Raw genomic sequence first — 72,089 nt, forward strand, 5'->3', positions numbered from 1 at the left:
ACAGAGCGGTGAAACAAATAAAACTGTGCAAACCGTTCAAATGACTGAACCTTCGACGAATTCGTCAACGCCCACGTCAAGTTTCGCATTCATGGTGGGAAATTATCAATCAGAAATGTACGGGACAAACAAAATAACCTTTCTCTTGGATTGGGAGGCATCGGATCACCTGATTAACAGGGAAGACCTGACCCAAAATTTGAAGGTGTTGCAAACGCCAGTACGAATTTCTGTGGCGAAAAATGTGCGACGAAACGGCGAAATTCGCGTTCCGTCGCGAGCTCGCACAACGGACCCAAGTGCGAGCCAACCCACAACCGTCCCGAGCGCGAACCAATCAGAGCACGCCGCCGCTTCGCGAACATTTCGCGAGGCGGCGCGCTCTTCGTAGTCCGCGCTTTCTCCATAAATATCGGAGCGAACCGCGATTAACTCGGAGTTGGCTGGGAGCTGCTCACCGGGAACCATCCCGAGCTCCTGACCACTCGCAGCCGCGTGTGAACACGCATACTACGGCTTCTTCCGTGTGTGTGTGCGAACACGCTGGTGCCAGGTGGAACGCGTACTACGGCTTCTTCCGTGTGCGTGTGAAACCAGTACCGCGAGGAAGTCTCGAGCGAGCAGACGGACGGGAGCAGTGTCTCTGGGCACTACTGCTCGTCGCGCGCTCCAGCTCTCTCCTCCTACCCGATTCCTTTCCGCCGATCCTGCGAAATTCGCGACCAGGCGTCTCGTCACATTCGTGACAGTCCTCGTCGGATCGCAGCCGCGTTCGGAGCTCGTCCTGTACGAGTAACGACGCTGGTGACGGGAGCTCGTTCTCTAGGAACGTCCGGGTGCGAGCGACCCCCACCGCGATCTGACTGGGGGCGGCGGGTGGGGCGTCCCGTCGGTCCGGAGTCGGAGTGGATTCGCGGCCACCGTGCGCTCGGCCGCCAGCGAAGAAACACCAGTTCACTAGAATCTCGCCGAGCCGCAGTAGTTCCTACCGACCAACCGTAGATCCGGAATCCCAGGAATCCCCCGAAACGGAGAAACGCCGTATTCCGATACCGTTCGCGTTCCCGTCGTCAGAGCGAGTCCTGATCGCTCCGCGTTCCCGTCGTAAGAATAGCGAGTCCTGATCGCTCCGCGTTACCGCCGTAAAATAGCGAGTCCTGATCGCTCCGCGTCTCCGCCGTAAAATAGCGAATCCTGATCGCTCCGCGTTTCCGCCGTAAGAAGAGCGAGTCCTGATCGCTCCGCGTTTCCGCCGTAAGATAGCGAGTCCCGATCGCTCCGCGTTTCCGCCGTAACAGCGAATCTTGATCGCTCCGCGTTCCGCCGCTACTCTCGCGTACGTTAGATTTAAGATACTAGTTGTAATAACGTGTCGTCTCCTCGCGCTGATTACAGCCAGCCATCGCACCGGAACCCGCCAGCCGGGAATCACCATCGCAACCCGGGGCGAACCGCCGCCGGCAATAAAGCTTATTTTTCCGTAAACCGCCTCCATTATTTTCACCCGCTGTCCTCTCCGCCGACCCTGGCCGCTGAGCGAATCCAGGAGAGGACAGAACACACCTTCCTTTCGCGATTAACGCTCGCGTAGGGAAACGCAACCGTTACAAATGGGACATACATTGCAGCGACAAAACGAGGAATGCTGAATGTTACTACTAACTTGGGCATCCAGGGAACCGTGGACAATGTATACTACTACCCAGATGTGCCGTATAATTTACTGTCCGTTCGAAGGATACAGCAGGTGGGCATGACAGTTGTTTTCGACAAGGAAGGCGTTAAGATAAGTAAAACGGAAAATGTCATAATGTCATGTAAGCCCCTGAACAGTTTAACTGGCATAGAATTTTTGATAAATGCTTTTCCTACTGTCCATATCTCTAGAACGGGAAAATCGAAATTCTCAGAATTAAAAAATAGAAAAATGTTTGCTGATATAAATCGAGTAGAGAAGGCTGTGGTCAACGACAATCTTTCTGAAGCTTGTATAAACGACAAACAGGCGCGATTACCATTTCGAAACTCGAAAGATAAGAAATACGTAAAACGACCGTTATTTTTAGGTGAAGGGGTTACTAGGAATGTTTCTAGTGTACGATGAATTAACAGACAACAAAAATTAATTTATTAATAACAACAATTAATAACAAAAACAAAACGAGAAAACTGGTCAACAAGGAAACGCGAACAAAACTCCGTGTATAACTACAAACACGGCAACGTTATCAAACGGTTCGCGATGTGCTGAATTCTCTCTGGAGCCTTACGTTCTCCGCGAGAGTCCAAAGCTTTCTGCCGGTCGAAGGGTACTTTTCTTGGTGGCCAAGTTGGTGACGTCCCAGAAAACCGTTAAAAAGGGAAAAACCCCCTTGTCCTTCAAGGACAAGGAGAAAGTTTCTTCCCCGAATTAACGCATCTGGAACCGTCACTGCGAAGGACTTTTTGTAGGCAATTACACGTATAGACAAACATGTAATATGGATTAGTATGAGCGTCGTAGTTAGAGTGGGGTTAGGAATACCGACACCCGGCACGATTCCGCAGTCACTCCGCAGTCGTTAAGAAGTAAACACAAATCATCTTATGTATTCACCAGTTATATATAAAGTTATATTCTTTTGTCAAATATATTGAACAAATATATTGAAGGAACAGGATTATGTAAGGCGGGTGACTGAGTCGTTTATTTACAAATAGAATGATGTCGCGAGAGCGTCCGGGGTGGTTCAACTAAACCGACGATTCACTTGACTCGCGATTGAACTTTGGCTGCGGTTTAACAGCGACCGGACTGCGACCCGACTCTAAGTGACTCGGCGGAGAATCGGCTGTGACTTCTTCGTGACTCCCTCCTCGTCGGTAGTCTCTGCCTTATATTATCGAAAATGCTTGTCGGCTGATTGGTGGAAGTCCTTGCGAGGAACTTCCACCAATCCGTGCATTTTGCATAACACGCCCACGTTCCACGCCTCTCGTGCGTGAGAAGGGTGAGCATGTCGTGCTGTTAAAAATCTAATTTTGGTGATGCAGCGGGGTGTCTTCCGGGCCCCGTGCTAAGTGCCGTACGTGACTGCTGGCTTACGTCAACGGGCCCAGCTTTCCCGGGTGATAGAAACCAGGCACGCGTCGCTGGGACACTCTAGGCTGGAGACCCTTAGACTACCCAAAATTTATGGCGTCCACTTGCGCTATTGAGTTCGTCCCTAGGAACTACAAGGACACATCTGTCCGCTAAGTGGCCAAAAACGTTAAAGACGTTTTCTCACAAATAGCGTCTTATGCTGTGCAAACCATAAATCTTTCTTGGTGCTGGTGCGCTGAAGATTTCTCTTCCGGCGCCCCGCTAGCCGCTACAATATAAATATTCTATACCACATTAATTACAACACTTTTTAGTGACCTGGCCAGGGTTCTGGCTATCGTCACTTTTATTACCAATCCTTCAACTCGGCCCCCAACGGTGTGCACTTGGGAAAGGAAGAGCTTCCGCGTCCGGAAAGTCCCTTCTTTCCCACGTACGAGGTCCGCTACATATTCATTGTTCATTCAGATGTTTGTGGTCCGATCACTCCTACTACAGTTAACGGAAAAAATTATTTTCTACTGTTCGCTGACGAATATACCCACTATTGTGTAACATATTTGATATCACATAAATCAGACGTATTTTCAATGTTTAAAGATTATGTTGCAAAGAGCGAGGCACATTTTAATTCTAAAGTAGTAAACTTGTATAGCGATAATGGCAGGGAGTACTTGTCAAACGAAATGAAAGATTATTGTGTTGAAAAAGGCATTACATACCACTTAACAGTTCCACGAACCCCACAGTTAAATGGTGTATCGGAACGTATGGTAAGGACGATAACAGAAAAGGCCCTGTTTAGGATTCAAGCTGTGGAATTCGGTGCCTATTGTCGAACTGGCGACCGCTATTTCATACGGTTTTTGTCGCGTATATCAACACGCGGCAAGAGCGCGTGTCGCCGTTGCTCGACACCGCGTAGCAACCGTTTCAATTCTCATTGGCCGAATTTCACAGCTTGAATCCTTCAAATTGAGACAAACAAGGATCGTCCGATGTGCGAGCTCCAATCACGGTGCTCCACATTCGACGGTCTTTGTTATTTAAGGCACCTGCGTATGCCTTCTCGACCTCTTAACGTTCTGAACGCTCATCAATCGCAAGGTATCGCTCTAGCACGTTTGCTCGTCTGTCCGCTCTCGTCTCGATAAGTAGAGATTCTCTCTCGCGCGCTCTGAGACTCTCGCGATTTCGCATCATTCGGTAGCAGTATTCTCGCGATCTCCCGCGCCGCGTTACGTGCACTCTGCTTCGCGTCAAGATTTCCGGCGTCCGCGTAGAAGATTTCCGTCTCGCGGCGGCACGCGTTTCGTGCCGCTCAAGATTTCCTCTTCGCGATCCGACGGCAGAAGTTGCACGTGCAAGATCTCCGTACGTTCGCCGGCTCGCGATTCTCGTTCGCGCGTTCTTTCTCGCGCTCTCGAGTGCCTCGCACCTCGTGCGTCGTACAAGCGAGTGAAATAAAGTGCGTTTTCCCAAAGGACAAAGGTTTAATTCTCCCGTCTCTCCTTGCCTCCTCGCGCGCTCATTTCTGAGTGGTCCCGGCCCCCCGGCGACTCCGACCTTCGGTCGACGCCAAACATTTTGGTCCTTCGAGCCGGATCGTGAAGCGCAGGCAAGTGCGGGAGTGTAAAACCTCGCCGATCATGGCAGAAACGGTCGAAACCCAGCTGTTGATGCAGCAAGCGATAGGACGTTCCCTTCAAAATTTAAAAAAACTGGGGAAGAGCAACTGGACCAAATCCGTCTTGAGGACCCGGATTGTCCACCTTCAAGATCTGTGGAGGAAGTTCGAGCACGGGTACGCGCGACTCCTCTCTATCATCCCGGCGGAGGAACGAGCGAAGAACCCCTACTTCAAGGAGGACTCTTTCGCCCACACGGAGGAAGTCTACCTCAACTCTCTCTCGTTCATGACGACACAGCTGGACGCCCTGAACAGCGATACCGTGAGTCCGTCAAATTCACCGAGCGACGGACAAACGTGTCCGTCGGTTCCCGATATACAGCTACGCCGAATCAATGTACCGCAGTTCGAGGGTAAATACGAAGATTGTGAAGCGTTCCGCGACAAATTTTCCGTGCTTATTATTCAAAACCCTAAGTTGCATGACGTAACCCGACTGCATTATTTGGTTTCCGCGTTAACGGGTCGCGCTCTCGACTGCATCGGAAACCTTTCGGTCACCGCGGACAATTTCCAAATTGCGTGAAAGACGCTCTCGGCGCGGTACGATAATCCGCGGCGTATAATCACCGCGCATCTCTCGTCGCTGCAGAACCTTCCGGCGCTCTCTCGCGAATCGGCAGCAGACCTCCAGACTCTCTGCGATCGGGTCTGTTTTATTGTCGACTCTTTAAAAAGGCTCGGGCGGAAGCCAGAAGAATTGTGGAACGACATTTTCGTCCATCAGGTGTCCCAAAAGCTGGACACTCCGACGCGGAAGGCGTGGAAATTGAAAATCGGCGACGACGTGACTCCGCCCTCGTTCGACACCTTGATGTCATTTATCGGTTCTCGCTCTCGCGGTTTAGAAGAGTTCGCGATTTCTTGCAATTCCACGCCCGCCGCGCGTCCCGACGCATCGTCTCGCCTCGCGTCTAGTTCCTCGCGAGTCCATTCTGCGACCGCTTCCAAGCCCTCCACGAATTCGCGTAATCCGTGCCCAGTTTGTCGAGCATCACATAATTTCAGTGCTTGCCCCACCTTCCTGGCACGAAACTACAGCGGCCGTCGTGAGCTCGCTCAACGCTTTTCACGTTGTTTTAACTGTTTGAGCAGCAGTCATTCCTTCCGAGAATGTAACTCCACCACTCGCTCTTGCACGAAGACGCGTCTCCTCCAGCTCCGCCAAATTCGGAGCCCTCTACTCCACCAGTGCCGTCCTCCGAGGTCAATTCGCACCTCGCCTCCACCCTCGCGGCTCCGCGCTCCGGAATTCTACTGGCCACCGCGTGGGTGCAACTCCGTGTCCCGTCAGGCCGCTGCGTCACTGTCCGAGCCCTGATTGACCAAGGTTCCGAGACCAGCTTCGTCACCGAGGCCATGGTGCACCTCTTGCGTGCAAAACGAACCCGCGTTGCGACATCCATATCCGCCGTTGGCGGAGTCCACGCCGGCACCGTGCGCCACGCCGTGCGCCTCCACGTTGCTCCTCGCGATTCCGCGTCTCCTTCGATCGTGACCACAGCTCTCGTCCTGATGTCTCTCTCGACATACATGCCGAAGCGCATTCACAATGTTCGATCCCTCGAGCATTTATCAGATTTGAATTGGGCCGATGCTGATCCCTCGAGCTCGGCCGCGATTCATCTCATTCTCGGCGCAGACATTTACCCCAGTATAATCCTGGACGGTCTGCGCAAAGGGTCAAGCGGGCAACCCATTGCCCAGAAAACCATTTTCGGTTGGGTCATCTCTGGCCCTATCACGTCGCACTCGCGCGATCTCTCCGTCGCACGCGGATCGAGCCCACAACCTCGCTCGGGCTCCAGCATCTCGATGCATCACTGCATCCACCAGGACACTCTGTCGAACGAGCTGCGCCGATTTTGGGAGATTGAGGAAATTCCTTCGACCTCCCCCCTCACCCAAGAGGAAGAACAGTGCGAGCGGCACTTCCAAACGCACACATCGCGAGCCCCCGACGGGCAATACATAGTCCGTCTTCCGTTCCGTACCGGTCCTCCGATTGAAGTCGGTCACTCTCGGTCTGCCGCAGAAAAGGTTCTGCAATCCATATCTCGTAAACTTCTCCTACAACCATCTCTGACCGAGGAGTATGAGGAGTTTCTCCGAGAATACGAGGCTCTCGGACACATGCGTCGCGTTCCCATTTCGCCTTCGACCTCTCAGTGCGTGTACATTCCGCACCATCCCGTGTTACGCGCCGACAGTGTCACGACTCACCTTCGCGTTGTCTTTAACGCATCCAGTGTAAGGTCGAACGGATCCACGCTGAATGACCACCTGCTCCCAGGCCCAAAGCTTCAGCTCGATCTTTCTACCGTAATTCTTCGGTGGAGAACCTTTCGTTTCGTCTACACGGCGGACATTGCAAAAATGTACCGCCAGATTCTGGTCGACGAACGCGATGTCGATTATCAGAGAATCCTCTGGAGGCCCATTTCCTCCAAGGATACGCAGGCTTTCCAATTGCTGACCGTCACGTATGGCATGACCTGTGCTCCATTCCTGGCTCTCCGCGTTCTGCAACAACTCATCGAAGATGACGGGGGCTAGTTCCCGCTCGCGGTACCGGTCCTTCGCTCACACATTTACGTCGACGATGTCCTCTTCGGCGGCAACGACCTTTTAGCTATTCGCCATTCCCGGGATCAATTAATCCAGCTTCTCCAACGTGGTCACATGAAGCTACGTAAGTGGGCGAGCAATTCGGTCGATTTTCTTGCCGATATTGATCCGGAAGACCACGGTTTGGCATGTTCCAAAAACCTCGCTCCCGACGATCAAGTCAAAATCCTCGGGATAAGTTGGAACCCCTCTCGCGACTCCTTTCAATTCAAGGTTAGTTTAGCCGAGCCGCTACCGTCCACCAAACGAGCCATTCTTTCGACTATCGCGAAGCTATACGATCCTTTGGGATGGGTCACTCCCGCGATAATCAGCGCCAAGATTTTTATACAAGGATTGTGGCGCCTCCGCATCGGTTGGGACGACCAAATCCCGCCGCAGTCTCTCGAGCAGTGGAAATCTATTCATTCTCGCCTTCCAGTCCTGAACGGTCTTCAGATTTCCCGATGGATCGGATCCATTTCAGAGGCCTCGCGGATTGAACTTCACGGGTTCGCGGATGCGTCGACAGTCGCATACGCCGCTGTTGTTTTCGCCCGTTGTATCTCCTCTAGCGGACGCAGCACTGTCTCTTTACTCGCGGGCAAGTCAAAGGTCGCTCCTTTGACTCCATTGACCATTCCCCGCCTCGAGCTGCAGGCCACAGTCCTTCTGGCACGTTTAATGAATTTCGTTTCATCCGCCCTTGACCTTCGCGACGCTCCCTGCTATTGTTGGACCGATTCTACAGTGGCACTCGCGTGGTTGCAGTCTCACCCGTCAAAATGGAAGACGTTCGTCGCAAATCGCGTCGCTGACGTACAAACTCGTCTTCCCCCCGCTATATGGCGGCACGTTCCTACAGCGGACAATCCCGCCGACTGTGCGTCGCGCGGACTTCTCTGCGACGACCTGCTCCACTCTCACCTCTGGTGGAAGGGCCCCGCCTGGCTTCCTTGCGATCCCTCGGAATGGCCAACTCAACCGCGACATTTCCCTTTGGAGGACTCGTCCGAGTCAAAGGTCGTACACCACAGCGTGGTCCCCGCTCCCGCGTGGGACTTAGACTCCCGATTCTCGAGCTGGCCCAAATTAATAAGAGTCACGGCCTACATACAACGGTTCGTCCGAAACTCTCGCAACTGTCGCTCCGACAATCGCAAACGACATCCAGGACGCGCCCTCTCAGCGAGCGAGTGCACCGCGGCCAAACTCTTCTGGTTGCGACGCATCCAAGAGAGCCAGTTCGCTAAAGCCATTTCCTCGCTTTGTAATGGTGAACCGCTACCGCCAAAGGACCCGATCGAGTCGCTACACCCGTTCCTCGACGAGACCGGACTTCTTCGCGTGGGAGGTCGTCTGCGAAGTTCCCCCCTATCATTATCGAGCAAGCGCACGCCCGCGCCCTGCATGCCGGCGTGCAACTCACCTTACACATTCTTCGGCAAGAATACTGGCTTCTCCGGGGAAGGAGTCAGGTAAAAGCCGTGATTCACGCATGTGTCCGATGCGTCCGAGAACGAGCTGCGATACCGATTCAGATCATGGGAGATCTCCCGGCAGCGAGAGTGTCCCCTGCGAAAAAACCCTTTTCGCATTGCGGTTTGGACTACGCTGGTCCTATTCAAATCCGCGCCTCCGCTGGCCGCGGTATCACATCCCGGAAAGCATACATCGCGCTCTTCGTGTGTATGTCCACCAAGGCAGTGCATCTGGAGCTAGTCGCGGACTACTCCACCTCTGCGTTTTTAAACGCTTACACTCGCTTCTGTTCCCGTCGAGGTCTCCCAGAGCGTATGTATTCCGACAACGGAACAACCTTCGTCGGAGCAAATCGGGAGTTGGTTTCGGCCTACCGCGCTGCGCTTCGCGACCCCGATTTTCAAAATCGTACCGCCAGCGATGGAGTCGCTTGGCATTTCATCCCCCCTTCGGCGCCGCATTTCGGCGGATTATGGGAGGCCGGGGTAAAAAGCGTCAAACACCATCTTCGTCGCGTTCTCGGCGATCGAACGCTGACTTTCGAGGAGTTCACAACGCTCCTCTGCGCGATCGAGGCGTGTCTTAATTCGCGACCCATCGCCCCTCTTTCGGATACTCTCGACGACTACGAGCCGCTTACGCCGGGTCATTTTTTAATAGGGTCTGCGCTCACGACCCCTCCACAACCTTCTCTGCTCGACCTCGCGGAAAACCGTCTCTCGCGATGGCAACTCGTCCGCCACACTACGAACGATTCTGGAAGTTGTGGCAAAATGACTACCTCAACACGCTCCAACAGCGCGGTAAGTGGCGTCGCCCGCGCCCCTCATTATCGATAGGACAGCTAGTCCTCCTACGCAATTCGACTCTCCCTCCGTGTAAGTGGGAGCTCGGCCGAATCGTGCAATTGCACCCTGGCGACGACGACCACACCCGCGTAGTGACAATAAAAACCGCCACTGCGTGTTTTAAACGCCCAATCGTCAAGTTGGTTCCTCTGCCCGTCGCGTGCAAATCCGAGGCATAGACGAAACGTGTTCCGATAGTCGTCCTGCGTCTGCGTCCCGTGTACCGTTGCTCTCGCGCGGTAAATTCAAACGTCGCGCCTTCATTCCGACAAGGCGGGCGGTTTACACGTTACTCTTGCGTTTTGTAATTTAAATTGTTTACGTATCTCGAATTCTGTTTACCGTCTCTCACGGCGGGCGATCTGCTGTTTGCGCAGCTCGGGGATTGGCGTCGCGGGTATTGTAACACGCAGTCCCCTTATCGTTTAAGTTCCGTCGGAACGCTACCGCCCCCGCTATTCTATGTATCAGCGTGCGATCCCGTTACGTTTCGAAACTAGTGTTTCGAGGCGGGCGGTATGTTCAGGATTCAAGCTGTGGAATTCGGTGCCTATTGTCGAACTGGCGACCGCTATTTCATACGGTTTTTGTCGCGTATATCAACACGCGGCAAGAGCGCGTGTCGCCGTTGCTCGACACCGCGTAGCAACCGTTTCAATTCTCATTGGCCGAATTTCACAGCTTGAATCCTTCTAATTGAGACAAACAAGGATCGTCCGATGTGCGAGCTCCAATCACGGTGCTCCACATTCGACGGTCTTTGTTATTTAAGGCACCTGCGTATGCCTTCTCGACCTCTTAACGTTCTGAACGCTCATCAATCAAGGTATCGCTCTAACACGCTCTAACAGCTCTAACGCGCTCTGAGACTCTCGCGATTTCGCATCATTCGGTAGCAGTATTCTCGCGATCTCCCGCGCCGCGTTACTTGCACTCTGCTTCGCGACAAGATTTCCGGCGTCCACGTAGAAGATCTCCGTCTCGCGGCGGCACGCGTTTCGTGCCGCTCAAGATTTCCTCTTCGCGATCCGGCGGCAGAAGTTGCACGTGCAAGATCTCCGTACGTTCGCCGGCTCGCGATTCTCGTTCGCGCGTTCTTTCTCGCGCTCTCGAGTGCCTCGCACCTCGTGCGTCGTACAAGCGAGTGAAATAAAGTGCATTTTCCCAAAGGACAAAGGTTTAATTCTCCCGTCTCTCCTTGCCTCCTCGCGCGCTCATTTCTGAGTGGTCCCGGCCCCCCGGCGACTCCGACCATCGGTCGACGCCAAACAGGCCCGAACTTTAATTGTTGGAGCTAGTCTGTATAAAGTTTTCTGGGGAGAAGCTGTCCTTACCGCTACGTTTTTAATTAATATAACCCCGACGAAAGCTTTGAAACAATCAAAAACACCATACGAAATGTGTCATAGCAAAAAGCCACAATTAAGGTATTTGAAAGTGTTCGGTTCAACAGTATATATACAGGTAACCCTCCTACAACACGGCATCTTATAACACGGTTTCGCTACCTGTACGTAACCCCCCTTTTTGTACTGGCTCTGGGTCTCATACAACACGGCATTTTCTTAGGAACCTATCTACCGTGTTATAGGAGGGTTACCTGTACATAATAAAATTAGATAATCAAAATTCGATGAAAAATCTTCGAAAGGTATGTTAGCGCCAATATGTTTCGGGCCCAATCAGGGACGGCTGCCGATGCTTTGAGCGGCGACCTCTGAGAGTCGGCCGATGCTTTGACCGGCGACCTCTGAGAGTCGGCCGATGCCTTGAGCGGCGACCTCTCAGAGTCGGCCGATGCTTTGAGCGGCGACCTCTGAGAGTCGGCCGACGCTTTGAAATAGGTGACAGAGACACCGATCCCTAATTGCCGATTGCCGACGCTACCGTTGACGCGACGTCATCGGTGACGTGTCGGATGAAGAACTAATCGAGATGATTTCGGGGCGGATCTGGCCACGGAGTGGGGAAAGCAAGCATGCCTTCCGGTAAGAGGACTGTGTGAGACCGCTCAGCACTTACCCCAGAACCGCTGAACGATACGGGTTTCGATAGACCTCTTTGACAGGTATTCTAGTTGGTTATGAACCGAACGGGTATAAAGTGTGGAATGTGGAAACTGCTAAGTTTGTTATTGTGAGAGATGTAATAGTTGATGAAACTAATTTTTTTATATCAAGGCCTGTAACTTAATAAATCTGTAGTTGAAGCAGATTCACACAATGATACTTTCATAAATAATCATCTAAAAAGACAAGTATCTTCTGAGTTAAGAAGAAGCGATCGAATTAAATGTCGACCAAGTGTTTCATACAATGAAAACAATATGTTTGACGATTATCTTTTATGTGCTCAATCGATTGTTTGTAAAATCCCTACATCATATAGGGACATTGAAAATATGAATGATAAAATTCAGTGGGAACAGGCTGTTAATGAAGAGATCAATTCACTTTTAACAAATAATACGTGGACCTTAGTCTCAAGGCCTGAGCATAAAAATATTGTTGATTGTAAATGGGTGTTCACAGTTAAGAACGATGAATTTGGAAACCGATAGAAATATAAAGCTCGGCTTGTTGCTCGAGGGTTCAGTCAACAATATTTAGAAGATTACAATGAAACCTTTGCACCGGTTGCTAGAATTTCTAGTTTTAGATTTATATTAGCTTTTTCAAACCAGTTTAACTTGTTGATCCATCACATGGACGTCAAAACTGTCTTTCTAAATGGAACGTTAAAAGAAGAGATATATATGAAAGTTCCTGAGGGAGCTAATTGTGATAATAATCAAGTGTGCAAATTAAATAAAGCGTTGTATGGATTAAAGCAAGCAGCCAGATGCTGGTTTGAAATCTTTGAACAAGTTCTTAAAGAAAAAGGATTTAAAAATTCACCTGTTGATAGATGCATTTATATTTTAGATAAAGGAGATATATCGGAAAATATATATGTTGTGTTGTATGTAGATGACCTAGTGAATGCAACCGCAAAAATCGATACAATGAATAGCTTTAAGAATTACCTCAAGATAAAATTTTACATGACAGATTTAAACGAAATAAAACTTTTCTTAGGTATTAAGATTGAAAGAAATGGAAGTAGGATAAGTTTGGAACAAAGTGCTTATATTAAAATGATTTTGCACAAATTCAATTTGTCAGATTGTAACCCTATCAATACGCTTCTTGAATATAAATTAGATTACACGGCATTAAATTCCGCTGAGGAGAATGATGCTTCTTGCCGAAATCTTGTCGGATGTTTGATGTCTGTGATGCTGTGTACGAGGCCTGATTTAAGCACAGCTGTTAATATTTTAAGCAGATATCTGAACAAAAATAACAAAGAACTTTGGCAGTGCTTGAAAAGAGTACTTAGATATCTGAAGGGTTCGCAAAATATCAAATTAATTTACGAAAGAGGAAATTATATTAATCTTCTGAGCGGGTACGTTGATTCAGATTGGGGAGGCAACGATTTAAACGATAGAAGAAGTACAACAGGATATCTCTTTAAATTATTTGAAAGATGCACAATATGCTGGAACACAAAACGGCAAGCATCTGTAGCAGCTTCATCTACAGAAGCTGAATATATGGCTCTTTTTGAAGCTGTTAGAGAAGCTCTTTGGTTGAGATCTTTGGCAAACGGTTTAAATATAGATGTTCTGCAATCAATTGTAATCTATGAGGATAACAATGGCTGCATTAGTATTGCTAACAACCCAACGAATCATAAAAGATCAAAACACATAGATATAAAGTACCACTTTTCTAGAGAGCAGGTTGAAAAAGGCATAATTAGATTGTTACATATGCCCACAGGTAGTCAGCTGACCGTTATTTTGACAAGCCGTTGCCAGCAGCCAGGTTCCTAGAACTGAGAAATGGACTGGATTTGCAATAATAAATTAACTATATTAATGTTTTTTGGTTTGCAAGTAATTACAATTGTTATTCTTATATGTGTATACATACATGTGTGTGTATGTACTGGTCTGATTAGGTTTTTCTGGGTTTCCCTAATCCTAAGCAACAAATGTTGGACCATATGTAATTAGCCCCAGACGAAGCACAAGGAAGACATGTCTTTGTTAAAATAATAGATTTATTTTGAGGGGGCGTGTTGGAATTTATTTCACAAATGTAGAACAAAATCAATCTATTATTTCTTTAGAAGGTAGGATCGATTGAACCGGCTCTTGACCTGTATATGCATACATTGTATCTACAGTTAATATACATTGTATATAGTCCCCGGCATGAGATTCTCGATCTTCAGTTGTTCATATTGGACTGTGTTGGGTCCGATACACCTGGGAAAACATTTGAGTAACGCTCTATATGATTTTGAAAAACGATTCCTTCGCAAGAAGTGTTTCATATTGGACTGTTGCTCCTCTGTTTCGATCTCTTGTGTTTCATTCGTAACGTTTCTTTCGCTGGATAAGGGTCGACCCATACAAGACCGGGACGGGACCGGGGACGTTTGGCCGCTAGATTCGAAACCAGGGTGTAGGGTTTGAGTCGACGGGGCTTCAGTGTTCCAAACTATATTTCTGCTCGCCCCGGTTGGGTCATTATCTCGAGCGTTTGACCATTTCCAGAAGGCCTTTCGGGAGCGCGTTGACAGTTCCCTGCTGTGCATGGCACAAAAAAAATGTTTTTAGGGCCTTCACGGTTCCTTAGGTAAACTATCGGTATCTCCCCTTTACAATACCATGGAAATAGGAAACCTTCCTACCTCTTGGTGAAACATCATACATCCTTGTATTGTATGTAAATTATACATACATATATTGCAAAAACGAGAATAGTTGTTACTTTTTTTTTTTAAGGAAATATCCACATTAGGAAGGGGATCATTCCATGTGAATTCGATCATTTTTTGGGGACTATGTCTCGAATTTTGATGACATTGAAGTATGTTGTGGTCCAAGAGAAAATGGGAGGCGGGGGTTGAGCCGGGTTATCACAAAAGACTGCTGTTCTCAAATAATTTATTTTTTCCTTGGTGAATGTCATTTCTTAATTAAAAAATATTAGAAATATCTTTGTTTTGCAAATTTTACCACTGGTTCAAGTGTGAAAAAATTTGAATAAATATGGCTGCATTTTACGTTTCTTCATCTTTCTCTTTGAAATTTCGTTTTGTAATTCGCGGAGCCGCAAAACTATTTATTGTACTATTCATTATTTTAGGTTCATAAAATTGCTGGATATTCTTTAGACATTCTGAAGTAAGGGTCGCTAGCGAAAAAATGTATGTATATGGAAAACTCCTAAATTCTTGTCCATGATAGCCTAAACATGGTTTGATGGAAGGTTCCCTGGCAGGAATGCGATGGCGTATCTATATCTTGTCCAATGAGACGAGACAGTAGACGTAAACATAGGCGCTCGAGTGCGACAGAGTTGAAGTTACCCTTACAAGACAATTAGCAAAGGACGCACGCTGGGTGCTTCACTGCCTTGGTCTCGTTGGACAGAGCATAGGTACGAATGCGCGGCCGATTGGATCAGAATGCAAGGGACAGGCCTCGTTTCACGCGTACTTTCGGCTACAGTCGAGATATTGGCTACAGCGGCCACACATACTATGTAGCGGGTGACGTCGAAGCCAAAACAATGGGACTACGGGCGCAGCTGTGGTGGGGATAGGCATACCTAACGGTGGGCTTCTCAAGAATGGTGACACTTTAAAAATGGCGAAATTAAAATGGTTTCAAGTGTACGCTGCACCGCGACATTGCCTTCTTTTTTACGGCAAACGAGCGGTTACGAGCAGCAACCGAGCAGCTGTACTTGTTGTCCTTACACCATGTACATATGCGACTGCCACATGATCTAATACAATTATGAATTGTTAGAGAAATTCACTTCACGGATCTTTTTTTAAAAAATCGGACACTTCAAAATTGACGAAATAAAAATTATTTGAAGTGAACGCTGCACCGCGGTACATAGCCTAGCACGGTTGGCGCCCCGGTAGAAGCAGAGCCCGGGAGGCTGTTAGGCCTATGGCCTCCCGGGCACAGGGCCAACCGTGCGAGGCTGTGTATCGCGATGCAGCGGTCGCTTGAAATAACTTCAATTTCGTCAATTTTAAAGTTTCCACTTTTTTAAAAACAGGTCCGTAAAGGAGACACTTGGGGCTATAGCTTCAATTTTTTTCAAATTTTTACCAAGGTACCTGCTAGATCTTATAATATAATGAAAAAAGGGTGACACGTATTTTTACGCGTCTGTAAAACCAACAATTTTTAAAACATCGAAAATCCATTGAGTTCGATTGATAGGTCATCATCATCGGTGAAGTAGTTTTTAAAATAATACAACATTTATAATGTTTTTCTCCCTTCGCCACGGCGACCGGGGTCGCTGAGTATTCTTCGCAAGAATATTTCGTGAAACCCCGGGCCGGGCCCGGTCGGCTCTACCATAGGATCCTCAGGGGTATGCGGGGAGTAAACGGTGCTGGGGTTCTGGTAGCTAACCCCCGTGGTGCGCGGCACTTGGCCTTTGTTGCGAGCATCTTGAGCGCCTCTCAAGTCTGTATGGCATAGGGAAAACGTGCCCCGTTCCCGGTCCCGGTGAAACCCGTCTTGTATGTGTCGACCCTAAAGACGTGTCTCATGTCACGTAATTAATCGCGAAACTTCACAAAAAAAAGGAGATGTTGAGCCGCAGCCCAACACTCTAACTTTTATTCACAGTAAAATAATACTTATCGTTACGCGCGTCCTCGCCTCCAAATCAAGACTAAAGGAGTTCGCCTTCGGGTGGTCCTTATATACTAAGTTCGTTATCTTAAGCTTATCGATACTAGGAAGGGATCAGTACCGAGAACAAAGGGTTAATCATGTGCTAATTATAAAGGTGACGTTATAATGTACGTCGTCACATTCCCCCCAATTTAGAGTGAAATTGGTCCTCCAATTTCTTATTTTTGTTTAAGTATTGATCGATGGAATTTTACCTTTTGTGGTTCAAATATTAACTTGGGTTCTTCGATCGCATTGTATACTACTGTGTCTTCTGAGGTATCGCTGAATCTGGATGATCTGGGTGTTCCTGTGTAGATATTCATCAAGGGTGCTGTAACTGGTGACGTTGAGGCGTTGCTTCCTACTCGATTCTCGATGTGTGTGGTTTTGGTTTTACAACTTAATATGTGTATACATAGTTTAGTTGGTAAACATGATTTTATACAATTCAAAATTCCCATTTTGTCTAATCCCCATATAGTTAGTGCGGCTAAAGCGATATATCCTGCTGTTTGTATTATTGATATTCCCCATGATTTTACGTTTTGTATTCGGTGGTCAAATTGCAATTGATTCGTTTCTTTTTCTATTTGGTCTAGAGTGTTTCTGTATCCGTTAATATTACTTAGTATTTTCGGTGTGTTTTCTAATTTAGTTAATATTATATCGTAATTGCTAGTGTTTGGCGTGCTAATTTCTTTTCGTCGGACTTCGTATGATACCTTAAATTTTGTTTCTCCTATACGCATATGATTTGATCCGTACAATAGTTCGCAGGATTGTTTTGTTTTTATCAGACTCGGTTTCGTTAGCGTAATAAGTTTGTGTTGTGTTCCGCAGATTGCATTAATATCTATAGATCTCTCTGGTATTGCTATAAATTGATTTGAACTTTTGAGCGGGATAAATGTAATTTCGTCTATCTTTAATATTACTATTTGACATGCTTTTAGTTCTTCGTTGAAATTTATAAGTTCCGTCGTGCAGTCGTGTTTCGTGTGTCTATCATGTATCGGCTGTGTCTGTCTACACATGGTTATTCCTGCTTTAGTTTTACAATTGTCGTTTAAATATTCGTTGTCTACGTTAATATAATTCATTCCTGCTATAAAATAGATTTGGTGTTCTACTACTGGTATCACGAATACGTTATTTTTCTTCGTTGGAATTGGACATATGCGGTCTATTTCCCATTCTAATGTTGGTATCAAAGGTACTGAGATTTAAAAAAATAGCTTATTATTGATAACGAATAATTTTAAGTCCGCGATGTCTAATATTAATTGAAAGTTCTCTTTCTTTGCCTTGATTGCTGCGTTTAATGTTTCGTTCTCTAAAGTATGTTCGTATGCGTTCATAAATTCTTCGCGGTCAATTACTTGTGAACTAATTATACCTTGTTTTGCGAGCGTGATTGTAGTTAATAACTCGTCATATGAAAAGTGTAAATCTGCTATTGCACCTTCTGCTCTTATCATCCATTTATTCATTTGTTCATCTTTTGAAATCCTCGCGTCCGTTAATTTTGAATCTACTATTAGGTGGTCTATTTGTTTTAGGCTGTTCGAGTCTATTGCTTTTCTTATGAGTGCAGTTTGATTACTTACAATGGTTTTGAGTTTGTTGCTGGTGTCAAATAATTTGTCTATGTTAGCGTTTACTGTGCTTAGATCATCTTCGTCTAAGGTTCCGAATAATGATTTGGATAGTGATCCTACAAAGTTTAGTAATCCTCTCTTGTTGCGTGAATGAGTGATTATACGTAGATGTAAACTAAGAGATTCTAATTTCTTCATTCTTTCATTAATATTTTTCATCTCATCGTTGTATATACAGTCATTCTCGCAATGCTTGTTTAAGATGTTAATGAAAGCGGTTAAATCATCATAATGTTCAAATATTTCAGTTATATCTAATCCTACATAAACGTCTACTACGTTGGTGTATAAGTATGCTTTGTCAAGCTTCTCGTGAAAGATTGAATTCTCTTTTAGTTCCACCATCTCTAGCCCGTTTGAGATGCAGAAGTGCCAGGCGGCTGTGATCGCCCTGGAAAGTAAAATTTTAGTCTGTTGCCATGAATCTTTTTAGTAAACCCGTCCACTAAAATCTCGTAGTATGGCGTTACAACTTTCTTTATGACATATGGTCCTAACCATTCGACATCTAATTTATTCTCTTTGTGATCGTTGTGTATTAACACATTGTCACCTTCTTTAAAAATTGTCTGGCTTCTAACTATCCTTCTGTCTTGGTCTCTTTTGTGTCTCTGTTTACTCTTTTCCAGCGTCTGTATGGCTTTGCGTAGTCGACTGTCCCATTCTTTCTTTCTAAACTGTACATCGTCCGCGTAGGTACGTTGTGCGTCAGAGGATATGGAGGAGGGTAGGTTGGCTTGTTGTCCAAACGTTAATTCGAATGGAGTGAATCCCGTAGATTCATGTACCATTGTGTTGTATGCTAAGCAGCAAAAATTTAAAATCTCGTCCCATTCTTCATTTCTTTCCTTCTGTGTTGTACGTATCATGTCCTTTATGACAGCGTGTGTTCTTTCGAGTGATCCGTTACTCTGAGGGTGAAAGCTCGTAGTTTTAATATGTTTTATCTTAAACGCCTTTTCGTATTCTTGCATGAGGTGCCCTATAAAGTTGTTCCCTTGGTCTGTCAGTATTTTCTTGGGTGCAGAAAATATGTAAATATAATGATTTAATAAACCGTTCCATATACTTTCGGTTTGTTGGTTCTTCAGCGGTACAAGTATCAGGTATTTTGTTAGTTCGTCATGTATTGATAATATGTATTGGTTACCTTGTTTCGTCTTTGGTAGTGGACCTAATAAATCCATTGCAATTTTCTCATTTGGTTTTGACGGTTTGTCTGGTATTACCGCTTCTTCTTTTGGTCTTATTCGTGTAAGTTTATTCTTTTGGCATACTTCGCAGTTCTTTACATATTCTTCTGTTCGTTCGAATAATTTCCTTATCTTATATTTACCTCTTATTCGTTCGTATGTCTTCTGTATACCGGGGTGTCCTATCAAATCATGATTTTCTTTTAGTACAGCTTCCGTTTGCTCATCAGTTAATGGTATTATGCTTTTGGGTGCAAAAATAAATTCTTTTACTTGGTCGTTAAAATAGATCATCATTCTGTAGATCATATTTCGTTCTGTTTCGTTAAAGTCTTCTTCTTGTAGGCCAATTTTATTGTGTTCTTTGATTATTTCATGTAATTTAATTATCCATTTTGATTTGTTGTATTCTCCTAGAGTTCCTTTCGTTATCTGATAAAATGTCAAGTCATTGGGTTTGAGGGGTAGTATTTTGGGCAGTGCGGATTCTTTATTCCACTGATCGAATAACTGTTCGTGGCTAATCAGTACGTTGCCTTTAAATGTCGTTGTTCTTGTTATCGCGTGGACTCGCGATAAAGCGTCGGCGGCGGTATTGTCTTTCCCTTTGGTATACTCGATTTCGTACTCGTATTCTTCTAATCTCAATCTCCATCTCATTAGTCTCGAGGAGGGGTCTTTGCAGTTATGTAACCATTTTAATGCTTGGTGGTCGGTTCGTATCGTGAATTTTCGTCCTAATAGGTACTGTCTTAATCTTTTTATTGCCCAAACAATTGCTAATAGCTCTTTCTCGGTAGTCGTGTAATTCTTTTCTGGAGGGTTCAATGTCCTTGATATATAGCAACACGGGTGTCCGTCTTGTGATAGTATAGCGCCTAGTCCCTCGTTACTTGCGTCGGTTGTCAAAGTAAATGTTTTACTAAAGTCTGGGTATTTTAATACTGGGTGTTCGCATAAGGATCTTTTTAATGTATCAAAAGCGTTCTGAGTCTTGTCCGTCCAATGGAATGATACGTCTTTCTTTGTTAATTCTGTCAACGGTTTTGCGATTTTTGAGAAGTTACGTATAAATTTTCTGTAATATCCTGATAGTCCTAGGAATGATTTTATGTCAGTCGGATTCTTTGGTAATCTAAAATTTTTCACTGCGTCGATTTTCTTTGGGTTTGGTTTGACTCCTTCGGCTGTTACTATATGTCCTAAATATTCTAATTCTGGCTTTAAAAATTCACACTTGTCTGGTTGGATCTTTAGTCCTAATTCTCTGAGTCTTTGCAATACAATTGCTAAATTCTTATTATGTTGTTCGATTGATTGTCCAAAAATTATAATGTCGTCTAAATATACGAAGCAGTTGTTGTTTATTAATCCTCTTAATGCTGTGTCCATCATGCGTTGGAATGTTGCTGGAGCGTTCTTTAAACCAAATGGCATTCGGTTGTAGTGGTAATGCCCTTGCGGTGTGGAAAATGCAGTGTATTTCTTGGAAGCGGGGTTCATAGGTATTTGATGGAATCCTGAGGATAAGTCTAGTGCGGAAAAGTATTTGGAATTTCCTAATTGGGAAAGGATGTCGTCGATTTCTGGGAGTGGATATGCGTCTTGGTCAGTTAATTCGTTTAAGCGTCTAAAGTCGATTACAATTCTCCATTTTTGTTTGCCTGATGCGTCCGTCTTCTTAGGTACAACCCATACTGGTGAATTATAGGGTGAGTCCGATTCTTCGATGATTCCTTTATCTAACATTTCTTTCATTTGTCGGTTTATCTCTTGCTTATGGCATTCTGGTGGTCTATATGATTTTGTGTTTATAATTTTGTCTTCTTTGAGCGTTATCGTGTGTTTTGTCAAGTCCGTGCATGGTAAAGAGTCTGATTCTAAATTAAATACGTCTGAATAATGCAATAAAATTTTTTCAATTGGTTCGCGTAATTCATGTTCGATGTGTGAAATTCTCACAAGTTCTTTAAATTTTGCAATATGTTCGATTTCTGAAATATTCGTAATATCATTAGAGATAATGCAATCTTGCTTACCAGAGTTGATAAAGCATACTCGTGTGGGTTTTCCTTCTAGGTATACGGTATGAGCGGTGATTTGACCTGGTGGTGATACGATCGGTTTCTACAAATGAACGGTGTTCCCGTCTAAGGTTAACGTGTTATTGGTTAAAGCATATTCATAGTTTTCAAGAAATGGTAGGCCTGCAATGGCGTCTTCTATTAACGGAAAGTTTTGTTCAACAATATAAAACGTATGTTTCTTATTCATGAAATTTATGATCATGCTTTCGTTAGTATGGTATTTGTCGGTGCCCATATAAAATGTTCGTGGTTCACATTTCACTGTTTTAAAGTCTGATCGTCTTTTAATTAGATTAATGCCTGAGCCTGAGTCAATGAGTAATTGTTCTGTTCTTCCGTCAGTGGTTCGTTGTATTGAGAAAGTGGGCAATCTTCCTGTTGTTGTGTTAACTCTGATTCGTTCGAGTCGGGGTTTTGGTATTCGTCTGAATTCTCCTCGTATATGTTGTTCACTCTCCGTGGCGATAGGTTTTGTTGGCTGGGTACACGAAAATTTGCGCACTGGTTAGCCAAGTGTCCTATCTGATTGCACTTAAAACATTTCATTTCTCTGCAACGAAAGCTGTTGGTGGTTCGTGCTGGTGCAGCTCTTGGTTGGTTAAAGCTGTCGTCACGCCTGATCGGTGCAGCTGTATCGCGGCGATTGCATAATATTGGTGGTGCAGTTGTCGGTACTCGCTATTGTGCTGAGCGTAAGCGTTTCTTTTCGCTGATGGTCGTCTCTGCCTGGAAGGCGGCTTCCTGTGCTTCCATCAAATCTTTCGGTGATGCGGCGGATACTCTTGTTTCGATGTCGTCCCTGAGGTTCAAGATGAAAATTTTCACTGAACGACTGTTCTCCAAATCGATTGCGACTCGTCGTTCGATATCGTTTTTGTGTTCATATTGCAGTGCATATGTCAGTTCGTTGAGTAATTTTCTGAACCGGATAATGTAACTGTGCACGCTTTCTGTAACACCTTGTCGTATTTGTCGTAAACGATCTCTCGCACTGTCTGCTGTGGTTGGAATACTCACGAATTGTCGCAATGCGTCGTACAGTTCTGCGTATGTTTCGATATCAAGGTGGCGGATGCTTCGTTCTGCGTCATCTGTTATGCGGGTGGCAATGATCAAATCCAATAGTTCTTCCTTTTCTCGGCATCGGGAGCGGGCTTTTCGGATTTTCTTTATAAATCCCTCGACTCCTATGTCGTCTCTTCCTTTCAGTATTGGGATAAACTGTACTGATAATTTTGCCGAATGCGTTGATCTTTCGTAGGTGTCTCGACCGGGTTCTTCTTCTTCGTCCTCGTCGTCGGATGGTTCTCTTCTTGGTTCTTTGACAGGCTTTGTCAGGTTATTCTGTTTAGAGTTCCTTTTCGTATGAGCAGTGCGTACACTCTCGTCCTCGGTCATAAATGAACCGAAATCGGATGGCGCAAGGCTTCCTGCAACTCGTAAGCTTGCTAAGCTTTTACCCAACGTTTCGATTTCTCTGGCTCGTTTGCTGTTTTCTTAATTTGCCATGAGTAACATTTTTCTCATTTCAACAAGGCTTGTTTCTGTCTTCTCGCTTTGTATTTGCATCAGGTCAAGGAGCTGTCTAATTTCAGTCTTTTCTTCCTTTTTTTGTGCGCTTGCCATTCTTACTGATTTTCTACTTTCGCTTGAATTAGTTGAATCTTGACTGGAGAAGCTGTCCCTTCTCACTCTATATTTCACAAATGAATCCAGTATTTACCTGTATAATTCTTCGTAGTAGGTGCTCCGTAGAGTTGACCGGTTGAATCAATAGTTTTCACTTGGATTCTTTCTTCACATTGGTCGGCCCGTAATAGTGTGTTCGTCTTCTGGTGTAGCGCGTAGCCCTGATCTTATTATTCTCTCGTAGTAATAATAAATGGTCAGTTTTCCGAAGAACAGTAAACACTATCCTGGCAGGATCGCCAAAATGTCACGTAATTAATCGCGAAACTTCACAAAAAAAAAGGAGATGTTGAGCCGCAGCCCAACACTCTAACTTTTATTCACAGTACAATAATACTTATCGTTACGCGCGTCCTCGCCTCCAAATCAAGACTAAAGGAGTTCGCCTTCGGGTGGTCCTTATATACTAAATTCGTTATCTTAAGCTTATCGATACTAGGAAGGGACCAGTACCGAGAACAAAGGGTTAAACATGTGCTAATTATAAAGGTGACGTTATAATGTAAGTCGTCACACTAGAGGCGTCGAATACGCATAGCCGTTACTTCGAGATTCGGATGACCCACGGATGACAAATGAAAATCGTGAAAAGTATCTGACGGATAAACTGTGGTGAATATGTATCCGAGAAAAATGAGTTCGAATAAAAGATAACTTTCTGTTATTTGTATTCGAAATTTTTAAATAATTTTTTACCCAACTCTGGCTGTTTAGTCTTTAGCTTCTCTAATGCTACTACCGTACCATCGCAAAAAATGAACCCGAGCGAGATTGCGACAGAAAACATTGTATGCTTGCATACGTTGTATTAGATCGTGTAATATGAAATGTCGTATTATTCACTGAAGAAGAAAAAATTGATCTTTAAGTTAAAACGTTTTTCACTTATCCAAAAGTAAATATAAATAACAGTAACTTACAGAGAACTGTTAGAACTTTAAAGAGGCACAACAAAAATTATAACTTTTACATAAACACCTAAGCACTTTAGCGATTAATTCGCGAAGGATAAGAAATTCGACATATCGTATTACACGACCTAATATATTCCATATTCTTTGGTTGTTATAAAAATTTATTTATTTAAGTTATTACTTTAACAATAAATTATACATTATACAAAATCTATACATTATACAAATTTTTTTATTTAAACATTTATGTTAACAATAAATTATTATTGAAATAATAATGAATGTAAAAACAAATTTCTATAGATTACAAAAATTTATTTATTTAAAAATTGTTTAAATAATGAATAACAATAAATAACTACTTAAATAATAAATATAGAAGGCCGAACACAATACAGAATACAGAATGACAGAACCGAAACCAGAACCGAAAAATAACAATTACAGAACAGAAATAATATCGATTCTCTAGAACCGTAACCGTAATCGATATCAGCAAAAACCGATATTCTAATAACAGTTACAACATCATTTCGGTTCTTCATAACTGGTTTCAATCTCTGGTATTAACCCTTAACTTACATATACACTGGGATTATTCAGGAATTGCAATACATATCTTCTTTATGCCAATTAGCGACTGTCGAAAATGTATTGCTTAAACTTTTTCTACGCGTCCTGTTATCACTTTTAGTAGGTAAAAACAAAATTTTTAAAAATGCCAGTGGAATGAATTTCTGAAAAAACTAAAGACCACTATGCAAATTCGACAACGTCGATCTTTTTACCTTGATAAATTAAGAATTAAATCATACGATCTCAATGTGAAATTAGTGTTTTCTCTTTGTGAAATGAAACGTACATTAAACTCTTCTTTTATGCTCCATAATTAATGTTGTGGAGTAATTTGCGTATACATATGAAAGAAAAAAACCAAGCCAATCAAAAATAGTTTGTTCTATTTTATTCCGAAAGTGTGATAGTCAATTTGGATAATTCTATACATATTATTTCCTTGCCGTACCATTTTAATTACGACTACAGTGTCTAAAACTTTTCTATCCCCCAAAATGTCAAAGAAGAGGAAAGAAAATTATATTTTTTATGTGGCTACATATACTCTAATGCTTAAATGTTAATTGCAAAAGAATAAAATTGTATTTCGTCTAAAAAGAAAGGTACCTATGACATCTATATTTGGTAGGCTTTGTTTAAAATCTTCATTACGAGGCTCACTCGTTATAATACGGCAAGTGGTTAATTCGACAACTAGACTTGTTTTGGGAGTAATGCTTCATAAATCTACCGCTAGAGGGCCTAGGGGATGAAATGCTTTTCCGCAGTTAAAATGATACGGTATAGATATGAAGTATCGTCCAGAAGCAGGGGATAGCATACTTACCTGGCGTAGAGGTTACCGTGATCACGAAGGCGGTCCCTCCAGGGTGAGGCTCTTCCATTGCACTTAGGATTGAGCTGACCCTTGCGAATATCCCTAATGTGGATATCTCGAACGTATAATTTTTGTTAGTCGGGACTGCGTCCGCGCTCTCCCGGGATAATTAATTCAAAAAATTAAAATGGTCGTATAAACAGTATCCATAAATTGAAATGGTCACCATTTGGGTGACTTTGTGAATTATTATTTCGACACTCACGCCAAGTAGATATAGTCAGACGAATTGTCGGTCGGACTTGTGTATTCATGAAAATTCGAAAACGATAGTGAAATTTGTGTGTGTTGATAATATTGCCAAAGTGATAAAAAGAAAACGAAATCTAGAGAATAAATTGGTTACGAAATAAAAGTGTAAGAAACTAAAGCAGAGTTTTGGGGTTTAAATAACTTTCAGATACACATACTCCCGTATCTTTTTGTTTATATTCGAAGTCGGATGAATCGCTCGACAACTTATTTGTATCTTTATTCGTCGAGCGTGTCTGGTTTCGAGATTTGTATTCGACGTGCCTCCGGATGATTTTCTGGCTATGTTCAGGATTTATTCGGATGGTCGATTGCAACGCCCCCATTTATTCGACGGATTTATTTGTAGATACTCGGCGTCCGCCGACCATCCGAACGATTTTAGGCGTCGAATAAAAATTAATTTCAGAATGTATTCGAAGGCAGATGTCGCGGCGAAATTTATTCGTAACTTTTATTCGATATTCGAAGCTCGATTTGGCCAGGCGATTTATTTGAGGATTTATTCGGGACGAGTATTTGGCAGAGATGAAAATGAAATGTATCTTTTATTCGAAATTGTATTCGATGTTCGGATGGCCGACTTTTTTATCCGACGTTGCCAAGCCATAATACGTAAATACGTACCACGGTACAGTGACTACCATTAATAATCGAACACTTTTTATCGTTTAAACTTTTAACGCTTGTTTACACAAATAAATTTTTATTATTTAAACAATTGTTTAAACAAATAAATTTTTGTTATTGAAACAAATGTTTACACCAGTACATTTGTATTATTGAAACAAATGTCTAAACCAGTACATTTTTATTACTTAAAAGATTGTTTAAACAAACACATTTTTATTACTTAAACAATTTAGGTCATGTTTTGCAGTGAGTAAAAAATCTTTATAAGAAAAGGAAATGTCATTGGGTTTCACCATTGGTACTCTGCTGGATATTAAGGTATTAAGACAATTTTATAAAGAACTCTTTAGATTATGTATTATGTACAGGTATACGTACATAGGCATTGCATGCTATGGCATTTTTCTGTCTACGGTTCTGAATTACCGACTCTGTAGAACATGCAGAAATTTAGAATCAAAGACATCGATGATTTAAATTATCTGGAACAGTACTAAATAAATAACAAGTTAACCATTAAAACAATGAATTAAAAAATTATTACTGAAAATATATATTTATGACGACAATTATCAGTGGATAAGCATAATTTTTTAACGAAGTTTACTGCAAATTTCATGCTGATATCTCTTACGGTTCAACATTTATTGTAAAATGTCACGAAATTTCTCGACCCAGCACAGTGTCCGGCCGTCCAAGGCTGTGTATCGCGATGCAGCATTCGCTTCAGATAATTTTAATTTCGTTAATTTTAAAATGTTCATCTTTTTAAAAAACAGGTCTGTAAAGAGGACACTTGGGGCTATATCCTCATTTTTTTGCAAATTTTTAAAAAGTTCCCTTCTATGAAAAGATTGCATTTGTTGAAAACAACGCACACCTTCGGCCAAAAAGAAAGTACACATGTTTCGTTCTTCTACTCTCGGAATCATTCGGCAGGGATCGACGTCTGTCGTTGCACACATATACATATGTATATCGTCGCCTGTGATTGGACATATATATGCATATATTTGTAGCCGTTACGACTGCGGCGAACGTAGATAGAAAAGGACAGCATTCAAACACGCCCGCGTGACCGAAGGCGCAAGAAAAAGGCAGTACAACTCGATGATATTATTATCCGATTTGTACCGTGCTTGGCCTTATTTTGTTCAGGAAAACATTTTCAATCGGTAGGTGATGATATCATTATGGTAACGTTAATAAGAAATAATATTAGATTTAGTTGGTACACGCCAATACGCTACTCGTTACAATGTTGCCTCTGGTAGTGAATCAGGACCATATGGAGTGTCGCGTCGTGTGCCACCTGGAGACAACAATGTAACCATTTCATCATCACTTATTAATAACAATAAAATGTTTGTCACAATTCATAATTCTGCCATGGAAACATTATTAATCGATTGCAAATAGTTTGCTGATGAAAACAAGTCTAAACACGTCACAAATCTGATAAGTTAGACGGTGCCAGTATTGAAACGTTTCCTTCGAAGTTTATCAACGAATTTTATTTCACTAGCTGACCGTTCCATTTCGATAGAGTCCGCTGCCGTACCAGAGCATGTTCTACAGAGTCGGTAATTCAGAACCGTAGACAGAAAAATGCCATTGCATGCAATGCCTATGTACGTGTATCTATACATAATGTGACGAGTTCTTTATAAAATTGTCTTAATGACTTAATATTCAGCAGAGTACCGATGGTGAAACCCAATGACATTTCCTTTTCTTATAAAGACTTTTACTCACTGCAAAACATGACCTAAATTGTTTAAGTAATAAAAATGTGTTTGTTTAAACAATCTTTTAAGTAATAAAAATGTACTGGTTTAGACATTTGTTTCAATAATACAAATGTACTGGTTCAAACATTTGTTTTAATAATAAAAATTTATTTGTTTAAACAATCGTTTAAATAATAGAAATTTATTTGTGTAAACTTGCGTTTAACTCGTAAAAATGTACTGGTGTAAACATTTGTTTCAATAACAAAAATTTATTTGTTTAAACAACTGTTTAAATAATAAAAATTTATTTATGTAAACAAGCGTTTAAAGTTTAAACGATAAAAAGTGTTCGATTATTAATGGTAGTCACTGTACCGTGGTACGTATTTACGTATTATGGCTCGGCAACGTCGGATAAAAAAGTCGGCCATCCGAACATCGAATACAATTTCGAATAAAAGATACATTTCATTTTCATCTCTGCCAAATACTCGTCCCGAATAAATCCTCAAATAAATCGCCTGGCCAAATCGAGCTTCGAATATCGAATAAAAGTTACGAATAAATTTCGCCGCGACATCTGCCTTCGAATACATTGTGAAATTTATTTTTATTCGACGCCTAAAATCGTTCGGATAGTCGGCGACGCCGAGTATCTACAAATAAATCCGTCGAATAAATGGGGGCGTTGTATACGACCATCCGAATAAATCCTGAAGATAGCCAGAAAATCATCCGGAGGCACGTCGAATACAAATCTCGAAACCAGACACGCTCGACGAATAAAGATACAAATAAGTTGTCGCGATCCATCCGACTTCGAATAGAAACAAAAGAACAGAGAATTTGTATCCGAAAGCCGTTCAAATAATTTTTTCATCGGATATTGCCCAACTCTGCTCTTTAGAACATGCTCTGGTACGGTAGCAGACTCTATCGTAATGGAACGGGCAGCTAGTGAAATAGTTGATGAACTTCGAAGAACTTCGTTTCATTAGTGGCACCGTCTGACTTACCGGATTTGTGCAGGGCCCGCTGTAGGGGGGGGGGACAACCCGGGCATATGCCTGGGGCGCCAAAATGTAGGGGCGCGATTTTGGCTTTGGCTGTAAGTGTGAGAAAAATAGTGATGTTTTAAATATTCAGTTAATAGAAAATTTCCGACTACCCTTGCCAGACAATTTAGCTAAAAAAAAAGGTCATTTTGTTCAGCGCGGTGCTTAGTGCTTAAAAAGGGGCAGCAATTTCTTTTTTCGCCCGGGGCGTCGTAACCGCTAGGGCGGGCCCTGATTTGTGGCGTGTTTAGACTGGTTTTCATCAGCAAACTATTTGCAATCGATTAATAATGTTTCCATGGCAGAATTATGAATTGTGACAAACATTTTATTGTTATTAATAAGTGATGATGAAATGGTTACATTGTTGTCTCCAGGTGGCACAGGGCGCGATGCTCCATATGGTCGTGATTCACTATCAGAGGCAACATTGTAACGAGTAGCGTATTGGCGTTTACCAACAGAATCTAATATTATTTCTTATTAACGTTACCATAATCATATCATTACCTACCGATTGAAAATGTTTCCCGGAACAAAATAAGCCCAAACACGGTACAAGTCGGATAATAATATCATCGGGTTGTGCTACCTTTTTCTTGCGCCTTCGGTCACGCGGGCGTGTTTGAATGCTGTCCTTTTCTATCTACGTTCGCCGCAGTCGAAGCGGCTACAAATATATGCATATATATGTGCAATCACAGCCGACGATATACATATGTATTTGTGTGCAACGACAGACGTCGATCCCAGCCGAATGATTCCGAGAGTAGAAGAACGAAACATGTGTTACTTTCTTTTTGGCTGAAGGTGTGCGTTGTTTTCAACAAATGCAATCTTTTCATAGAAGGGAACTTTTCAAAAATTCGCAAAAAATAAGGATATAGCCCCAAGTGTCCTCTTTCAGACCTGTTTTTTAAAAAGATGAACATTTTAAACTTGACGAAATTGAAATTATCTGAAGCGAACGCTGCATCGCGATATACAGCCTTGGACGCCGGACACTGTGCCGGGTCGAGAAATTTTGTGACATTTTACAAAACGTGGCGTAAATTATTTAAGTAATAAAAATGTATTGGTTTAAACAATCGTTTAAGTAATAAAAATTCATTTGTTTAAACAATCGTTTAATTAATAAAAAGTGTTCGAATATTAATTGGAGTCACTATACCATAGTACGTACTTGCATATCACGACGTAAGTATTACGACTTGGCAACGTCGCATTAAGAGGTCGGTTATTCGAGAATCAAATAAGAATACGAATAAAAGATACATGTGATTTTTATCTATCCCAAATACTCGTCACGAATAAAAAAATTGATTGAATCATTTTCCCTACATCGAGCTTCGAATAAACCTCAAAGTTACGCGGAAAATCATACGTCGAAAATCAAAGATACATTTCCGTAGCGAGTATCTGTCAGGCTTCACCGTCGAATAAATGGTGGCGTTGCCTTGGACTCTCGAATAATCGTCAAAAATACTTTGAAAATCATCAGCTGTATCTTACGAATAACGCCTCTCAAATAAATTCTCACCGCTAGAGACGTTGAATACGCATACGCCGTTACTTCGAGATTCGATAAACCACGGATGACGAATGAAAATCGTGAAATGTATCTTACGGATAAACTGTGATGAATATGTATCTGAGAAAAATGAGTACGAATAGAAAGATATTTTTCGGTTATTTTTTAGTCGAAAATTTTAGATAAATTTTTGTCCCTCTGGATCATAGTATACTACATGGTTGAACTCGTCTCAATGTCCGTTTTCATTTGACGTAAATAAATATGTAGCATTCCATTAAAAAAAAATAAAGATCATCTTTATTTCTAGAAAAATATTAAAAATACAAAAAATTGAGATACGCTATCATATTGCTAGTAAAATATACTGCAACTACCTCCTCTTCGGTTTTTTTCTAATGTTTATCTTTTACGAAAAAAACGGTGGTACTAATTATCGCGAACGCCCTTGTATATCGTAACCTAGGTAATGTAGAGACATGTTTTCTTTTTCTGCTTTTTATGTTTATGTTTGAAATTTAAAAAATTTGTAACGCAGAAGTTATTTCTCTTCAGATATTATAAATTTATAAATAATAAATTTCTTCTGTGTGAAACCTTCAAATGAATTTTCCAACCTCTAATTACCTATTAATTACTGTAGCGGCCATCGGCGCGTACAATTGTCAACATTTGGCGTGCAAATGGTCGAGCGAGTTTATGGAACCCGTTGCCCCACAGCTGATTTTGAGAAAGCCGTTACTCGTTTTAACAGCTTTTGTCATGGCACGTTTTGGCCATTAGATTTTTGCCTTCGGCCTCAACAGCTCGTGCGGGTACCATAAACCTCGGGTTTTTCCGATGGGACCCGGAAGCTAGGCAGGTAGGCGCCAGCCGGCCTGGTCATGCACCGCGGGCCCGTAGGAAATCCCGCTGCATCACCAAATTTACGACATCGCCCCCGCGTTTAGGGAAAGCGCGTCAAGGGCGCAGGAGTCCCCGAAGAAGTGCCTGATTGGCCAAAAAGGCTAATTCAGCCCCGGCCAATCAGGACGATTCGGGGAATAGGTAAAAAGCCTCCGTAAGACCGGAGGAGAGACAGCGAGACACTAGACACAGTCGTTCGAGTAAAAGCTTCCGCGACGCGTCGTAGAAAACTCTCAAGTAATAAAGTACATTCTGAACCGAAAACTTGTATCATTCATTACGAACACGCGACTCATAGACCCTTCAATTACTTATACTTTATTATTCTTTAATTTTTTATTTAATTACGTCGTAATTCGTAATTGATGTAGTTTAATTACAAAGTATTTTGTAATTGTACTCCATTGCAATTACGAATTACATTGTAATTTAATTGAATGAAGATCTGAATAATGAATTATAATATGATTTAATTACGGTGTAATTTAATTACTTTGTAATCATAATTCCTGGAGTAATTCAATTGTAATTCTTCACAACTCTGGGCTTCCTCCAGGTAGTCGGGGTATGCGTAATGCATTTTTCACGGAAAAAGAAGGTGGTCGGTGAGTGTTGTATTTCTGGGTGGTCCTGGAGTTATTAAATGTGCGGGTGGATGATCATCACGTGGAGGTGGTCTTGAGTTTCTGACCGCCTCACAGTGTGACGAATAGCCTTTTAAGCTGGACAAAATTCTAAATCGCCTATTTTTCTATATTTATCGATTAATATGTTTACAGTTGCATAAAATATGAATAATTATTAATTTTTTACAATATTTAGTTAGTTTTTGTTAATTAAATAATATATTTTAAATGATTTGTAATTAAATATAAAATACAACAAAGTTAGTAATGGATCTATGTAACACAATGATTTAACAAGTAGTAGATATTGTCAAAGAAGACGTCATTTTTAAGTATGGTCAAAAAGAATATAACTTTAGAAAATTATTGTAAATGTTACTTTTTGGAGATTTAGACATTCTAACGGGAAAGAATTATTCTTTGGTTTAGTATAAGGTTTCAATTTATAAATAACAATTCTACTTCATATTATTGTTTATTATTTTAATAAAAATATAATAACATGAAAATATAAATAAAACAAAAGAAATAACAGAGATCAAAATCAAAGTCTTAAATAGAAACGTTCGGTTGCTAAAAACAAATAACTTATACACTAATAACTAAAACTAATAACTTATAAACAAATGTAAATAGAATATATCTAAACGTATTTGAAGAAACGAATTTTCATACGAAGAAAGTTCAGAGGAAAACTCGGGGATCTTATCATTGTTTATTCCTTCAATATACAATGAATGAGACTAAACAAACCGCTAACAATAAGTGGCGACGGCAATCGGCATCAGCTGCGTTCGAAACGCCCGGCCCGAGCTATGATTGCCACGAGCGTGTACGTAAAACGACGTAACTTCATTGTAAAAATTAGTATAGTTCTGCAACGTTCTGCAAGCCAATTTTGGTATTAAAATAAAGTAGAGAATCTCTACTTTATTATATGTAAAAATCATTGCGTGGACCGACGTGAACCATATACTAATTCATTAACGAAGAGTAGTAACATGGGCGTTTCTGTGGAAAAATAAGTACTGTCTTTGACACTTACATAATTTACAAAAATAGAGGAATGTTATCGATAATTTGGAATTACTAAAGTGAAAATACATGCTTTGAGATGTTATATCCATCATATATAGGAAATTTAAACACTCCTTAGTATATTTTAACATATTTCTAGCGCATATGGAAATGTGCCCATTCATTTATACATAGGTTAGGTGTTCGTCTTTTAGGTGAAGTTTACACACTCTGTAAACATACAACAAAAGAATTTTAAGTTTTGATATTCAAGTGTTTTAATACATGGTTATTTTAGATTATATTAGCACAGTTAGTTTTTGTTTATTTGAAAGTTAATTTTGTCCAGCTAAAAAGGCCATTCGTCACTGTGCGCCTGGGCGAAGGAAGTGTTGGTCCTGAGTACGGAGACCAGAGTTGAGATTTTTTTACGGTATTGTTGCGGTGGTTTGTTTTCTGTTCCTTCTTTTGTTACAAAGCAAAATTAATAAAATGGCAGCTTTTGTAAGAGGCGGATGCCCAATTTGGTTGTAGTTTGCGCATGTTAGGACAAATATATCATCTTAAAAGGGTACGCTGCATTTCTCATCTTCGCGAGTTTGTGCGTTGCTGCTTAAATGACTGAGTCTCTGGCAGTTTCTGCATTGGAATATGGGCGGTTTCCTTAAGTGTTCTCATCTGATTCTTTGGTGTGCTAATATTTTGACTTTGAAGAGCTCTTTAGTGTTGCTGTCCGGTGAAATTTGTATAAGGTGGTGAAATCTGTCAGGTTATTGTTTGTCAAATTTGAACTTGGTTAGTTTCATGATGTTTACGTTCTGTATTTGAAGTTCAGGTAACGCCTGTTTGATGTCATCTTCAGAGAAGTTGCTTTTTATCCCTTTGATGAGCAGTGTTTTGGGTCTTAAATTCTTTGGTGTGAACGTATAGTATTGGACTTTCAACTTTGTTAGGTAGCTGGAGACGGTGTGATGATGGTCGGGAGAGTCTGAGTAAATCTTTAGACTTCTTTAATAGTGTAGGATGCATATGGGATGTATTAATTTTCTACTGTATTAATGAAGGTGCTCGGGTCTGAATTGGTGGTGTAGATCGGTAGTGGTTTAATTTTTTATTTTGTGCTTTGCGGTTTAAATCACCCGGCGTAGCTAGGCTTTCGTCTGTGTCCATATCCTCGTTGGGATGGAGGGGCTAGAAACGGTTACTTGTGTTTGCTGAGTTGTCCTCATGTGACGAGGAGAATGCGATGGCTCTTTTGCAGGTTAATTTGGGATTTCCCAATCTGTGGTCGGTATAGTAGCCTAGCCGGTGTTATCCGAAGTTGCCGGGTTGCCCACAGGTGGCGGCTGCTTATCGATTTTTCTGGCAACTTGGAGGTTAGAGCTAACCTTATTTTTGGTGATGTCGACGTTGTTTTCCTTTAGAAATTGTTTGTAAAGTCTGTCCAGCTGTAGTGAGTGTAGCTTAGGGGCCTTTTGCAGTCTTGGCCTGAGGTGATGATCTGAGGGCTCATTTTCCTTATCGGATAGATCCGGTGAAATGCTTCTTTTTAGCCCATGTGAGTTGGGCATTTCGGCTGCCTTCATTATGGAAAGCCAAGTAACACAAGGCACAATTAGCACCATGTTTATCACTTTTAATGTAAAAGAAAATATGATGAACTCCAGAATTACTGGAAAAAGACTCGTGTGTATGCGGCATACGATCTGCTTACGGCCGAATCACACGACGCATGTCGCCTGCGTCAACCGAAACTCTTCTGAGTTATTCTCATACATAGAAATATAACGCAAATAAAATATTTTATATTGCATTTTTAATTTTGTACATTATTTTTCTAAATATGAACATGTTTAATATTACATAATACACCTACAACAAGGTAAAGAGGCATCGAAAAAATTGATTTTGATTTTTTTAAACAATGATGCAGTGTATAAAAAATTCTGAAAATATTAGTAACAATGGTTTCAACAATATCTCATTACTGAATTTTTATAAAACTGGTATCTTCAATACTTCAATACGAAATATGCATTTTCTTCGAATTGTTTGAGATATTCAAGCTTTTTAAACATGTTCGCAAAATCCGAAAAATCTCAAAATAACACATTAATAATCACGGTGAGGCACAACTAACATGATAATATAAACATGGGATTCTGAAAACCTCCATATAAAATCGTCAATTTTATGCTTCCGGATTTTTTTGAAAATCGATTTTGCAAAAAAATTCTGAAATAATTTACTGTTGTGTGTGTTATTAGATAGAATGTTCATGAATTTTTCATAATTTTGTGTTGAGCCGAACAGAAGAAATCATACCTATTCTACACTGGGTATACATATATCCCCACATCTACCGTTTTATTTTAATTTCTTATGTTTCGTCGATTCTGAAGATGGCGTTCATAAGCAAAACATACATAGAAAGATTGTGGAGATGTACATATGTGATAGATGTATTCCTCGTTATGGTATCCGCGACTATCATTTTATCTATTACCTTGTAGAATTTTTATTTAAAAAAAGGTACGATTTCCCCGAATGTATGGTCGAGAAAAACGAATTAGAAACATAATTAATTTTAATTAATCTGAAAATATTAATTTTCTTCGTCGATAACGAAAGATTCAACTTCTGTTTGATATTCAGTTCCGTTTGTTTTATTTGTACTAAAATGATCTTGATAAATCCGCGGGATGTATGGCAATAAATTCATCATATCTTTGTATTTTTCTTTGTGATTGGCCTGATACTGGAATACAATGGAAATAATTGTATGTTTGCACATATATTTATGGTCTTCCCTTCTTAGGCGAATGATCCAAACCGTAGAATGTTGTGTTATCAACTTATCAACTGGTTCAGCAACCAAAATTGCATATGTTATTATTATATATAGATATATGTACAGAAATTATATATAATACGGTTCCAGGAACTGTTGTATATGTATCTCGCTACATTGTATCTCGCGGTATCTTTAGGTATCGAATCAAAGACAGAGCCGCGCTTCTTTTGGTCCGCCGACGTGTCCCATTCAGATGTTTATCGTTCTCAAAACGTATCGACGAGCTGCCGAAGTCAGTCAGTCTAAGCCTATATAGCCTTAGTAGAGGAAACATCGATCAAATATCGTACAAAATCATATCTGTGTTTTATTCTTTCTAAATAAATACCTTGCTTCCCAAAACCAATATTATATTATTATAAATTATCATTTACCTAATTAATGAAATTACGAATTCTTAAACATAAAATTTACTTATCTGAACCGCTATTTGATGACACAATAGAAAAATAATAATGTTTCTCTTCGCAAATGATACGACATATGTATACGAGTAGAAAACAAATTACTCACAGTTAGACCACTATCAAAGTAAACGTAACATGCAAGTGGTTGAATCCGATGATAGCTAACTTCAAATACAATACAATTTATGATCATAGTAAAATTCGTTTTCCATAATATAGTAAAATCAATCGTTATAATACAGAATAAGTGAAGAAGTTCAATTTTTTTAGATTTTTGACTAATTGTAAGATCACTTTTATAATTCCCGGTACATATCTGGTTTTAACTCACAAAGAATTTACCCTACATATGTACACTCATTTATTTTTATAATAATGTAATTCTAGCAAAATGTGTCGGTAACACATATTTAGGAGAATAAATATTTACTTGTGAAGTCGTGATGACAATTTTCGTAAAAATCGAGTTGTAAACTTGAAGAGTTTGCACTCTGAATTAAGTCGAAATTGCTAAAATGATAATAATCTCCATCTCCTATTGTCACATCAGTTGACATATCTCGATAAGAATAAAATCTCAAGCATCGTGTGCATAGTATTCTATGCGTTGGTATTCTGTGACTCAAGCGCTAAAATTAAGATGTATCTAGTAGATACATCCTTATAAATATGTAAATCTCTTCAAAGGAAATGTCACCGATCGTTTCATAAAAGATCAATAAATGTAGGCGAAACAGAATTCAATAAAATCCGTGCTTTCAAATCGCGCGATCGTCTGCCGTAGTTGGGTTCGAGTAGCAGTTACAAATTTCCATAGTTGATCGAAGCCTTTGAAGAATAAAGTACGAGACGGTGTCCGCTTTGAAGGATGAAACGAGTACTGCTAGAAGGTATAACGGAAGGCACACATGTGCTTATGTATGTATTTACTCGCGTGTCTTCCATACATCCTGGTCGTTCGTTGGAATATAAACAGTGACGTGTTTGAATGCTTCGCCGTCTCCTATATTATATTTCATATTATGTACAATATAATCTCGATTAATCTTGTCTTAGATAGAGTTAGATAGAGTTTTTCTTTAAGTTTGTAATTACAAGCTTTTAAAAATATTTTTCAAATTGTTATTTCGTAAATAAAAATGGTTTGCAATGCCCACACACATTCTTAACGCATAAATAGACGTATATTAAGAACTATGACATTATATAAAATCGTGTAAGAGGTGTTTTTCCACGAAATGTTGTCGTGCATAGTTCTAAGAATGACATAACTAAAAACGACAAACGTAATGACATATCTGTTGTACAGAGCAGTGTGCAACAGAGGCAGTGTTTCTTTTCTGAACTAATATATGAACTTTATATTTTTTAAAGGTTAAAATACAAAATACAAAATTCTGAATTACATACCGATATTTTATCATGCATTAGGTGACACCGAGGTTCTGTTATGCCTTGAAGAAAGAAGGATGGGATTCTCTCGAGAAATAGTCCTTGTCTTCTTGATAACCTGAAGTTTTTATTGAGTAGGCCACACACACGCCAACAGATTGCTTACAAGAAACTCGCGCTTACAGAAATTATGCGTCCGTGCAATAGAAGTGTTAACTCGGAAGTGATCGTCGTTTGATGAGAAGGCTCCTTATATGGTCCTTTTTCAAAGACCTTTGGAATCCTAGTATGTGTCACTGGACACGTAACTCCGCCGTTCCTAGTCCAGTCAAATAGGTGACTCAACCGGGCAGAAAGGGCGAAGATAAGGTTGGAGGATGATGCGGCATGACAGTTCGACATATACTGTATTAAAATAATTCGTAGAAATTTAGAATAATTCACAATAATATAAAAACTATCATTTTATTTAAAAAAAGAAACACACCACTAGTTAATTAGTTTCACACAGTTGTTCATGTTTTTCATTCTTTTTCATGTGGCTTGGTATACAAAATGTTGTTGTATACACGATAACCCTAGGCCTTAGGTAAACGCCAACGCAACACGATAATCATACAATAGGCACGTCAGCCAGAGCACTTGAATCATTACGACCAAACAAACCCTTTAGACTTTGTCTCTTTCACGTGATCCCTTTCCACAGGAAACCTTTTCCATTCCCTCCCACATTTTCCTCAAAAACTACATATACAGGGTGAATTCGATAAAGCAGGACACCTAAATATCTCCGTTACTTTTCGTTGTACAAAAAAACTTCGTAGGACAAAGTTACACTGTTTGAAGGGCCACATATAACGGTGTAAGGGAAAAAAATTTCAAGGTCATTTTTATGAGATTTCAAGGTTATCGATGTTTTTTTAAATGGAATGATATATTTTCGTTAACGTAATGTTGTAGCTGACAAAATAACGAATTCGTGCATGTAACACAATATGACCTTCAAATGACCTTCAACCTAGAAAAATGGTATAAATAAAATTCAACGTGTAAGATTCATTTGATGTATTTCTGTTACGCCAAATGTTCAAAAATATTTTCTTGAGCTGCTATACATTCATTCAGCCGTGAAGTTGCAGAACGTACTGCTGTGTAATTCATTTCTGAGGAAATCGACGCACAAGCCTGGACGATTCTTTCGTTCATGTCGTCTATAGTCGTTGGTGGTTCACTATAAACATCGTCTTTCAGTTTTCCCCATAGATAAAAATCAAGGAGTGTAAGGTCTGGTGAGCTAGCTGGCCATAATACGGGTCCGTTACGTCCAATCCAACGATTTGGAAACTTGTTATTTAAGAATTGTGTTACTGTTATGCCGCAGGAAGGGGTAGATGAAGAGTATCCTCGAATAAACTCCAAACTCTTCTAGCACAACTTAGGTTTATTTGGGAATAGGTCGCCAAGCAAGAATACAAAGCGATTTTGTACACGACGAATAACTTTGTAACAAACGAGTCGACTGACGGGTTACGTGTAACTTCTTCTCTGTGTGTGTGTCTGTCCGCGCCCTTTCGCAGGGCCTTATATAAGGGTACAACTATGGAAGTTTGGTGGGGATGGATGACACTAGCACTTAGAGATAGGGAATGACGTGGGGGTCGGAATTTTCGCAGGGTTGGACTTTAATCTGAAATCTCAGTACCGGTGAGTAATTTGCCTTAGTCTAGTAGATGAGAAAGCCCGTGAGTTCTGACTCATCTATTTGTCTGACTTATCTATAGAGAATAGATAAGTCTGGTAGTCTCGCATAACATTACGACACGGGAAGAATGGGCCGGACATCCGTCATGTTGATACCACTGTAGCGGCTAGCGGGGCGCCGGAAGAGAAATCTTCAGCGCACCAGCACCAAGAAAGATTTATGGTTTGCACAGCATAAGACGCTATTTGTGAGAAAACGTCTTTAACGTTTTTGGCCACTTAGCGGACAGATGTGTCCTTGTAGTTCCTAGCGACGAACTCAATAGCGCAAGTGGACGCCATAAATTTTGGGTAGTCTAAAGGTCTCCAGCCTAGAGTGTCCCAGCGACGTGTGCCTGGTTTCTATCACCCGGGAAAGCTGGGCCCGTTGACGTAAGCCAGCAGTCACGTACCGCACTTAGCACGGGGCCCGGAAGACACCCCGCTGCATCACCAAAATTAGATTTTTAACAGCACGACACGCTCACCCTTCTCACGCACGAGAGGCGTGGAACGTGGGCGTGTTATGCAAAATGCACGGATTGGTGGAAGTTCCTCGCAAGGACTTCCACCAATCAGCCGACAAGCATTTTCGATAATATAAGGCAGAGACTACCGACGAGGTGCGGTCACGAAGTCTAGACACAGCCGCTTATCCGCCGAGTCACTTAGAGTCTAGTCCGGTCGTTGCTAAGTCGCAATAACAGTTCAGCCGCGAGTCGAAGTGAATCGCCGGTTTTAGCTGAACCACCCCGGACGCTCTCGCGACATAACTCTATTTATAAATAAACGACTCAGTCACGTACACCTGATTTGAACACTTATTCTAAGGCACCCGCCTTATATAACCCTGTTCCTTCACCACATATTTTCACGAATGTTCAAGGGTGTGTTTTCCAGGAGAATTGGTAACGATTCTCGTAAAAATGCAATGTATTTTTCTGCATTTAATGTTCCGGTAATAAAGTGAGGCCAATTATTTGGTTATCTAAAATTCCGCACCAAACATTGACGGACCATGGTCTTTGTTTGTCGACTGTCCGTAACCACCGCGGATTTTCAGATGACTGTAGCGGCCATCGGCACGTACAATTGTCAACATTTGGCGTGCAAATGGTCGAGCGAGTTTATGGAACCCGTTGCCCCACAGCTGTTTTTGAGAAAGCCGTTACTCGTTTTAGCATCTTTTGTTATGGCACGTTTTGGCCATTAGATTTTTGCCTTCGGTCTCAACAGCTCGTGCGGGTACCATAAACCTCGGGTTTTCCGATGGGACCCGGAAGCTAGGCAGGTAGGCGCCGGCCGGCCACGTCATGCACCGCGGGCCCGTAGGAAATCCCGCTGCATCACCAAATTTACGACACCGCCCCCGCGTTTAGGGAAAGCGCGTCAAGGGCGCAGGAGTCCCCGAAGAAGTGCCTGATTGGCCAAAAAGGCTAATTCAGCCCCGGCCAATCAGGACGATTCGGGGAATAGGTAAAAAGCCTCCGTAAGACCGCAGAGAAGAGACAGCGGAGACACTTGACAACAGTCGTTCGAGTAAAAGCTTCCGCGACGCGTCGTAGAAAAGTCTCAAGTAATAAAGTACACGCTATACCTAAAACTTGTACCAATCATTTCATTCCGAACACGCGAACCCATAGACACTTCATGACCAATAATGCAGGTTTTTTAAATTTATTTGCCCGTGATTTGTAAAATAAGCTTCATCGGTAAATAATACTTGATTAAAAAATGCTCTATCGTTTATCAATTGTCTCAATCCCCACTGGCAAAAGTTTACACGATTTACAAAGTCTCTACCATGAAGTTCTTGATGAATTGATAGGTGAAAGGGGTGAAAATTGTGTTCCTGGAGTATTTGCACTACACATTTTTGACTAATGCCACTTCCTCGTGCGATTTGCCTCGTACTAGCATGAGGGTTTGTATTCACTGCTGCCAGAACATTAATTGTGTTTGCTTCATTCCTTACAGTCCTCACCTTTGTACGTTTTTTATTTTCGACACTACCAGTTTCACGGAATTTATTTATCAAATTGGAGTAAACGGAAACTGATGGACAATTACGATTAGGAAATCGGTCCTTGTACAACTGCACGGATTCTCTTAAACACTGTCGACTTTCTCCATAAATGAAAATCATATCAATCTTATCTTCCTTCGAGTAACGTATTGTGAAACATTGAGAAATCTTAGAAACTGTGGAAATCTGATAGGAAGAAAGTCTTCTGAGTAATTAGTAGTGGATAAACACGATTCTGTACGAACGTATACACTCTGCCCCACGAGAGAACAGTAACACTCTGCCCCCAGTGTGTCCCAATGCACAGCGCATGCGCGCAGTGACGCCACACGCTGCAGAACGTCATACGTAGCCATACCGGGTGTTTACACAGCAGAGTTGGGCAAAAATTTATTTTAAAATTTCGAATACAAATAAATGAAATCTATTTTTTATTCGAACTCGTTTCTCTCGGATACATATTCAGCACAGTTTATCCGTCGGATACTTTTCACGATTTTCATTTGTCGTCCGTGGGTCATCCGAATTGCGGAGCAACGGCTATGCGTATTCGACGCCTCTAGCGGCGAGATTTTTTATTTGAGAGAATGTATTCGAAGATACAGCCGATGAGTTGCAAAGTATCTTTGATTTTTATTCGATAGTTTTTAGCAGCGCCCCCATGTATTCGACGGTCAATTTCGGCAGATACTCGCAACTCAGAATGTATCTTTGATTTTCGACGTACGATTTTTGCGTGGTCTTGAGATTTATTCGGATGGTCGATGTAGGGAAGATGATTTATTCGATTTTTTATTCGAGACGAGCATGAGGAATAAATGAAAATCAAATGTATCTTTTATTCGAAATTCTATTCGAAGTTCGGATAAAAGACCGAGCGACGTTGCTAAGTCATAATACTTACGTTGTAATATGCAAGTACGTCCTATGGTATAGTGACTCCCATTAATATTCAAACACTATTTATTAATTAAACGATTGTTTAAACCAATGAATTTGTATTATTTAAACGAATGTTTAAACACATACATGTTCATTATTTAAACGATTGTTTAAGCAAATGGATTTGTATTATTTAAACAGATGTTTACATAGGTAAATGTTTATTATTTAAATGACTGTTTAATAAATGAATTTTTATTATTTAATCAGATCTTTCAACCGATACATTTTTATTACTTAAACGATTGTTTAAACAAATAAATTTTTATTATTGAAACAAATGTTTAAACCAATACATTTTTATTATTGAAACAAATGTTTAAACCAATACATTTTTATTACTTAAACGATTGTTTAAACAAACAAATTTTTATTACTTAAACAATTTACGTCACCTTTTGCAATGAGTAAAAGTCTTTATAATAAAAGGAAATGTCATTGGGTTTCACCATCGGTACTCTGCTGGATATTAAGGTATTAAGACAATTTTATAAAGAACTCTTTAGATTATGTATTATGTACAGGTATACGTACATAGGCATTGCATGCAATGGCATTTTTCTGTCTACCGTTCTGAATTACCGACTCTGTAGAACATGCAGAAATTTAGAATCAAAGACATCGACGATTTAAATTATCTGGAACAGTACTAAAGAAATAACAAGTTAACCATTGAAACAATGAATTAAGAAATTATTACTGAAAATATATATTTATGACGACAATTATCAGTGGATAGGCATAATTTTTTAACGAAGTTTACTGCAAATTTCATGCTGATATCTCTTACGGTTCAACATTTATTGTAAAATGTCACGAAAGGGTCTAGGGGGATAAGACAGGTCTAGCGGCCCCGGCGGGAATTTTATTGGTATTGTGTGGAAAACCATCATTTTAGGTTGAAAAACAATCCCCTAAAATTTTAAGTCGTTAACCCTTCATTTAAGGGTGATATGAGGGTAAACACCCTCAACTTTAACATTTTTTTTCTCGGCTGTTAATTAAGATATTGAGATGAAATAGAATCGAAAATATTCGAACTTACTTCCTTCATATCATATATTTTTTTCATAATTGTAATTAAATTATTAAGACTAGAAAAAAATTATTTAATTTTTAATTTTTTTTTAGGCCCGGGGAGGTGGTAAGCAACCCTTCGAGTGACCACTTCCAAAAAATTCAAGAACAATGTTCTGTTACCTATCTAATACGTTCAAAAGTTTCAAGATCGTCGGATTGGTGGAACATAGTTAAATATTGAGAAACTAATGAAATTACGCCATTATAATAGTATAATGTGTAGTGCACTGTTTCTTACGACTAATTATTAATTAATAATTCTTATCAGGAGATTATGTCCCTCCTTGATCAATTATTCGCATCGTATTATATTCTATTCCTGTCTTCCCGAATTTGCAATATAAATAGACATTATGTAGGTGTAAAAGAAAAGTTTAGGAATCATAATATAGATTTATTCAATCTTCGTCACTATTTTCCTCAATTACTGGTACAGTATGTGTCGTATCAAATATATTGGTTAATATCTCCGCTGGTTTTACAATTTTGGATTTAAATCGCCCATGAGATAAATAGTAAATAATGGTAGCGACATGGGAGCAGCAACCTACTGTTCTGTTGCCATTAGCACAGTCGCATGTATATCGTGTAATTCCGGTATAACTAATCGCATGTGGTACATATTCAATGTAGCATTGATAACTTTTGCGATTAATATGCCTCGAATGAACTTTCACCCTTATAATATTTTTAGTTTCCTTTAAATATTCCATATTTAAAATATCATCATTCTTCATTAACTCCGCTAGATAGCATACCGCCTGGGTTCATTGAGGTACCTGTACATAATATTACATAAGTAGCATATAGTTTTATATGTGATAATGTTATACATATGCAAGAAAGTATGTTACCTGTGAATAAGATTTTCAAATCTTTCTCAGTCATTTCTGGAAAATCCATTACAACGTTGGCAGTCATTCGTGTAAATGGTTTTCTACGGCGATTTAATTTTTTTCCTTCTACTAGTTCCTGAAGCGTTTGTTTTTATCCGTTGATTCTTCATATAATCAATAATTAAATCTATTTCTGGATCTGTATCTAATCTTTTACCAAATTCATTGTGTAGAAAGGATGCTATTCGACACAATGATTTAAGACATGGTAGAAGTTTATTGTCTATTTTGTGGTGTAACAAACTATATTTCTGTGCAATATCGCCATGGACAGCTTCAACAATCCATCTTATTTTTGTTACGAAGCGTGATGAATTTGCTTCTGCTGTTATCAATTGTGCTCGATTTCCTTTACAAGCTGGCATTAAAACATTATATCCTCTATTTTTCATATGCTCGACAACATCTCGAAAACCACGGTCCACAACGCAAAAATCATTGGGTTGTAAAAGTGAACTTATTCCGTTAGGATCTACTAATAAGATTTTAATGATTGACGCATCATTCATGGTACCATTAAATGGTCCTGCCGTGTCAATAATATATCGATTTGTTGTGCAAATTGTAAACGGTTTACATAATGATGTTTTCTTCTGTCCAGAATATGATTTCCTTCGATATACATTATTTTTACTTTTCTCGTGTCTAACATATGTTCCATCAAAAATGACTACTAATTCAAAATCTTTTATTTCAAAAAGTTTCCTTGGTGCGTACGCTGTTTCATTTAAAATGAGATCGGCTCTGGATTTTGCATTTATTCCGAAGTGATTTCCCAAAACATCCTTTTCAAATGCGTTAATTATTTGATGGAAATATCCTGACACTTGTTGTTCATGTTGCAGACCGAATATATTTTTAATAATTACTTTAGAACTGCCACTTCTAAGTTTAAATAAAAATATAATTAATGCTTGTTTCACAGTCGAGCGCGATGCAGCGGGTGTTTGTGATTTTGGGTTGAAGACCGAGCGAGTGTTGGGGACTTTTAAGTGGAAGTCGCAGAGAAACCGAATGAGTGTAAGGCCTCGTACAGACCTGAACATTTCGACGAACATTGCGCCGAACAGCGAACGAAACAAAGTCGACATTCATTTCGACGCGATTTTGCGTTTCGGACGCTGTTCGGCGCGATGTTCGGCGCGATGTTCGGCGCAATGTTCGTCGAAATGTTCAGGTCTGTACGAGCCTTAAGAGTGCCACGCTGAGAATCGTAGCCAGAGTATCTTAGAATGAATAATAAATACATATTATCATTAATCAAATGTACCACCAATAGTACTATCCCTACTTTATAATACCGTAATTTCATTTGTTTTTCAATATTTAACTATGTTCCACCAATCCGACGATCTTGAAACTTTTGAACGTATTAGATAGGTAACAGAACATTGTTCTTGAATTTTTTGGAAGTGGTCACTCGAAGGGTTGCTTGCTACCCCCACGCCTAAAAAAAAATTAAAAATTAAATAATTTTTTTCTAGTTTTAATAATTTAATTACAATTATGAAAAAAATATATGATATGAAGGAAATAAGTTCGAATATTTTCGATTTTATTTCATCTCAATATCTTAATTAACAACCGAGAAAAAAAAATGTTAAAGTTGAGGGTGTTTACCCTCATATCACCCTTAAATGAAGGGTTAGCGACTTAAAATTTTAGGGGATTGTTTTTCAACCTAAAATGATGGTTTTCCACACAATACCAATAAAATTCCCGCCGGGGCCGCTAGACCTGTCTTATCCCCCTAGACCCTTTCTCGACCCAGCATAGTGTCCGGCCGTCCAAGGCTGTGTATCGCGATGCAGCATTCGCTTCAGATAATTTTAATTTCGTTAATTTTAAAATGTTCATTTTTTTAGAAAACAGGTCTGTAAAGAGGACACTTGGGGCTATATCCACATTTTTTTGCAAATTTTTAAAAAGTTCCCTTCTATGAAGCGATTGCATTTGTTGAAAACAACGCACACCTTCAGCCAAAAAGAAAGTAACACATGTTTCGTTCTTCTACTGTCGGAATCATTCGGCAGGGATCGACGTCTGTCGTTGCACACATATACATATGTATATCGTCGCCTGTGATTGCACATATATATGCATATATTTGTAGCCGCTTCCACTGCGGCGAACATAGATAGAAAAGGACAGCATGCAATCACGGCCGCGTGGCCGAAGGCGCAAGAAAAAGGCAGCACAATCCGATGATATTATTATTCGATTTGTACCGTGTTTGGGCTTATTTTGTTCAGGAAAACATTTTCAATCGGTTGGTAATGATATCATTATGGTAAAGTTAATAAGAAATAATATTAGATTTAGTTGGTAAACGCCAATACGCTACTGGTTACAATGTTGCCTCTGATACTGAATGACGACCATATGGAGCGTCGCGTCATGTGCCGCCTGGAGACGACAATGTAAGCGTTTCACCATCACTTATTAATAACAATAAAATGTTTGTTACAATTCATAATTCTGCCATGGGAACATTATTAATCGATTGCAAATAGTTTGCTGATGAAAACAAGTCTAAACACGTCACAAATCCGATAAGTTAGACGGTGCCAGTATTGAAACGTTTCCTTCGAAGTTCATCAACGAATTTTATTTCACTAGCTGACCGTTCCATTTCGATAGTACCGGAGCATGTTCTACAGAGTCGGTAATTCAGAACCGTAGACAGAAAAATGCCATTGCATGCAATGCCTACATATGTATGTTAAAGATATCCGAAATCTCGTGAGGAGTCAGGAGATTCTCTTACTACCGAGGTTCTGGGGTAAGTGCTGCGTGGTTCCTCACAGTCCTCATACCAGAAGGCACCCTCGCCTTCCCCACTCCGTGGCCAGATCCTTGGGACACAGGGCCCCACTTTCTAAGTGAAAATTAAGGGGAGTTTAGACTCTCAGCCTCTCTCGACTTTCCCTCATCTGGTTGCAGTTAAACAACCCCTCGACGGTTGACGGCGGAAAGACCCAACGTGGTCGCCTGCCATCGTCCATCGATGGTTCTGTTTTATTTCATTCGTCTTCTTTAAGGGCCTCACGTAGCTCGGGACCCCATCATAAATCCATCCGAGCTTAAGGGTCGGGTCAGCGCGGACCCCTAACTTGGCTCGCACGTGTTGATGCTAACACGGCCAGACTGACCTGCTTCACGCTCTCGGGAAGCAATGTTTCGTAATTTTAGCAGAGTTTCTCCAGTTACCAATAACAGGCAATAACAGGCAATTATAGAAATACTTTTGGACAGCGCCGCACGCCACAATATTCAAAGTGTGTTACAGACGTTGCACGTTTTCACGACTAGCAGTCACCAATAACAGATAGTATTATAAAAATACTTCTCGACAGCGCCACACGCCACAATATTCAAAATGTTTTACAGACGTTGCACGTCTTCATGACTAGCAGTCACCAATAACAGATAGTATTATAAAAATACTTCTCGACAGCGCCACACGCCACAATATTCAAAATGTTTTACAGACGTTGCACGTCTTCATGACTAGCAGTCACCAATAACGGATAGTATTATAAAAATACTTCTCGACAGCGCCACACGCCACAATATTCAAAATGTTTTGTTTTTAGGATGTATTATCAATATCAATCAACTTCCATACCACAACAATTCTTTTATTATATTTTGCAAAAGAGGCTATCTTCCTCTTTCCTTCTCATTACAATCACAAAATTATAATTTTTATGAACGGAGTAAAACAAACATTATTTCATATTTAACATGTCACATTGCTAACACGGTTCATTCTTGTCTTCGTCGTCGCTTGACATCTCGTCACCAGCCCATTCACCCTTCCATAATCGTAGTCTATCTTTTGGCGCTACTTGGGGTCTGCCGGTTTTTCCTACAATTTCATAACGATCGTTAGGTAAGACTTTTGAAACCGTATAAGGTCCAAGGTATTTTCGATCTAATTTAGCACGGCGCGTTACTGCGGGTTTCAAAAATACCGTGTCCTTTTCGTTAAAGTTAATGTTCGTTCTTCTTGTCCTATTAAATCGTTTATTTTGTTTTTGTGCATTATCTAATATTCTATTATGGGCAATCTCTCTATCACTGAAAACGTCGATTTTCTCGTTTAAATTTGGTAAATCGGACTCTATTTGAGTTGCATCACCTGCACTTCGTTCTACGCTGAACAACAAACGACTGGGCGAAAATCCCGTCGTAGCTTGTACTGTGGTATTTAATGTCTCTTGGATTTTAATAAGTTTGCTCGGCCATTCTGTAGTTTTTAATGTTTCTACGGTTAGTAGATTGGTTACAGTCGCAACGTATCGTTCAGCTTGTCCATTTGCTCGAGGGGCGCCCGTGGCAATATAATGTATTTCCACATTTTGTTTTTTAAAAAACTGCTGCAACGGTTTGTATGTGAAATTTGTACCGCGATCTAACACTACTGTTCGTGGTCTTCCAAATAATAATAGACGTTCCCTAAAAACTTGTAAAGTTTCTTCGCCTGTTAAAGACGTCAACGGCAAAAGTTGAACGTATTTAGTAAAGGCGTCTAAAATAATCAAAACGTGCTGATAGCCTGTTTTTGTTCTAACAAACGGACCGACACAGTCGCAATGAATGGTATCGAATGGAATTGGTTTCTTTTCTATTGAATGGAGTAGACCTTGTTTGGGTCCTGTTTGGCGTTTCGCGACGATGCAGGTAAGGCAATGATCGATATACTTTTTGATGAACGCCCTCATTCTAGGGAACCAATATTTACGATTAATGCGATCAAGAACTTTATCTAACCCTATATGACAATTTTCGTCATGATACAGTCGCAACAACCCGATACGACTTCCTTTCGGTACATAGAAACGAGTGATTTCGTTATCGTTATCGTTACGCAATTTTCGACACAGCAGATTATCTTTTATCGTATAGTCACTACTTACGGAATCATTACAACGAATCCTTTCGATTATCGACTTGGTTTCCTCGTCATTCTTTTGTGCAATTTCCAACCACGATCCTTGACAAATGACATTTACGTAGCAGGCTTTATTTTTACTGGGATTTCGACTTAAATAATCTGCATATTCTATATGTTTCCCTTTACGATACTCTATAGTATAGTTGAAATCCTGCAGGTATATCCACCATCGAGCTATGCGCGGTAATAAATCTCGTTTGGTGTTAGTCGCCTTTATCGCATTACAATCGGTTACTAGCTTAAATTCTATACCTAAAAGGTAGACGCGAAAGTATTTCAACGCATTAACCACGGCCAAGGTTTCCAATTCGTAAGAGTGATAACGCGATTCTTCTACTGTCGTTCGGCGACTAAAGTAAGCCACCACTCGCAAATCTCTTTCGAATTTCTGAAACAGAACTGCTCCATAGCCTATCGCGCTCGCGTCTGTATGTAGTTCCGTTTCTTTATTAGGATCGAATGTTACCAGGCATGGTTCCGACGTAAGCTTGTCGATTACATATTTTCGTGCTGTTTCATGTTCGCTTCCCCAATTCCAGGGCTCGTTATTTTTTGTGAGTTTCGTGATACACGCTGTCCGAACAGCAAATTCGGGTATAAATTTACGGAAATACCCAGCTAAACCCATGAATTGTCGCACCTGTTTAACATTTTCGGGTACTGGTGATTCTACAAGAGCTTTAACTTTTCCCCTACCAGGTTTAATTCCTTCTGCCGACACTACTCTTCCTAAATACTCTATTTCCGTTTCAAGGAATTTACATTTTTTAATATTTAAAGAAAACCCAGCTGTGTCCAATGCGTGCAAAACCCTGTCTAATTTTTCTAATCCTTCTTCCTTTGTTATAGATGGTATTAAAATATCGTCGAGATACACTAGAGCAGTATCATATTTAAGGTTTCCTAAGGCGATATTAATTGCCCGTTGAAAGACGGCGGGAGCGTTTGCTAGACCAAACGGCATTCGAAGATATTCGAAATGACCATCAGGTGTAACAAAGGCGGTCTTGGATACGGAGTCTTCCACGATGGCAATCTGGTGGAAGCCGGATGCCATGTCGAGAACCGTGAAATATTTGTTTTTTCCTAACCGATCTAACTGGTCATCGATTAAAGGAAGAGGGTACCGGTCTTTTACGGTTATCCGATTTAAAGCGCGATAATCTACGCACAAACGATCCTCACCGTTCTTTTTCTTCACTAGTATAATGGGGCTCGCAAAAGACGAAGTGCTTTCGCGTATTATGCCCTCTTCTAATAAGTCGTTAATTATAACGCGTACCTTTTCTCGCTCGCTAAATGACAGCCTATATGGATGGTAATTAACAATTTTACCTTCTTTCAGAGTGATGTCGAGTCGGGCGGTCTTCACCTTGTTATGAATAATATTATCGTTGTTAGACATGTGTCTATACCGGTTGAGTAGACTATTAAGTTGACTCTTTATGGGTTCATCAAGGTCCACAGCTACGCAGGCGAGGGGTTGCATCTCGCTCGTCGGTTCCTGTGGTAGCTTCGACGGGCAGCGTACGAGTCTTGAAGTCCCGTCCTCGTTGATCAGCATCTGCAAGCCTCCTTGGGATAGAATATTTTTGCCGATGATCACATCGTATGGGATGTACGAGTCCGCCACAACTAGAAGGTCCATTTCCAATGAAACATCTTCGGTCTGCACTAACGTGGTGGTCGCTCCCTTGGCCACGAACACAGCGTCTCGCAATCCTCGTACAGTTACCGTGGTTGGTTCGATTTTGCAATTCGCTCGTTTTGCAATAGACTCTTTTATGAGCGAACATGTTGCACCCGAATCGATTAAACAATTTCGAACAACACAGTCTCGGATGATGACAGGTGTCGGCTGATGCGGCATCGAATAACACGCGTTCACTTCGGGTTTTCCCTTTTGGGTCCTGTAGGTCGTTTTCGATATATTTTCGGTCGGGGATTGACCTGCATTGAATCGTTGGGCCCGTTGCTTGAGCCAGCAGGTATCTTCCTCATGTTCGCGTTTTGTGCAATAGGTGCAGGTAGCAGTATGCTTCGATGGTGGTCGAGAACTGCCGGCCGCAATTTTTTGTCTTTTAGGACAATCGCTTTGCACATGGTCCATCGAATCGCAAACAAAACATCGCTTTCCTGGACGAGAGGTGCTGTAAGGACGTTTCGAAGGATTTTTACGATGATCCTGATCCTTCGGGTCCCGGCGTCGCTTAATGTAAAGGGCTATTCCTGTTAACAGATCAGCGGTGGTTGTGTATCGTGCGTTCGTCAGTGATTGCCGAGTAGTGGAGTCCATAACACTCGCGATTACAAGCCGCACTAGTTCCATCGGTGTAAACGAAATTTTCGTCTGTGCGAAATATTTAAGTTTTGTACGGGCGTATTCCGAATAACTAGCGGCATCGTCGCTGGTATAGAGCACCGCGCGACGTAATAACTGACCAAGACGGTCTTCCGTAGTATAGATCGAGCACAAATCTTGGCGAAAAATCGTCCATGTTCGTGGGTTTCCCCGCCACGTACGGTACCATTCTTTGGCCGAACCCGTTAACGCGTGCGTTGCACTACACAATCGTTGCGTCGATGTAAGGTCCTTCGTGATTTCTTCCACCATATCACACCACGTGTCCGCACTTTCACCAAGTTCTTCACCACTGAATGTCGGTATGGCTTCTATCGGATGTTGCAGAGGTCGACTTAGCACACTTACTTCACTCGCGACGCGTTCTTCCTCTAATTTTTGAATGCGCTTTAGCAAGTATTCGATAGTCGTATCTTCATTCGGATGGTCAGCCATAGCGAATACTATTTAAGAATTCTTCGCGTACCGGTTAAAATCAGTGTGCGCGCGTAGTATTAAGTGAACAACTCGTTCACACGTATCCCGCTTCTGATGTTAAAGATATCCGAAATCTCGTGAGGAGTCAGGAGATTCTCTTACTACCGAGGTTCTGGGGTAAGTGCTGCGTGGTTCCTCACAGTCCTCATACCAGAAGGCACCCTCGCCTTCCCCACTCCGTGGCCAGATCCTTGGGACACAGGGCCCCACTTTCTAAGTGAAAATTAAGGGGAGTTTAGACTCTCAGCCTCTCTCGACTTTCCCTCATCTGGTTGCAGTTAAACAACCCCTCGACGGTTGACGGCGGAAAGACCCAACGTGGTCGCCTGCCATCGTCCATCGATGGTTCTGTTTTATTTCATTCGTCTTCTTTAAGGGCCTCACGTAGCTCGGGACCCCATCATAAATCCATCCGAGCTTAAGGGTCGGGTCAGCGCGCTCGGACCCCTAACTTGGCTCGCACGTGTTGATGCTAACATGTACGTGTACCTATACATAATACATAATCTAAAGAGTTCTTTATAAAATTGTCTTAATAACTTAACATCCAGCAGAGTACCAATGGTGAAACCCAATGACATTTCCTTTTCTTATAAAGAGTTTTACTCACTGCAAAACGTGACGTAAATTGTTTAAGTAATAAAAATGTGTTTGTTTAAACAATATTTTAAGTAATAAAAATGTACTGGTTTAATCATTTGTTTCAATAATACAAATGTACTGGTGTAAGCTAGCGTTTAACTAGTAAAAATGTACTGATGTAAACATTTGTTTCAATAATAAAAATTTATTTGTTTAAACAATTGTTTAAATAATACAAATTTATTTTTGTAAGCTAGCGTTTAACTAGTAAAAATGTACTGATGTAAACATTTGTTTCAATAATAAAAATTTATTTGTTTAAACAATTGTTTAAATAATACAAATTTATTTGTGTAAGCTAGCGTTTAACTAGTAAAAATGTACTGGTGTAAACATTTGTTTCAATAACAAAAATTTATTTGTTTAAACAATTGTTTAAATAATAAAAATGTATTTATGTAAACAAGCGTTAAAAGTTTAAACGATAAAACGTGTTCGATTATTAATGGTAGTCACTGTACCGTGGTACGTATTTACGTATTATGGCTTGGCAACGTCGGATAAAAAAGTCGGCCATCCGAACATCGAATACAATTTCGAATAAAAGATACATTTCATTTTCATCTCTGCCAAATACTCGTCCCGAATAAATCCTCAAATAAATCGTCTGGCCACATCGAGCTTCGGATATCGAATAAAAGTTACGAATAAATTTCGCCGCGACGTCTGCCTTCGAATACATTCTGAAATTAATTTTTATTCGACGCCTAAAATCGTTCGGATGGTCGGCGGACGCCGAGTATCTACAAATAAATCCGTCGAATAAATGGGGGCGTTGCAATCGACCATCCGAATAAATCCTGAACATAGCCAGAAAATCATCCGGAGGCACGTCGAATACAAATCTCGAAACCAGACGCTCGTCGAATAAAGATACAAATAACTTCTCGCGATTCATCCGACTTCGAATAGAAACAAAAGAACAGAGAATTTGTATCCGAAGGCCGTTCAAATAAATTTTTCATCGGATACTGCCCAACTCTGATTGATACTGACATCCTGTCTGATCCGTGTTGATTATATAATTTAAATGGAATTGTGAAATACGAAATACATGTTATTTGTAATTCAAAATGCAATTTTATGCGTGAAATTTAATCGTTTGAAATTAATAATATAAATATGCAATGATAAAACATAATGAAATTAAAAAAAAAATGTGTTAGTCGGCAGGATTTGAACCCTGGTCGTCCGGCTGAAAACATGGCACGCTACCGTTGCGCCACATCGACTCTTGTTGCAGGCTAGAAAAAATACGGTATTACATGGGAAATAATGAAACTTCAATCATCAATATCTCGAAAAGTATTGGGTATCTGCCCCTATAATGGTATATATTCGTAAAGAGGAGAACGAGATCTATAAGTGTGCAAAGTTTCAACCGAATCGGTGACCCGAAGGACGTGGCCTCTCCTTGTGAGATAAAACTTCATCTCTCTCCTGCATATCCGCACGGTCGTCGCCTCTTTCTGAACAACTATCAATTTTCACGCGGTTCAAATCGCGCGGTCGGAAACGCGCCGATTCCGCCGTATCTGAACTGGACCTAAAAGATACAGATAAAAGATGAAAAAATTATTCGAAGTTCGAATAAATCCGCTTCGAATAAAAAAATTATCTTTATTTGTCGGATAAATTCTCGTCGAATAAAATTATTTAATCGATACTCGTCGAATAAAGATACTTTTTTTTATTCGAACCTTCGAATAACGAATAAAGATAAAGTATCTTTTATTCGAATCGTTATTTAAATAATTTTTTATCTAAATAATGCCCAACTCTGTTCGAGTGCAGAAGGTTACGTCGTTGTACCTTAACACCTTTTTTTTTTTTTTTTTTTTATCGTGAGGAAATGTTTTATACATACCCCGACTCCCTGGGGGAAGCCGGGGTTATGTGGGATTCTCCCCGGGGGGGCGAGCCCCCGGAGACTACCCACTAAAACCTCACGCCCACCTAAGCTACACGGGAGGTGCCTGGATCACGTGAGTACTCAACAGGACACCTCCCAGCTATCATCATGCCCCGGGGGACGGGTTAACCTCCCCCACTGCCTACGCTATCAGACCCCGGGCGGAGGGACCCGCCCGGTGTCCCCATCCCTGGAGCCTTCGGATTGGGCTTCCCGAGCCCCAGCTCGGTCCACCCACAGCTCCCGGAGTCTTCGTGCCCCGCTCGGGGCCGGTATCCCGAAGGAACCAACCCCGGCCGAGGAAAGAAGACGCCGCCACCGGAAGGAAGGGCCGTCGGAGGCGCGATCCGGCACGCCCCGACCCTTCCTTTCCCCTAACCCCCCACGGATCCCCCTCCCCAATCGGGGAGGGACGGACCGACACCCCCCTACATCGGGAAAATAACCCGGGGGTGTCGGCCTATCACGGGGGGAGCTATGCTCCCCCCCGGGGGCCCGGGTCAGCTCACACCCCGGGCCCCCAAGTTCACCGCCGCAGTTGTGGGGGCATAACAGGGCGCGGGGATACTCCCCGCGCCAGACCCCCTCCGCCCCCCACCACCGGGGGCACACGTTGGCGCGGGGGAGACCCCCGCGCCCTCCCTACCCTCTCCGCCCCCCTCCTGGGGGGCACGTTGTACCTTAACACCTCACCGCGTACTTAACCTAAATAAAACTCTTCTCGATTTTATTATAATCAGTTGTACTCGAAAAACCCGGAATCCAAGAATGTGTCAGATTTTTTTAAAATTTTGAATTGTCATTGAATAGGGAAAATAGGCCAAAAACTGATTTTTCGATTTTCCTCTATAGCTATCCTTACAGATGAGGTATCGGGCTGAAACTTGTAGAAAGGTTTCTTTGTTGGTAGGCTATCGTATGGTTCAAACTTGATTAAAATTGGGCCGGTGGCGAATTTGACCCCCAAACCCAGCTATAGCCTTTGCTCAGCTTTGAATCGGCGACTGATGCGTTTATGTTTTTCGATCGAATCCTTCTCGAGGCGGATACCCGTGTATTTAAATTTCGTAAATATTCTTGTATTTTACTACAGGGCGATATCGTTATATCGATGTATTCGACGTTTCGAATAATTTACTGTGAATTTTTTGCTGCCTCGCTTGCGTCTCACTTCTGACATCAACAGTCTAAAAGAATTCGATCGAAAAACATAAAAGCATCAGTCGCCGGACTCGATCGTCCCGAATGGATCTGTATGTATTCACAGATTCGTCCTCACGGATATCTTTTGCTAGGTTTTTTCCACGCCACCCCCTAAAATTGTGGCATTGGGTAAGAGAATAATTCTTGCAGAATATAATGTTCCGGAATTACGGGCCAACTCCCCAGACCGCGCGGAACCGCGAGAAGCTAACGCTCGCTCTTGAGAGCGAGTGAGCTACGAGACGCGAACGTGAACACATGCTCTATTTACTCTATTTATATTCGCTCCGGTTAACTCTGTTCACATTGTTCATTTTGTTATATTAAGTTGTCGAAGGTGGCTGTTAAAGTTGTTTAAATATAGCCTTGTGGAATTGAGTGCGGTGTGACGATCAGTTGACCCTCCACGCCTGAATCCCATCCATTCTCTCGCAACAATAAAGTTAATCGAATAAGAGGAAGACGTGGCACATTAACGTTGAAGTTGCGATAAATATGAAATTCTATATTTATTTATTATTGTTTTAAACCAAGTGGTTCATTCAGCAAGTACAATATCTTTACATGTAACTTATATTACATAAGTGTTACATTGTTTCTAAATTCTTACGGTATATGTTCTTATATAAATGGGAATATATGAAGGAAAAACATTTAATTATGACTAAAAGTTCTTCTTGTGCAAAAATATTTATGATAATAGAACCACAATGTAATTTTTTCAATATAACAATTAATAATAAAAAAAATGAAAAACAATTATTAATTACTAATGTATTTTATTGAAAGTACCAAATCCTTTAGTTGTTTCTTGTATTAATTTAAAAAGTAGAGAAAATAATGTTCGACATAAATATGTTGTATTTAATCAGGGCATAATATTTTAAAGATGAAGAAAAGAAAATAAAGGTATTGAGTTTAAATACTTTTTAATAGACACAAGGCAACAATTCGAAAGACATTCTACAAATTTTTCATTAATGTAGTTTTTATTGCGTCTGGATAACGCTTTCTGTAGTTTGATACAGTTTGCATTATAAATTATTTTTCTTGTTCATTTCGTGTGTTACGTCCCAAGTGGGATGAATTACGATTTCAAGAGGATAGGACGCAGTTTCGAACCTACCTGCATACACCGGCTACGGTTCGGGAAATTGAGGATCGTTTATATAAGTTTGTACCCTTATTTCGAAAACAACGAAATTATTGATTTATTCAAAGTGTGGTTCTGAATCAGAGATTACAAATTTGATTTTACATATTAATATTACCGTGGTTACGGCTTCGGATTCGGTTACAATATACTCTGACTGCTGACACTGGTTTTTTAAACGGTTTGTCGCGAAACAACTGAACGAACTTTTTCAACTTCAAAAGAGACTACTGGACTATTGCTGACTGACTGACTGACTGACTGACTGACTGACTGACTGACTGACTGACTGACTGACTGACTGACTGACTGACTGACTGACTGACTGACTGACTGACTGACTGACTGACTGACTGACTGACTGACTGACTGACTGACTGACTGACTGACTGACTGACTGACTGACTGACTGACTGACTGACTGACTGACTGACTGACTGACTGACTGACTGACTGACTGACTGACTGACTGACTGACTGACTGACTGACTGACTGACTGACTGACTGACTGACTGACTGACTGACTGACTGACTGACTGACTGACTGACTGACTGACTGACTGACTGACTGACTGACTGACTGACTGACTGACTGACTGACTGACTGACTGACTGACTGACTGACTGACTGACTGACTGACTGACTGACTGACTGACTGACTGACTGACTGACTGACTGACTGACTGACTGACTGACTGACTGACTGACTGACTGACTGACTGACTGACTGACTGACTGACTGACTGACTGACTGACTGACTGACTGACTGACTGACTGACTGACTGACTGACTGACTGACTGACTGACTGACTGACTGACTGACTGACTGACTGACTGACTGACTGACTGACTGACTGACTGACTGACTGACTGACTGACTGACTGACTGACTGACTGACTGACTGACTGACTGACTGACTGACTGACTGACTGACTGACTGACTGACTGACTGACTGACTGACTGACTGACTGACTGACTGACTGACTGACTGACTGACTGACTGACTGACTGACTGACTGACTGACTGACTGACTGACTGACTGACTGACTGACTGACTGACTGACTGACTGACTGACTGACTGACTGACTGACTGACTGACTGACTGACTGACTGACTGACTGACTGACTGACTGACTGACTGACTGACTGACTGACTGACTGACTGACTGACTGACTGACTGACTGACTGACTGACTGACTGACTGACTGACTGACTGACTGACTGACTGACTGACTGACTGACTGACTGACTGACTGACTGACTGACTGACTGACTGACTGACTGACTGACTGACTGACTGACTGACTGACTGACTGACTGACTGACTGACTGACTGACTGACTGACTGACTGACTGACTGACTGACTGACTGACTGACTGACTGACTGACTGACTGACTGACTGACTGACTGACTGACTGACTGACTGACTGACTGACTGACTGACTGACTGACTGACTGACTGACTGACTGACTGACTGACTGACTGACTGACTGACTGACTGACTGACTGACTGACTGACTGACTGACTGACTGACTGACTGACTGACTGACTGACTGACTGACTGACTGACTGACTGACTGACTGACTGACTGACTGACTGACTGACTGACTGACTGACTGACTGACTGACTGACTGACTGACTGACTGACTGACTGACTGACTGACTGACTGACTGACTGACTGACTGACTGACTGACTGACTGACTGACTGACTGACTGACTGACTGACTGACTGACTGACTGACTGACTGACTGACTGACTGACTGACTGACTGACTGACTGACTGACTGACTGACTGACTGACTGACTGACTGACTGACTGACTGACTGACTGACTGACTGACTGACTGACTGACTGACTGACTGACTGACTGACTGACTGACTGACTGACTGACTGACTGACTGACTGACTGACTGACTGACTGACTGACTGACTGACTGACTGACTGACTGACTGACTGACTGACTGACTGACTGACTGACTGACTGACTGACTGACTGACTGACTGACTGACTGACTGACTGACTGACTGACTGACTGACTGACTGACTGACTGACTGACTGACTGACTGACTGACTGACTGACTGACTGACTGACTGACTGACTGACTGACTGACTGACTGACTGACTGACTGACTGACTGACTGACTGACTGACTGACTGACTGACTGACTGACTGACTGACTGACTGACTGACTGACTGACTGACTGACTGACTGACTGACTGACTGACTGACTGACTGACTGACTGACTGACTGACTGACTGACTGACTGACTGACTGACTGACTGACTGACTGACTGACTGACTGACTGACTGACTGACTGACTGACTGACTGACTGACTGACTGACTGACTGACTGACTGACTGACTGACTGACTGACTGACTGACTGACTGACTGACTGACTGACTGACTGACTGACTGACTGACTGACTGACTGACTGACTGACTGACTGACTGACTGACTGACTGACTGACTGACTGACTGACTGACTGACTGACTGACTGACTGACTGACTGACTGACTGACTGACTGACTGACTGACTGACTGACTGACTGACTGACTGACTGACTGACTGACTGACTGACTGACTGACTGACTGACTGACTGACTGACTGACTGACTGACTGACTGACTGACTGACTGACTGACTGACTGACTGACTGACTGACTGACTGACTGACTGACTGACTGACTGACTGACTGACTGACTGACTGACTGACTGACTGACTGACTGACTGACTGACTGACTGACTGACTGACTGACTGACTGACTGACTGACTGACTGACTGACTGACTGACTGACTGACTGACTGACTGACTGACTGACTGACTGACTGACTGACTGACTGACTGACTGACTGACTGACTGACTGACTGACTGACTGACTGACTGACTGACTGACTGACTGACTGACTGACTGACTGACTGACTGACTGACTGACTGACTGACTGACTGACTGACTGACTGACTGACTGACTGACTGACTGACTGACTGACTGACTGACTGACTGACTGACTGACTGACTGACTGACTGACTGACTGACTGACTGACTGACTGACTGACTGACTGACTGACTGACTGACTGACTGACTGACTGACTTGGGAGTTGGGAGGAGTTGGTCCCCTTTTTTATAGGATGGCCAGTCCTTTGTTTTTCAAATATGGTGGCTCAGGAGTCTCTACCTTGCATCTTTTTATCTTCTTGATGTCTCCTGACTAGTCAGCTGTATGCTGACAGGATCCTTTTACTATGAAATCGGCGTCTTTTCTTATAATTTGCATAGTTGGACACCCTTCCTGTTTGTTCTCAGGGTGTAAACTGATCTTCATCTGCGTGTCTTGCAGGAAGATAAGTTGGAGTCGTTTTCCGCGCTACCTTATGCGTAGAATGTTTAAAATATATCTTAATCCTATTTTTATTTCTCCTCGCGTGGCATCATCGGATTTCCATAATAATTCATAATAATTCTTTATCTGAGGGTTTATTCGTTAGCGGTCGAACCACCGGACGTGACACTTGATAGTACATCGTTAAATTCTTGCATAAGTTTGACTCCTCGTTCTGCCGAATCATTAACTACAGCTTAATAATGTCCTATATTTAAACCTACGTTATAACTGAGATCACTTTGTCATTCTGAGGGTTCCTTATTTATCAAATCTACGGAAATTGTAAATCTTTTTAAAAAATTGAAGATTTGTTTTAGAAATAAAAACTACAATGTTGCTACTAACTTACTCATTGACATTATTTGAATTAACTACTAATCTTTTTACATTATTATTATTAACGGTATCTAAAAGTACAGGCATTTGTTTTTTATATGATGCGGAATATCGAGGTCAAAAAAGACTAGAGGTCAAACACGCTACAGTTTGGGGTGTTGGACGCCACAAATGATTAAAAAATTTCTGTAGTGCTACGCGACTTACATGGCCATTGATGGCACTATACGCGTATGGATTTTTTAAAAACTTATGGTCTTGTTTTGGAGTTTCTGCAGCAATTGGAACTTGGAACTATGCTTTTAAACACAATTTACTGACAAAAATACAAATCTGATGTATTCCATTTTGTTCATCCTTTGATCATGTAAATTGATCTTTAAATAAGAATATTTTTATAGAATATAGTATAGCCTTCGCCATCCATAAAGCATGATGAAATGCTCCTAGTGCTCGATAACAAATCTGTTAGAGTTAGTGGTTTATTATATTCAGCCGGGATGCAATAAAGGGTTTGTTCCAACCAACACAGACTATTAAAGCATACACACGTTGCTTTTAGTCGAGTCAGAGAAGAAGTAGGTTAACTATACTGTTATCCCGCGGCCTTGCAGACGAGAAGATGGTCCGGGATCCGGATCAGATCAGACTCGATCGACAACAGTTGGGGTACCGAATTCCATGGGTCATGGAATTCCTCATCGGTTAACGTCGGGTTGCTGAGGGCATTGAGCCACCGATGCATGACCCAGCAGTTGTAGGACCAAGTTGTAGGAGCCAGCGACGTGCAGTCTTCCAGGGCCGTACGTAACACCTCCTTCCTTGGAAAAGATTTTTTTTCACAAGAAAAATCTTAAGACAGTGGCAGCTTTGGTGGAAACTGAAGCAGCAGTAAGTTCCTGCTCGGGGCGACCTTGGCTGTCTCGGGTGTTGGGGTGGTCGGCGTTTCTCTGATGGCTGTCTGACAGAAGCTGGATTCGGTGATCGATGACGAGGTGGTCGGTATTCTTGGCGAGGTTACTAAATTGCGCTTTCGCCGGATTACGTTTCTGATACGGCCGGAAAGGCCTACCTTGTTACAAATGTATATTATAGCAAAAATAACCAATAGAGTTGTTATTGATCCAACAGTTGTCCAAAGTCTTTGATCGCGTGCGGTTGCTCGTGTATGAGTTTCAATTTCTTATGACTCCCGTTTTATGTCGGCTAAATTTCGCGAATATTGATGAAGCTCATCTGCGTTAATTAACGAATGCGGTATGGTTGGTAGGAGGACAAGTAGCGTTTTTGTTTCGTTCGCAATTGGTAGAATTTTTAGACCTAACGTGATTTGTATTTCATGTGTAGTTTTGTTTTGGTTGCTAGATCTCAATGTGGTTGTGATTGTCTGTCCCACGCATAATTTTATTGACTCCAATGAATGTACGGGTGTACGTATCGTGATTGTTCGGACATGTCACATGTATACTTTCTATGTTGCTGGTGACCGAGATCCATGCTTGATTCGAGTGTAATTGAATAAATATTGGATTTTTGAATTTTGCAATTTGGAGTGGGTACTCCTTTACCGTTGCAGGTAATACAGTATAATTATGAAAAATTTAACTTCTTTATTACAATATTAATTATTTTTTATGAGACTTTCACCAATATATTTGTGGCATTATTCTGATTAAAATGATACCAAACGCGATTTAATTTGGATCACATTTACACTAATTTCCCGTTAATGTAATTGTAATGGGAAGTAACTTTTATCGTTCATTACACACGTAAATATCATCGGAAATATATCATATTTGGTTTCATTTTAATCAGAAAAATTCCACGAATATGTTAGTAGATGTTTCATAAAAAAATAACGAAAAATATACTTTTATTTTGCCTCCCCTAAGGGTTACAATTCTTTTTCCTTTACACCATCTCCTTCTATCGCCGCCCTTCCATCTTCGCTTATCCTAACTTATACCTTATCTATCTTAATCTAACTTAACCTAACTTATACTTATACTTAGCATAACCTAAACTTACATACTATATAGCTAGAAAAGAGAGTTTATTTACAATAGACCTTATATTTATATCTTAACCTAGCTTATACATAACTTATCTATGCTTATGACCTACATAATGCTATGTAGAGAGACAGAGAGAGAAAATTGTATATACAAAAGACCTTATTTGCTAATCTTATATTTACCCCCCTACCCTTTGGACCTCCCCTTCCGTTCGCTCATCTCCCACTCCTCTCTTTTCCTTTCTCCCCTCTCTCCACTCTTCCACTCTTCTCATCCATTCCTCACCTCCTCCCTCATCTTCCAACACCTCCCACATTCTCTCCTGCCACCCTTTTTCCTCATCCAACCTCATGCATACTTCCCACACATGCTCCCACGTCTCATTCTCCCATCCGCACACTCTACACGCTTTCCACTCTTCATTCATCCAGTACCACTCTCCTCTCATCTCGCATCCTAACCTAAATCTCGCCACTCTTTTCCATCTACTTTCCCCCCATCCTTTCTTAAGGTACCCCGGCAGTCCCTCCCCTTTCACCATCCCATACCACTTGTTTGACTTTGACTCCTCTATCTTACCCCTTCTTTCCTTTGTTTGTCTTTCCTTTTCCTTTTTAATTATTTCCTCGCTCATTTTCTCCCTTCCTTCCTCAATCATTTCATTTATTATCTCTCCCGACCATCCCCTCTCCTTAAAGAACTCCCACCTCTCCTTTTCTCACCCATCTCTTACCCCTCCCACCCTATCCCTTCTTCTTATTTCTTCCCAACATAATCGTGCCAGCTTTCCCCCTTTCCCTTCCGCTAATTTTTTCTCGTATCCCCATGCCCTCAGTCCTGCCTTTCCCCTCAATAATTCCCTTTGCATTTCCTCCCTCACCATGTATCCCGGCGTTGTCCTTTCCACTCCCAGGACCCACCTTAAATATCTCTCCTGTAGCCTTTCCATGCCTTCCCTCTCTTTCCATCCCCAGATTTCCACCCCATAACTTATTACCGACCATACCAATTTGTCAAAAAGCCATACTCTCCTACCCCAATCTTTGCCGAACCTCCTTTTTCCTATCCCCCACACCTTCCCCATTATTGCTGCTCCTTTCCTCACTCTTTCCTCCACTTGCGCTTCCTGTCCACCATTCCTTGCTATCACGTATCCCAGGTACTTGTACTCCCTTACTTCCTCAATTTCCCTGTCCTTCCACCTCCACTTCATCTTTTTCCATCTCCCCCCGCCCTTCCTACATCTCATTATTTCAGATTTCTCCGCATTTAACTGCAGCTTTTTCTCATCCAGGTACCTCTCCATCTTCCCCATCATCCCTCTCATCCCCTCCTCATCCTCCGCCAGCATCGCTATGTCATCAGCGTATGCTAGCGTATAAATTTTCTTCCCTCCTACTTTTACCCCCCCCCCCATCCGCCCCTCTCCAACTCTTCATCTACATCTGCCATTAATAATGTAAATAGTAGTGGGCTTAGTGGACACCCTTGCCTCACTCCCCTTACCGTCCAGAAGCAATTACTTTCTTCCTCCCCCACTCTGACTTTACTTTTCGTCTCCTTCATCAGCTCCTCGCACCTCTCCACTAGCCCCTCCCTTACCCCCCTCCTCCTCATTGCCCTCATTAGCACTTCTCTGTCTACCGAGTCGAAGGCCGCTTTTAAATCTATGAACATAATGATCAACTTTTTTGTTTTCCTTCTAACCTGTCTATTTATCAAATAATTTAACACATACACATTGTCTATACACCCCATCCCCTTCCTAAAACCTGCCTGACTGTCTGGTAGTAACCCTTTTCTCTCTATCTCCTCTCTCATCCTCTCCGCCAATACCGCAGCATATATTTTATACGCTGTCTGTGTGAGCGTTATACCTCTATAGTTCTCCACCTTACTATTGTCTCCCTTTTTGGCTATTGGCACCACTATCCCTTCCTTCCAGTCTTCCGGCCATCCCTCCCCCCTCCAAACCTTGTCACAGACTCTCCATAACCATTCTTCCATCTCATTCCCTCCATATTTCCATACTTCATTCGGTATACCGTCCCCCCCGGCAGCTTTCCCTTCCTTCAAACCCCTAATCACCCTACTAACCTCCGACTTATCTAGCTTCCTCTCCCCATCCCTCTCACTTCTATCCCCCCCTTCCTTTCCTTCCCACCTATGTACTCCTCCTAATACTTTTTTAAAATATTCGTCCCACTGTTTCATCTTTATCCTTTCGTCTATCCTCGCTCCCCCCTTCCTTTCCATATTCACCACTTTCCATATCTGACTCTCATTTTTTAGTCCTTCCACCATCCTTTCCCATCTCTCTCTCTCTACCTTCTTCTTCTCTTCGCATAACTCCTTATATCTTCTCTTCTCTTCCTTAAATTTCTTACCCTCCCCTCCCTTCTTCCTCCATCCCCTTAGTTCCTCTCTCACTTTCCTTTTCCCTTCCCTACACTCCTCGTCCCACCATCCGCCCCTCTTTTTTCTCTCTTTCTTCCCCATCGTCTCCAACGCCTCTCCTACTCTTTTCTTCAATCTTTTCCACCCTTCCTCCACTCCTTCCTCTCCTCCCCTAAAGGCCCCAAATCTTTCTTTGAAGCCCTTTATTTCTTCCTCTGACCAGCGACCCCCCTTATTCCCCCTTCCTTTCCCTTTTTCCTCCTTTTTAAGATCCCCTCTATTCACTCCTTCTATCCAAACCGTCACTGGCATGTGATCCGAATCAATCTGTTCCCCTATTTCCATCCTTTCCACCTCTTCCCTTGTTTGCTCATTCCCTATAATATAATCTATTACTGAGTTCCCCTTCCCCCCTACATATGTCCACTCTCCCGCCTCGTCTCCTTTAGTGCTACCGTTTAATATCCCCCATCCTCTCTCTCCTAGATATCTGATCAGCCTCCTCCCTTCTACGTTTATTTTCTCATCCTTCGACTTTCTACTCCCTTCCCCTCTTTCCCCCTCTTCCTCCTCTCCCACTCCCCCCCTTCTCTTCCCGTCCTAGCATTGAAGTCCCCCCCTATAATTACTCTTTCCCGGATCCCTCTTTCTTCTGTCCATTGCCCCATTTTTTCCAACTTTCTTTCCAGATCTCCGTTTACGTAAACCCCTACCACCCTCCACCATTTCTCGCCTATCTTCACCCTTACCGTCATCATACCTTCTTCATCTCCTCCCTCCTCCCTTTCCCTCTCGATCTCTTTCCTTACTCCTATTATCATGCCCCCCATTGCCCTTCCCCTTTTTTCTACTCTTCTTGCCCACTGCGTTTCCCATATGTACCCCTTTGGTAGCCTTCTCCTTACCCCGCTCCACCCCCTTTCCTCGATCCACGTTTCCATTAATACTATTATGTCCCACCCCTCTAACCCTTTCCAGAATTCCGTGTCCTTATTCCTTAATCCTGCCACATTCCAGAAGGTTATTTTGTACCTTGCTTTCCCCCTCTTTCCCCCTCCTCTCCCTTCTCCCTCTTCCCGTTTCCCTGTTCTCCATACCACACTTCCTCTATCTCATTCCATCTCTTCATTCTTCCATTTACCCACATTCTCATGTACCCTACCTGTACATGCATTCCCCTCTCTCTTTCCTTCTCCGCTTCCCTTTCTATTTTCCATTTTGCTCTCCTTTCTTCCTCTGTTAAATCATCATCCAGCCATTCTTTCCTTCCCTTGAGTAACCTCCTGACGCGGGGACCAAATAACGAAAAATAAAGAAGTTTTATAATTGGATTAGTAGTGGTCATCTGGTCTCACACCGATATGGCCGACGATGTTGTGGCCGCAACGGCTCTCGAGATTCGGCCACTCACCGCGGTGGTGTGAGGTGTTCCACTGACTTGGAAACGTGAGATTGGCAGTGACATACAACGATATTTCACTGTATTACCTTGTGTGTATACCGAATGTAATCTTGCTACACAGTTTCCTTTTCCTTTGATCTCATACTCTGTTGGTTATCGCATATAGATCTCGTTTAGGTATCCATTCAGTAAACCATTCTTCACGTCATAACGCCTCACTGTAAGCTTATCATTACTTGCGATCGTTAGTAACAGTCTTAATGTTGTGAGTCTAACCCAATCATACCCTTCGATCATAATACAGTGCCACTAACCTCGTTTTGAAACGAATCACGTTTCCTTTTTCGTCTTATATCAATTTGAAGATCCATTTGCAACCGATCACTTTATGTCCATTGGGGAGTTCTGTAAGCTCCCATGTGTTATTTGTCATTAATGAAAAATATTCGTCGTCAGTTGCCTCTTTCGATTCGCGTTTATTGGGACATGACAACTCCTCTTCAACTCTACTTGGTGTATTTATCTCGCAATTTCAATTGCAATTTCCGCATATCCGCCCAATCTGTCGGGAAGTGCTTCTTTATTTGAAAGCTCTGATCTGCTGGGTGCTTGAATTTCTATGTTTTGATTTACTTGTAGATTTTCTTCCCCCTCCATTTTCTGTTCAAAATGTTTATCTTCCTTAAGTAATAGCTCTATCTCTGCTACTAATCCCGGATCGTTTTGGCTTGGCAATTCTTGCTGTTCCTCCTATTTATCTCTATATCGAGAAATATTACATCCCTGCTAATTGCGATTTTGTTGGTTTCTTTATTCAGCAGGCGAAATGCCTTCAATCCTTCGCTATATCCAACAAAACACAATTTTGGAGCCTTTTTATCAAGCTTTTGTCTACGTTCATCGGAAACGTGCACATAAGCATCACACCCAAATACGTAGCTTGTTCGGGCTCAACCGTCGGCCGAGCCCGACAACAAGACGGGAGCATCGACCGAGCGACCGAAAGGACCGTCACGGTCCCAAACAAGCGAGCACGCCCGCCAAACGGTCGCCCGCACCGGGCGAATTCGAACCTAGGTCACGCCGCGAAAAGACGGTTGACGCCGAACCGTTCGGCAACGCTACCCCGCGACATCCTTCCCCGCGTCTGGAAGGCCCGGCGATATACACTCCGCGCACCAACGCGCAGGGCGAGTTGAGCTATAACTCTCTTACGAACCGAAGCGCACCTTGACGAATTTACGTTACCACCGACTTGCGAGCCCGCTACGCGATTCACGTGGCGACCGAAAGCACACCCAGTGTACCGATTCCTTCGCGCCTCCGCGAAATGTAAATCCGCTGTGAATAGTTGCAAATATATTGCTCGTTGTGTGTCGTGTAACCGACAGTTTTTCTTTCGTGCACGTCCGACCGTTTACACCGGAATCCCGTTCCCAACGACGGAACATTTGGTCCTTCGAGCCAGATTCGGTGACGTGTGATAGAAAAGGAAACCCTGTTTCCCCGCGTCGATCACCCAGGAGATCGACGACTGCAGCTTTATGGGTTGCCAGTTCTATTCCTTCGGACTTCACCCAAGTCAGCCGCCGACTGCTAATTACCCACGCTGACCAGTGCCAAACCGGTCGCCCACGCTGAGATGGAGGAGCTTCTCAAGGAGCAGGAGCTCGTTGACCGGGGCATCACCAGGATCCTCCCCAACTACAAGTAGCTGGGCAAGGACAACTTCTCGAAGGCAACAGCGGAGGAGCGCCTGCGTCGCCAGCGTCACCTCCGCCTGGAACTCAAGGCCACAGCGCTGGACCGGGAGACCAGGCCGTACTTGCGGGAGGGTCACTTCGACCAGGCAGAGGAGGCGTTCGAGAAGGCGAGCGATTTCTTTTTGTGAATTCGTCGAATCTGTCAAAGTCCCGGCGGGGACCTCGTCACCCGCACCCCCCTGCTGCGATATCGCCGCGAGCTCGCCGAAGGGGACGAAACTCCCGCGAATAGAGATTCCAAAGTGCGACGGCCGTTACTCAGCGTGGCCGAGCTTTAGCGACCTCTTCGCGTCCCTGGTCGTCAGGAACGCCGCCCTTGACGCATGCAGCGGCTATACCACTTAAAGGCCCCATTGGAAGGAAAGGCCGCGTCCGTGATAGCGCACATTAAGGTGACCTCCGCGAACTTTGCCCTGGCGTGGAGAGCGGTCCAATCGCGCTTCGACAAGAAGCGCATGGTTGTCGGTTCCCTGGTGCGGGAGCTCCTGCATTACGCGCCACTGGTCGACGAAAACGGAGAAGGCCTCGCACGGCTGCGGGACCGAAACGCGGAAGCCCTGGCCCAGCTCGGCAATCTGGGTTGCCCCACCGAGCACTGGGACGATCTCCTCGTGCAACTCGTCGTCCGAAATTTAGATCGTAAATCGCGCCAAGATTGGGAGCTCTCCCTCGGAGCGTCGCGCGATCCCCTGACCTACCGCCATCCAGAAGAGTTCCTCGAGGCGCTCATCCGTGCGCTCGAGGCCATACACCTTGCCGACGATGAGCGATACGGCGATGGGGAAAGCCACGCATTCGCGAGCGGAGCCCCTCCGGTCCGGTCTCACGCTGTCGCGACTGCAAGATCCGCGAAGGCACAGTGCCCTACATGCGGCAAGGATCGTTTGCTGTTCCGCTGCCCGGTCTTCCGGGGCATGTCCTCGCCGCAAAAAAGAGAATTAATGCCGCACCGCGGTTGCGCGCAATGTGGCAGGCCGCATCATTCGTCCCTACACTAGTCCTCGACCACCCCCTCCCCCCCCCGCAATGAACGAGACGGGGACGAACCGCGCGAAAGGAGAGGGCGCCCGCGAGGACGCTACCGCCGCTCTCCTTAGCTGTACAGCGCGCGCTCCGGAAGGCGCCTCCCATGCCGTACTGCTCGCCACCGTGATCGTGAGGGTTGAAACGCAGGATGGGGAGACGCGCGCGGTACGAGCACTCCTAGACCAAGGGTCGGAAGCGACGTTCGTCTCCGAGGCCCTCGTCCTGGTCCTGCGTCTGCCCAAGCGACCCGCGTCGGTGACCGTCAGGGGCGCCGGGGACGCTCCAGTGGGCCGAGTGGACGCCCGCGTGAGCCTCCGAGTTCGAGGTGCCGGCCAGGCGCCGCTCACCTACCTGATGAGCGCGCTAGTCCTGCAGCGGATCACGTCCTCGCAGCGGATATCGGTGCGTTCCCACACCTGCGCGACCTGATCCTCGCCGATCCGGAACCGGGGCATTCCCTCTCCGTGGACCTCCTTATCGGAACGGACCACTACGGGGCCCTCCTTCGCCCTGGCCTGCGCCGAGGAGAGCCAGGAACCCCGATTGCGCAGGAGACAGCGTTCGGGTGTGTCATCTCTGGCCCCACGATCCTACGTCCCGGCTCCTCCCGCGCCGTCGCGACTTCGTTGCTCTGCGGGGCGGACGACGAACTTAAACACCAGCTGCGGGCTTTCTGGGAAATAGAGGAGGCGGCCCCCACTTCTGTCCTTTCTCCCGATGAGACGAGGTGCGAGGAGAATTTCAAGACCACCGTGGCACGGCGGGCGGACGGCCGGTACATCGTACGCCTCCCCTTGCGGACAGAGCCCCCCCTCCCCCTCGGTGCGTCACAGAACCAAGCCCTCTCGATTCTACAGGGAGTCAAGCGGTGACTTCGTTGCGACCCCCCGTTGGAGGTGGCGTACCACGAATTCCTGAAGGAATTCGAGGAACTAGACCACATGGGGGAAGCACCGGACTCCTCCGCCCAGACCTTCGGGGTATACCTGCCCCACCACCCGGTGGTGAAACGGGTGGACGACGGAACCCCGAAGGTTTGCGTCGTGTTCAACGGGTCCAGTCCCACCTCCAACGGAAAGTCGCTCAACGACCTGCTACTGCCGGGGACCAAACTGCAGCTGGACATTTTCGCGGTCCTTCTCGGGTAGCGACTCCCCCGGGTAGCTCTCAAGGCCGACATCGCGAAGATGTTCCGGCAGATCCGCGTACACGACGACGACGCCGACTTGCAGCGGATAGTGTGGCGACGCGAGCCTCACCAGAACCCGCGAGCGTTCCGACTGACAACGGTGACGTACGGTACTGCGTGTGCCCCGTACCTGGCCCAACGGGTACTACGCGCACTAGCGAAGGACGAAGGGAGCGCGATTCCCCGGGCACGCGACATCGTCCAACGTAACTTTTATGTGGACGACGTTCTCTTCGGGCCGACTCCGAGGATGAGGCTGTAGAGTGCCGAAATGAGCTCTGGTGCTGACCGAGAAGCCTAAGAGGCACGTAGTTGATCTGACTCAGGGCTCCCCGTCCAACCACCCCGTGCTGGGGGTAGATTTGAAGATAATGCTCCAGGAGCTGTGGCTGAGAGGGTCCGAATGGGACGACCCGATCCCGCCCGAACTCGAGCCGTCCTGGAGCTCAATCATCGCGGAGTTGTCCTCTATGCGCCGCGTACATATTCCCCGATGACTAGTTGTGCGACAAAAGCCGAGCGACGGCGATCGGTACGAGCCTTCGATCTCATATCCACATCCTTTTGAATTCCAGTAACTAGTATTTCCCACTACGATACATCTTTACCGCTCGAGATGTATCAATAATCTTTAGACGTTACGAAGGCCGACTTCCGAATACCTTCCGCTTACCCATCCTGTGACACCCGGTGATGAAATAAGCATCGGCTAGTTCACACCTCCCTATCTAGTGACGATCTGGTGGTGAAACAGACTTCGGCTAGTCCACGAAACCACTCTCTATCCTATTTTTGTGAGCAAACCGGTGATGAAACAGGCATCGGCAAGTCCACAACAGCCTATTCCTGCGTAAGCGAACAAACCTCGGTCCACGCATAAACTGACCTAGCCCTCGGCTCGTAATAAATATAACTTGTATTGTCACTAAAACTAACTTAAAATCCATTATCTTGAATTTTTTACTGACAGCAAACTTCCATGTAATTCGGATATTGTATAAAGGGTCTTACCTAACTCAACTATCTAAAATATCTGGCTAGTTTTTTTATGATAGAAGAAAATCTCAGAGGAAAACAATAGATGGTTCTGAGGGGCAAATATTATGATAGACAATAAAATTTATTCGAGGTTATATCTTTTGAGATTGAGGTCATCGAAGTTTTTTTAAGTGGAATGATATATTTTTATTATCTCTTTATGATAACCGAGGTCAAGACGAATCCAACGACCTGTAACATTATGACCTTCACGTGACATTGAGT

The 72,089-nt window shown here is 42.6% G+C and overlaps 1 long non-coding RNA gene and 1 other non-coding gene across 2 annotated transcripts; one reads left to right on the forward strand and one right to left on the reverse strand.

Annotated features, from left to right (window-relative positions):
• The first annotated feature begins 25,416 nt into the window (after positions 1-25,416).
• LOC143359420 (U1 spliceosomal RNA) lies at positions 25,417-25,579 on the forward strand. Its single transcript, XR_013083115.1, has one exon. It is a non-coding gene; the product is annotated as a U1 spliceosomal RNA (small nuclear RNA).
• Positions 25,580-27,803: 2,224 nt separating this feature from the next.
• Positions 27,804-53,052, reverse strand: LOC143359303 (uncharacterized). The gene is made up of 2 exons (XR_013083091.1): positions 52,848-53,052; positions 27,804-28,001 (listed from the first exon to the last, which is right to left on the reverse strand). It is a non-coding gene; the product is annotated as an uncharacterized LOC143359303 (long non-coding RNA).
• Between the last annotated feature and the right edge of the window lie 19,037 nt (positions 53,053-72,089).

Source organism: Halictus rubicundus, chromosome 11 (genome assembly GCF_050948215.1).
Source record: "Halictus rubicundus isolate RS-2024b chromosome 11, iyHalRubi1_principal, whole genome shotgun sequence".
NCBI classification, from domain to species: Eukaryota; Metazoa; Arthropoda; class Insecta; order Hymenoptera; family Halictidae; genus Halictus; species Halictus rubicundus.